General features: G+C 37.4%; 3 protein-coding genes and 1 long non-coding RNA gene across 6 annotated transcripts in view; 3 read left to right on the top strand and 1 right to left on the bottom strand.

The window, feature by feature from the left end:
* Positions 1 to 7,218: 7,218 nt before the first annotated feature.
* LOC125178091 lies at positions 7,219 to 11,756 on the bottom strand. Its single transcript, XR_007156787.1, has 3 exons — positions 11,713 to 11,756; positions 8,460 to 8,544; positions 7,219 to 7,310 (listed from the first exon to the last, which is right to left on the bottom strand). It is a non-coding gene; the product is annotated as an uncharacterized LOC125178091 (long non-coding RNA).
* Positions 11,757 to 21,494: 9,738 nt separating this feature from the next.
* On the top strand, positions 21,495 to 29,005 carry LOC108683459. Its single transcript, XM_047881075.1, has 7 exons — positions 21,495 to 21,705; positions 23,297 to 23,651; positions 24,339 to 24,647; positions 25,549 to 25,625; positions 26,202 to 26,298; positions 27,433 to 27,660; positions 28,868 to 29,005. The coding sequence occupies exons 1-7, from the start codon at positions 21,545 to 21,547 to the stop codon at positions 29,003 to 29,005; spliced, it is 1,365 nt and encodes a 454-aa protein (XP_047737031.1). The 5' UTR covers positions 21,495 to 21,544.
* Positions 29,006 to 34,403: 5,398 nt separating this feature from the next.
* LOC108683462 (synaptotagmin-4) lies at positions 34,404 to 61,532 on the top strand. 2 transcript variants are annotated; one of them, XM_018172775.2, is made up of 10 exons: positions 34,404 to 34,598; positions 37,709 to 37,939; positions 45,957 to 46,066; positions 46,848 to 47,047; positions 49,381 to 49,597; positions 51,639 to 51,782; positions 53,722 to 53,833; positions 55,705 to 55,898; positions 56,459 to 56,574; positions 57,134 to 61,532. In XM_018172775.2, the coding sequence occupies exons 1-10, from the start codon at positions 34,529 to 34,531 to the stop codon at positions 57,144 to 57,146; spliced, it is 1,407 nt and encodes a 468-aa protein (XP_018028264.1). In that variant the 5' UTR covers positions 34,404 to 34,528; the 3' UTR covers positions 57,147 to 61,532. The 2 variants fall into 2 exon arrangements, with proteins under 2 accessions (XP_018028264.1, XP_018028263.1); XM_018172774.2 differs by having other exon boundaries at positions 53,710 to 53,833.
* Positions 61,533 to 64,849: 3,317 nt separating this feature from the next.
* The window catches only part of LOC108683461 (major facilitator superfamily domain-containing protein 6), a 15,883-nt gene continuing 8,643 nt past the window's right edge, over positions 64,850 to 72,089 (top strand). For both annotated transcript variants that reach the window (XM_018172773.2, XM_018172772.2), the window contains exons 1-8: positions 64,850 to 65,174; positions 66,316 to 66,598; positions 66,959 to 67,100; positions 67,505 to 67,693; positions 68,272 to 68,664; positions 69,311 to 69,475; positions 70,463 to 70,618; positions 71,882 to 71,995. In XM_018172773.2, coding sequence (XP_018028262.1) covers positions 65,060 to 65,174; positions 66,316 to 66,598; positions 66,959 to 67,100; positions 67,505 to 67,693; positions 68,272 to 68,664; positions 69,311 to 69,475; positions 70,463 to 70,618; positions 71,882 to 71,995 — 1,557 coding nt within the window. In that variant the 5' untranslated portion in view covers positions 64,850 to 65,059. The remainder of the gene's footprint in view (positions 65,175 to 66,315; positions 66,599 to 66,958; positions 67,101 to 67,504; positions 67,694 to 68,271; positions 68,665 to 69,310; positions 69,476 to 70,462; positions 70,619 to 71,881; positions 71,996 to 72,089) is intronic.

Raw genomic sequence — 72,089 nt, 5'->3', positions numbered from 1 at the left:
TAGGTGGGGAGATATAGTACGTAGCAGATGATTAGATCTAGATAAATAACTTGTAGTTGCAGTGTAATAGTAGTAGTAGTAGTACTAGAGCGGCGGCAAATAGTAGTATTTACATTTTATGCAAATTGCGAAAACAGTCAACGCCAAAAACAAAATATGGACTAGGAAGTGACATACTCAGACACACTCACACTCTTGCGTAACGCATGCATCACGACACGGCGCTCGTAACAAGCAAGTCACATGGATGAGCGCGATCAAGAATGATAGGCAACAACAAGAACAACAACAACAATGATATCAATGACAATGCCGTCCAAATCATACAAGCCATGATGAGGTTAAGTACACTACAGGATTATAAATAAATTCGTATGACATTCACTAGCTACTGACCTGAATTGCCCGCTTGAGTCATCGTATTTTTCAGGTTTGGTGACGACCGACGGTGAGTGGTCGAATAAATTTTAATATAGTTAGTTTCAGGTAGAAAATTTGACTGAACTCGTCACCTGCATGTCTTGCTTTAAAATGCTATGATCAATCAAAAACGATATTATGGAGGCTTTGAAACATCAAGACTATTTCATTGAACCGTCAAGGCTCAAGGGTGACGTTTCAGTCTTTATGATGCCAAAAGAACGCGAGTTTGCGGGCGAATTCAAAGGACAATGACGGCTTTAAATTTGAAAAATCACTACGCGAAAAAGAATACATTGAACATCGAGTATTTGATCAAATGTGCAACGGAAACTGACCCATCGTTAATGCACTTGGCATCACATGAAAGCCTTCAATAGAGAAGCTATTGTCAAATGATGGATCATGCAGACAAGTGTTCATAATTTAGACCACAAAACTGGAACTTTATACATTGGTAGACTGAACGGGAGGGAAATGAGCCGGGATAGGAGCCGGGATAGAAGCCGGGATAGGAGCCGAGAAATGAGCCAGAATATGAGCCGGGATAGGAGCCAGAATAGGGGCCGTGATAGGAGCCGGAATAGGGGCCGGAATAGGAGCCGGGAAATGAGCCAGAATAGGAGCCGGGATAGGAGCCGGAAAATGAGCCAGAATAGGAGCCGGGATAGGAGCCTGAATAGGGGCCGGGATATGAGCCGGAATAGAAACCGGGATATGAGCCGGAATAGGAGCTGGAAAATGAGCATAAGAGATAAAGTGACGCACCGAACGGTGTCTGCCGATATAAAATGAGAGACGCTAGTTGCGTGCGCGCGCGTGCATATAATTGCTAATTGTATTTAAGATATAATTCGAATTGCAAATTGTAAACAAGTATTATAAGAAATAGAAAACCAAGGACAATAAACATTCATAACAACAAATTTAGAGACTGGCGGTAATATTGCACTTGGTGGAAAATGGATTTTTCACTATAACATTGCACAAATATTGCACAGAATCCAGTTCAGAGTCGTTGGAAAATGCAAGTGTTTTTTTTTGCAACATTTACATCGTTAAAATGTCATTTGAATAACAAAAAATTGCAACAATAAGTTCAGGACCGAGACGTAAGAACAATGTCACCAAAAATAAACAAATAAATATAGCAAACAACAAACAAAAATACGCAACAATAATTATAATGGAGAACTTAGGTTAACAATTTCTCCAACTCAAATTACTAACCAATTTAATTCCTAACAGTCGAAAATATAGGAAAAATATAATAAATATAAGTCATTCAATTCAAAATAGAAGCGGCATTGGTTGATGTGTTTAAATTTACGAAAGATATTTGTATTAGAACAAAGAACAGGATCTAAACATGAACAAAATTATTTCTTCGCCTGTACGTAACAACCGCGTCAAATTATGTATGAATATCAACAGGCTGAATTGAGAATTAAAAATTGGAAAGATGTACACACAAAATCGGTGACGTTATATAAATATATGCGATGGACTAACATAAGAACTAATTCATTTCTCCGCGAGTTGTGTCATGATTGCACATAAAATGATAATAAGGACCGGCTCGAAGTCAAGTGATTGCTGTAATGTTGTTATGAATATTGCAATGTCGGATGTCGTCTAATACAAATATAAGCATTAAGAAACTTAAAATTTTCAAGCAATCGAAGCACATTAACCCAAGGAAAGTCATTCGAGTCAGCATTAAAAATTCATCCGTAATGTGAATTCGTAATTCAGTCCGTAATGTGAATTTTAACCTCGCCCAGAATATAGTTTCACATACAGACACATTTAAGACAGAATGAGAGCACACAGCATCAAACATAATGGGAAAATGAGCGTATAATACACGGATACAATATACAACACACAATCGAGCTAAATACCACCAAGAGATTTCATGAAGTATATTACAGAACTGCATGGAAACCATCCAGTTTTTTTACAGGTCATGCAGAGTTTGCGGATAGCATCAACATACGATGCTCAACATCATAATATCTTGCCAAACATCATTATATGTTGCCCAAATCATCAGCAAATGGCCAACATAACAATTTCTTGGCCAACATCATCTTATGTTGGACAATATCATCTTATGTTGGACAATATCATCTTATGTTGGACAACATCATCTTATGTTGGACAACATTATCTTATGTTGGACAACATCATCTAATGTTGGACGACATCATCTCATGTTGGACAACATTGTCGTTGTTGGACAACATTGTCAACACAATTTCATGTTGGACAACAGTGCTTTTTCCAACAACATTATCTCATGTTGGACGACATCATCTAATGTTGGACAACATCATCTCATGTTGGATAACATCATCTCATGTTGTATAACATCATCTCATGTTGGATAACATCATCTCATGTTGTATAACATCATCTCATGTTGGACGACATCATCTAATGTGGGACAACATCATCTAATGTTGTATAACATCATCTCATGTTGTATAACATCATCTCATGTTGGATAACATCAACATGTTTCGCCCAGTACACCCAACACCGGCGCTATAATACCTTCAATATGTGAGCATGAATAATTACAAGAAAGGTAAAGTTGCACGTCAGAAAAACTCGTACAACTCACAACACAATAAACAGGTTCTTTACAGCGACCTTCTCCTCAACGACACCAAAAAAGAAATATAACTCGGCACATTTTCCGTAGATCCGAATTTATGATACGGTGTTGAAATGAATAGTACGATTTACATCCACGAGGGATCTAAATACAGAAAAGTTATCCCCTGAATATCTACCGAATAAGGAGCGATGTATCTACCGAATAAGGAGCGATGTAACAATAATAAATGTAAGGCAAGGGTCGCGTCTCAGATGAGACTAAACCTCAAGGGAATGGTCAGGGTTAGGCTTACAATGAACACGTCGGCAGATGAGGTCGTCATTCGCGACGAAAGAAAACAAAAAACTAACTTTTTGAATATGAGCATTTGCACACTATTCCAAAATGACAACAATAAAAAAATTGTGAGCGGCATTTTTTACTCAGCTTATCACAAGATCAGCCTGAAATGTGTTGAAACACAAGCTACTTTGAGAGAGTAAATTAGAAGTGAACATACAATGCAATACTCATGCAAATACCGACTGAACAACATTGCCCACCAGGGGCGTCCTAATAGCAAAAAGGCAACGCAGACGCAATAGAGAAGGCAACCGAAAGTTCACAACCACCTCTGATGTCCAGGACATCGTAAGAAAAAAAACACTCCTCACGTAACACATGCGTCAAAATACCCATGGCTACATTAATAAGTACTCTGCGTTACAAGTTATAATAATTTAGCTTGAGGGACTAGAATAAACGTATTGTGTATGAGCCTTACACTTCAAATAAAGGCCCAACATGCATCAAAGTCGGTAATGGAAAGCATTAAATGCGAAAAAAAAATGTTTGGAGCTCTCAACAAAACATGCAACTTTTGAGCCCTAATAGCGTAATATTAGCCGATAATGTTCTACTTTTACAAATCTTATGTTTTGACGATATTCTAAAATATTGCATCGAAGATCCAGGACAAAGAGATCAGTATATCTGCACTACATCGATTGAAATAATAACTAATAATATCTCAAAAGTTCCGTTGAATTAAATACAACTTGAATTGGAACCAGGAAGTAAGAAGAAGAAAAAAGTTAGTCTTACAACAAACTCGAATCAACAAACGGTTTCGCTCGCAATTTGCACAAAACGGAGAGAAATGGTTCCACAGTTTACCATAAACCATCATGGTTTACACGCTTGTCTTCACTGAACAAAAACTTGATAAAATTCATAATTTATTCAAATAAATTGAAAAAAAAATCATCGCATGACGAGTGTTAACGAAAGGAAGAAAAGTAATTTGAATTTATCGGCCATTCGATTATCGTTCAAGATACACGATTAGCCTGCTTGTCGAATTGCGGTGATGAAACCTGTAAATGAGCGAACGAAGCTGAACAATATTCAAGAGAACAAGACGAATACCTAGAAAAGGAATACTAGTGAACAATTTTGTACGTAATTCGTAAGCTAAATTCAAATTAAACATAAAAACTAAGAGGCAATATTTAGATACATAAAATTGTTTTGAACTAGATTTCACCAGCTCGCACAAACGCAGAATTTTGCGTATTTGCTCACATATAAAAGTAAGTTGGGATAAAGACGTCGCTGAAAACACGGCATGCAGGAGAGAAATAATCCCTCAGTGTCAGACACACAAGGCTCAGCCACAGCATAATAGCTTACGTTCAATGGGAACATACAAAAATTTGATTCAATCTATAAAGCGGAAATCACTACTACTCAAGCGATGGCATATCCAAGTTGTTTCCTTAAACATAGTTTCCATCATGATGAAAATTTCATGCTAATGGACAGAGATGGGTTAAGAGAGAAGTCCTTGCATACACTAGGTTTTACGACACACATTCATTTGTATGTCATAGTGCAGGAACACGCGAAGCTCATTATCGTTCAGAGAGGCTTAGAGTAGACCAGACCTTGTCTTAAGAGACTTATATTTTATTTCAGATTTTTGCCGAATACAGCAAGTAAGGTTCGTGGTAACCTCAATGGCACGGTGTTTTCGTGGCAACATAGGCGGCCAGAATAATGGCGTGAGTGTTGGGAGAAGCATATGAACTCGTGTCATGAATACGCCCTGAAAATTACTGAAATATATCATGTGTTGCTTACTGTTGCGTCACTGCTGCTGTTGCTCTACGAGAGTAATGAAGAAATTAGACGGTAAAGAAGGGCGGAGGCTGTAGTGAAGAAAAAGTGTTGGAGGCGGTAGTGAAAAAGGTCGGAGGAGGTGGTGACAAAGGGTTGAAGGCAGTGATGCAAAAGGGTCGAAGGCGGTAGTGAAGAAGTGGTGAAGAATGGCAGAAGGCAGCAGTGATGAGGGAAAAGTTCAAAAGACGAGACACACTAACTAGCCTATCCTTAACTATGAGACAGAGAGCGGCGCTCATACTGCCGGCCCGCTCCGATGAGCAACAGTCAAGCGGTCTCGAGCCAGTGCCTGAAGAAACCATGTAGCTAGCAACCATTTTTTTGCGACAAAATAAACTGAGATCACATCATTGAGACAATTTAAAATAAAAAATTTACATAAATTCGAACTGTTTTTGCGTAAAACATGCGCACGAAAGCTGAACTTGAAATGGCCGTAAGCAGAAGCATCATTTTGCTTCAGAGAAATTTTTAGTACGGAGTTTGACGATACTGGCTTGCCCGAGAAACAAGTGAGAGCAGTGAAGCTTATCAGCTGCATTACTCACCAGGAACGGGCAGGTTTAAGAGCTAACACACTTCCCTGCTAGACTGAGCATAGTAGTAATAGAAATTGCAGTACTATCAGTAGTGTGTGGGTATTCGAGGAAAGAGATTTGAACGCACCGATGCTTCTTGAATGAACGACTTAAAGCGTCCCCAGAACACAGGCGAGCCTTCCTAACAGTAATACATTCATGAGCATTGAGAACTTCGGCACCGCTCACACATATCTTATTCTTTCAAGTCTCTGCCTCTCGAACTTCACCTTTGTTTGTAGATTGTTCATTCAGCTTGTCTTCGAGAGTACAGAAGAAGACGAAATAATGAGTGGCAAAAAGCACTTCAGCCACGAACGAATATGCCACATGCATTCAGCTATTTTTGCATAAGCAGTTCTAAGCCTGTAAAAACACCAGAGAATTAAAGATTTATCTAATTCTAGATGCGGCCAGGTAGCGCCAAGCTGGAACTCTTTCATCGAGGACATGAATTCGAGTCGTGCTTCTTGTAGCCAAGCATTAACAGGGAAATTCTCCGTCCTCGCATGACGCACAGTATTTTTTCTCACGGACTTCATGGCTTGCAAGGGGGCGGGGGAATAAGAAGGATAACGTGAGTATTTCCTCCGTACAGTCAACGAAATAAAAGCAAAGGAATACAACACGACATGGACCAACAAACCACCCCCAGAGTCTGGGCTCGCCAGGCGAATGCTTGAGAGCGGACGCAAGCGTGACTTAGTCGAAGAAAATCTTTGCGCAGCAGACCGGCGTTTCTTCTCAGGCGGCGCCCATGAGATGGTCAGGCAGCAGCCACCGCAACCGACCACATATTATTCCGTGGGCTGAAAATAAATAGAGTTAATATGCTGCAAGCACATCATACTTAGCGCGAGATTGTTGATTATTATTGAGTAATGAGGAACAATCAAGCGTTAACACAATTGTCCGACACATCGTACTGATTCATTGGCGTTATACAAACATCTTCTCTTCTCTGAGTGATCAGAAGCAATCAATTTAAAACATAATCACCCCATGATACATCATACTGATTCATGGGAGTTGAACATCTCTTATACGAGTGATCAGCAACAACCAAGCTTGTGATTATAACACGAAAGAGAGAGCATCAGGGAACGTTTATGTCCTAAGACGACACTGAGCATAAGTAAGACTGACCTCGTCTTCTGTGGTTGCAGTGACACGTTTACATCCAAAGACGACACTTTTAGTGAATTAGATATTTGGATGTATTAATGCAAGGAGAATTCAGAGGTGTGATATGGAGCTGGCGCCATACTTTCAAAGCTCGCTAAGTTAATGAAAGAACTTACGCTCTATTTTCTTATCTCTTACTGGTGGATTTTCCTTGAAAGGCCGGCAATGATAGGCTAATGAACTTACGATCTCTTAACTTTTTTTGAAAGTATGGCCCCTGATATCGACGAGGCTCAGACCTACCGTTCTTCAGAGACACGGCGCCTCCACTGAGAGCTCCCAGAGGCAGCGCTCCCGTGGGTGTGAGACCCTTCAGCTGCAGCACGCTCTCGCTCTCTTCTCTATTGGTACAATAAGTTACATCAACTTGAAACATAATTCATATCACCACAATAAGTGATATCAACATGAAAGATCTCACTAGCTGTTACCATAATAAGTGACATCAACATGAAACATCTCACTGAATGTCAAGAAATAAGTGACGACAACGTGAAACATCGAATTGAATATCACCACAATAAGGGGCATCAACATGAAACATCTCATTAAATGTCACCACTTTCATATCACCACAATAAGTTACATCAACATGGAACATTTTTCATATCACCACAATAAGTTACATCAACATGGAAGATCTCACTAGCTGTTACCATAATAAATGACATCAACATGAATCATCTCGCTAAATGTCGCCACAATAAGTGACATCAACATGAATCATCTCGATAAATGTCGCCGCAATAAGTGACATAAACATGAAAAATCTCATTAAATGTCAATAAATAAGTGACGACAACGTGAAACATCGAATTGAATATCACCACAATAAGGGGCATCAACATGAAACATCTCATTAAATGTCACCACAACACGGGACATCAACATGAAACATCTCACTTAATGTCAATACAGTAAGCGACATGAAGATGAAACATCTCACTAAATGTCACCACAACAATGGGCATCAACACGAAAGATGCGACTACTAAATGTCCCAACAAGGAACATGAAAGATCACATCAAAGTCTGCATGAGCAAAATGTAACCGGTACCGGTATATCTATCCAAACAATACGCTAGCACTCAAGTCTGACTACTCATCGACCAATAGTATGTTAAAATAATGATGATTTTAGTCATAAAAAATAAAATTCTATAGGTAGAGTCATCTTGGTCAGTGGGTCGTCTTTAACTTTATCCAAAAAATAAGCTCATATTCAAATATTCGTCTTCGACTGATCCTTAACCTAAGAATAAGAAACTGTTCGCAGTTAACTGGCCAACGGATATACCAGTTATATATACAAAGAATAACATCCCATTCAAGTGTTGGTTTACGGGTTGACCAGTACCTATATAGGTATATAAAAAAAAAATGAGTAATTATTCGAAGGTATAGGTATATTGAAAGTATCACTAATACAACAGCATAAAATAAGAAAATTTACGTCATAATAAAGCACAAAACAAGAAGCAAATCTCACCTTAGAACCGAGAAGACTCGAGCCATTTTGCCGATGGCGCGGATCTTGTTTTTGATGACTTCCTTCCTGACGGCAGCGCTTCTCTCTACATGAAACAGAACCAGCCTCAGATTAGCAAGCTCTTCGGCCTCATCATTATTTCATTTGCTAAATCATCACATGAATGAAATCAAAATAATTAGAATCGAGCAAAGTGAGCAAACTTGTAGATGAATACAAATTAAAGAGAGACGTTCGCAATGAATGCAGCAGCAATTAGATGAGTACATGCCGAATTTATGCAATACAATTTAAGTACAGATCGACAAATCTCAAATTATTGCAATTTTACACATTTTGAACTTAAATTGAGAATCAATTTCGAATTATATTTTATTACCAATGCTAGCAATTCAACTTTTGAGCAGACGTAAGGTCAAGCTATGCATTCTTAGGCAGAGTTCGACTACGACTACTTGACTAGAGCTATTACGAACGGTTAAGCTGCTCGAACAACATACGATACAGACAATTCTCATGCTAGTGTTTATTTCATGCAATGCTACAGCTGCAAGACTATAACAATTTCAAGCGTCTATACAGATCACTTACTTAAAGCTTGCAAAAAGGTCAGGGATCCTCATACAAGAGTTAAATAATGCACAAATTTACGAAATGAATATTTCGTGAACGACATTACTCAAAACATGCTACGCATAAGTTTCATATTAACTTTGTAGCAATTAGTATTTGCAACGCGAAAAAATCCCAGTTGTTGGAAATCGACGAAGAGATTCAACACATGTCAGGAAAATAACCTTAACCTGTTATGAACCGGGATAACTTTAGTTTGCAGTTAAAATCCTGTGGGAAAGTTACTCCACATTGCAAACCATCCCACATGTCAAGTTTAATAAAAGTAACGAAAAATCGGACCGTTTTTTCAAGCAGGGATCAGAACACAACAGAGATAAATTAAGAACTGATGAAATTAGTGAATGGCAGTAGGTTAACAGCATTTTATGGTATGGTTACCAACATTTTATGGTATCCCAGGTTCAGCTACAGTGGAAAGATCAGCAGCCCATCTCACCAAGTGTTAGCGAATTTAGTCAATGAGAGTTCGGGAATGCAGTTATAAACACGCGCGGAAAAAGGCGAACTGTAGCCGAGATTTCCACTTGATTTCTATACGCTGTCGACTCATTTATTCACATATTTTTGTGATATATTCAGTACTAAATAAGGTTTCGCCGGCGCACAATTTGCAGAATTCCTTCAAAAACATCCAAAGTGAGGAATCAGCGCAGATAATTTTGAGTTTGAAGTTCATTTCTGAGGAATATGAGAACACTTCCTAAAGGCAACAGCAGGAATAAATTTTTAACAAACAATAAGATTAACCTCACTTGCAACGGTCATGGATATGAAACCAACAAACTTCATTACACAGATGAACCATGACTAAGTCGTCATGAAGTACAGTCTGAAAAGCTTTCAGACGAATTAGGTTTGTTCAGCGTTCTTAACATCGAAAGCTATACTAGTACGTACGTCCGATCTTCATGTATATATGAAACAGCCAACAGTAAATCTCATGACAGCTGAAACATAAAACATCTCCGCAAGACAGTAAGAGAGAAAGAAGACTGCCATACTGTTCATTTCTGAGGAATATGAGAACACTTCCTAAAGGCAACAGCAGAAATAAATTTTTAACAATCAATAAGAATATAACCTCACATGCAACGCTCATGGATGTAAAACCAACAAACTTCATTACACTGACGAACCATGACTAAGTCGTCATGAAATACACCCTGAAACGCATTCGGACGAGTAAGGTTTGTTCAGCGTTCTTAACATCGAAAGCTATACTAGTACGTCCGATCTTCAAGTAAATATGAAACAGCAAACGTAAATCTCATGACAGCTGAAACAGAAAACATCTCCGCAAGACAGTAAGAGAGAAAGAAGACTGTCATACCAGGAACAACAAACAACTTTATTAATATCAGTAATGCTAGTTAAACTCCTTGTCCCGTTGTTAAGGTTGAAGCAAAACACGACTATATGAGACACAGAGAAGGCCTGAGGCTATGGCCTTCCGTGAGGTGACAGGCGTTGCATGGTGTTGTAAGTCGCCTAATGCAGCAAGCTCGGGGCTATATACTCAAAAATTATATACACGAGATAATATACATAGTAAACTATGTATACTATGTATATTCTCCGCTGTAAAAGACATTAATGATGCATTTAAGGTTAAATTAGTTAATTTCTGACTCTGTTATCAATTAAAGTCAGCCTCGAGGTGATATCGCGTAAAATGAGTTGTATTTTTTATTCTGATTCATGATTCCACCAAAGAGGTACGTGAATTTTATACAACTTGATGTCATCAATGAACTTTGGTCAATTTTTACAACTTGATCATCCAATCCTGACTTGAAGACCAAATTTATGGTCGTAGTTGAAGCTGCAATGAATATTTCTGAGAACACAGCCCCGGAACTCTACTATAACGGAGTAATTGGCGTATAAGTGTTGTAGTGTACGCCTGCAGCTCGCTTCATCAATGCATTCTTTGCGTGGCATGAATAGCTTGTGAAAACACCTAATTTACTGCGCATATTGATATCGTTACCAATGTTTTATTTATGGCCAAACTTTCCCGGACTAATAAAAGTTCCAAAACTGATTCACGTGACGCCGGGAAATTATTTCTCATTCAGCAAAATTTTGTGGGAGAAAAACTGACTAATTGAGAGTTGAATTTAATGAAAAAGTGACGAATCAGGGATTTAAATTTCTTGTCACTATTTTAAGGCGTACGAAGCCCGGACTAAAATAACGAGGATAACATCGGGGCCGTGAGCGAGTCATGTCGAGCAAAGAATGCATGAGCGAGGCGAGGTGAAGTGAGCGACTGACTGCGCGGTCTAGTGTTGCTCCTAGTGATGAAAAACAACACGCAGCAACAGATGGGGACACAGCAATGGGAAAAGGAGATAACAGAGGACAGGGTGGGAAAGGAAACAACAGAGGACAGGATGGGAAAGGAAACAACAGAGGACAGGATGGGAAAGGAAGAGAAGGGGTAGGATAAAGTATAGGCGGAACTAGGCAGACAAGAAAGTGCAGAGGGAAGGAACGAACGGAAGATGAAGGAACGGAAACACCAGTAAAGCATTGAACATAAGGACAGGAGAGATAAGGGAAAATGAGTAATGGCAGTTGGTGGAGACGCGAGAAGCAGAAAAGAACGACTTACCAGGTGTCACAATGACTTGTTGAATAACAACTGAAGTAGATGCCGAGTAACAACAGGTAGTAGAAGTAGTAGTAGTAGTAGTATAAATTGTGGTAGGGGGTACAAAGTAGTGTGGGCAAGTGAGAGTAGGAGCAGTAGGCAGCAGTAGCAGCAGCAGCGGCAGTAGCAGCAGCAGCAGTAGCGGCAAATGACGGGCAGACCAACACGAAGGAGAAGGAATAAATTCAATGAAAGTGAAAGAAACTTTCCCCAATTCAATGAAAGTGAAAAAGTGAAAGGAACTTTTCCCTTCCGCGGCGCTAACTGCTCTCTCGCCCCAACACCGGGCAAAGCACCTCAAGCCCCTGAGCCCCGACCTCAAAATATAACCAAAAATATAATATGTTTAGTAGTATAAATATCTAAAAAATATAAAATATATAGCCGAATATAATATAATAAAGTACGGAAAAGTTTAGGGAGCAATAGAGGTACTAGATTATTTGCTGGCGTTACTTCTTGCATTACAGAGTAAAATATTTGTGTGGAAAACATTTCCACCGAATGTTGATGTAGTGCGGAAATTTAATGTTAAGGTTACCCATAGTAACAAAATCTGTGCACAGCATTAAAATGATCGTAATTGGACTTCATTAAAGCTTTATATTTCGAAATTAGATGTTCGTAATCGGTAGTTATCGCATTTTAAACATGTGTGCTAATCGTATTTTCTCACTTAGTCGAATAATCGTGATAAAGAATTTTTCTTTTAAACCATTCTTTCCTTGCGCAAAGTAAACTCGTCGTAACTATTTTCAGGAAGTCGTCGCAAAGAAATGTCTTTGCTTGAAGCCGAATTCAAAGTTTAATTTTAGCAATGGGCATGGATATCACTCTGGATAATGGACATTACACTGTATAATATATATCACTGTTCAATTGCAAAGCAGGTAATCAGTTCACCATGGACCTAGCGTAACCCATTAATATAAAACCATTATAAAGCGAAACCCAATAAAAGAACGGCGTTCAAAGAGGCTTGAGAAGCTTTACCCGTGCCCACACCAACCAATACAACACCGATTAAACAGAACAATGGCCATTACATTAATATAAAACTTAACTCAACCAAAATAATAATACGTGTACACAAAAATAAAAAATCTGTCCCAAGCTCTCACCATCGATAAAGAACATTAATATGTACAAAACAAATTATATTAAGACTGGAACGAGGGCAATGTACCAAGAAAAGAGTATATCGCAAAAATTATCAATAAAAACAATGAACATATTCGTCAAAAGAATGATGTGTGAATGGTGTAGGTTGATGTGAGTTTTGATGTTAGTTGATGGTGAGATTTGCTTAGACGTAAATGTTACCAGCTTTCCAGCTGTGATTGGTTAATGGAGTTGTAATGTTATCTGCTTTCTAGCTGTGATTGGTTGCTGGGGATGCTTTCAAGCTGTGATTGGTTGATGGGGATGCTTTCCAGCTGTGATTGGTTGCTGGGGATGCTTTCAAGCTGTGATTGGTTGATGGGGATGCTTTCCAGCTGTGATTGGTTGTGCCCATAAGCCCCGCCCCCAAATATGGTATATGTAATACAGTATTGGTTAACTAAATACTTAACTTAAACTTGATCATTACACACAAAAAGCCTGGAAAAATTTCAAAAATTCCATTAAATAGAAAAAAATAGAGAATATCTATCAAACAAGAGACATTCAAACAATTTTATAACAAATCTGAGGTACCGGTACTATACAATTGAAACAGTTTCTCCACTTTTGATCCTCCTTTTCATTTATAGTAAGTCACCTGGCAGAGCACTGTATCTAAGGAAAGCATTCCACCTTGGGTGGAAAGCTTTTTTATAAGTGAACCTCCATTTCTAGAATTCCACCCTGCCTGCAAGGTAATCACCAGGAGCTTACGACCTAGATTTTTATTGAATTTAGCAATTCCAGCTCTACCAAAGGGAGACTCAGCTAATGCCTTGCTGAGGGCTATATCATTAGAGAAAAATTTCTCTATAGGGCGATCGTCAGCAACTGGCTCAATAATGATAACCTTCCTGAGGTTGGAGGAATCAGGGACCAGACCTCCTGTCTCTCTGGTAAACTGGGTGAAATTTCTCCTGTACTTTTGTGTGCCAGGTCTCTGAGCAGGAGTCAAGATCTCATCCTCAGAGGTTAGTGAGCTCGTGGAGATCCCACACAAGTCATTTTTGCCATGCCCATAGAAACCCTCAAAGTTACTATCTTTAGGAGAGCCAGTCTTGTCACCAGGGCCAGAATCTGAGGCAGCTGATCTCCCACGAGCAGAGCCTGGAATTGCTGTGGATGCATCCAGTAATGGCAAGCTTGGTGTTTCAGGAATGCATATCAGATCGCGATTGTTTGGTGCATCTCTTATTAGCAAGTTGGGCTCAGTAAGAGCTCTCAAGGCAGGCATGGAAGAAGAGCCGGTGCCCTCGTCTGAAGACGAAGACACACTGCTCTCCTTCCGCCGCTTATGGCGCGACATACTCGGAGTTGAGATTGTAGTACTATTGACCGATTTCCAAGTACAAAGTAACAAAAGAAAAAGTGTTTAACAATATGGCAGTTTACTATATGGTTAGGTAACTTACACACGTCCGTCGTCAACCGCAGCTCGAACCGGAATCCAGATATCCCCTTCCTGCAGCCGCAGCCTGCAGGCACAGCTCCGGTACTGCCTAGAACTTGGACCCGGAACAAATTAATCTGAACTTTGCTAAGCCCATTTTTCCGGAACAAGATCATGAAGCATGAAACGTGTTAATAATCTAAAACATCGAATGAATTTGGAGTTATTCAAGCAAATTAATAAATTCATCTGGCAAATTAATGAGTTTTTCGGATTGGTCTATTCCGCTTTGCTTAGAGTGGAAAGTTGGGGCAACGTGAATAGGTAAGGGCCATGGTTGAACTATATAAGGCTGACTCACGACTCACGAGGATTTCCGTCTTTCAGTTCAGCTTTCTTTTTACGTCACTGAGATCAAGAAAGGCGAACAATCTCGTCATTCCCATGACGGATTGGTTGACTAGTTTAGTCGCATTTCGGTAATTGGTTAATGCCCGTGAAGTCACTGAGATTAGTGACGTCACAGGCGAAAAACGAACTACATCCGCAAAAATTAGCTTCTCATGGGTCAACCTTATACTAGTTCAACCATGGGTAAGGACAGAGTTGGTTTGGCCCTGTGCCTAATGGCCATACTCAATATGGTTGAGCATGCTTAACCGGTGGCTGTTGACATTCGCGCTATGACTTCTAGCATTTAACTTCATTGGCTTTTATGCCCTTTGGCATGCATATACACGGGAAGTGATATGAGCAGAAGTGTAAGGGTAGCAAAGCTTGTATCTGACATGTACATTGTATTGATAATAGAGTGGCATGTACACTCTCGATAAACGCTCTCATTTCTTGCATGTTTACACCAGCCAGGCATTCTTCGCGAGCATTTGTCAAACGTAATCGGAAATATGCTGGATGCACCTTGTTTGCGCTGCCAAAGAACATTTAAACACTTAATACTATTGTGGTGTCAGTGTTGAAGCATGAAGATATGGTCATGATTTGTCTACAGCCCATGCTTCAACCTGTCCATATTTCGCGAATATAATCCAATTACAGAAACGTCTCTACTCGACTCTCAACCTAACCCTGCATAATTTTCCTATCATCATCTTCGGGTAAGTGGACGTATCACTCCATGGTGATGTCGGCGCTGAAGAATAGGCCAGGTGTGGCCTGCCACCGATTCATTTCCATTTCGTGACTTGCTCACAAGCGATCTAAAAACAGGTCATTTGAAATAGCTAATAGTCTTCTAACAGGTTTGTATGGTGTAAAGGCATTTCAAGTCTGAACTTATATTGATTGATCCATAGCTTTATCTAGTCTGTTCTTGAACGCGTTCATAACCGGAGTGCCAACGATGTCATTTGAGAGTCTGCCCCACATGTCGGTGCCTGCAAGCGAGAAGAAATGTTGTCGCGTGGATGAGTTGCAAAGTAGTTTTTAGCGCATTTTCGCATTTATGGAATAAAAGCGTTATTGTGCTAGTCATGTCCATCCGTCCGTCCGTCTGTACGTCCGTCCGTCTGTCCGTCCGTCCGTCTGTCCGTCCGTCCGTGACTTCACGTTTTCGTCTACGAGAAAATGCGCTCTATGTCACTCTCTGCAATGAGTACTGAGTTATATTTCTTAGTTCATAGTTACGTTCAATTATAGTGAGGAATCATCGCCCTGGTTATGAAGAATGAAAAAGACGAAAGAATATTTGCGATGAATGAGTGATGTTAAGGGGAGCGTCTGGTCAAAATTTTTGAATTTTGGCTTTTCTGGTTTTTAATCTTGTCTTAAAGCTGACATTCTGCTCTATTCAACGGTACCAAAATCATTTCTGTAAGTTGATTTATGCGTTCACGACAGATCGCAAAAGGGTGGGGGGTGGTGGAGTTCTTTCACATTTAGGATAGGCGAAAATTCCCGGTAGCATACTTAAATAGCTAGTCCACATACGATGTGCTTTAGTTACCCGCCTGCAGTTGTACGGCAGGGTTTGCGTGTCGTCGTTCACACCATCCTTGACAGGAATTGAGCTCAAGTATCGCCTAGTCTTGCATTCTTGCCACCTTAAATGCTTATTTCAAGGCGCCCGGGACTTTGTCAGGCTCTACTGAACAATTAACTTATTGTCACTGCAAACCTATCTCCTCCTACAGTTTTGAAGCTACAGCGATGAGACATATACCATTCGATTCGCAATTGAATTATCTAGAGATTCGTCGTAGCTTTTTTCCAATTTCGTTACAGTTTTGAAAATATTTTGAAAAAAGGGGTAGAAAAAGGGGGAAATGGAAAAATTTTCGAAAATTTTGCGAAAAATACTCCCCCATCCACAAAATTTGAAATTCGAAAAAAGCTATGACGAATCGATAGATATGGTCCTTACGCATCGAATGATATGCGTCTCAATGTTGTAGCTTCGAAATCCTAGGAGGAGATAGTTTTCTACGGTACCCCCTTTTTACCGTTTTCTAAGAATTTCACGTTTTCTTTCATTTTTTTCGAAAAATTCACACGAACAAAAAAGTCTTAGAATTCTGTTTTACATATGAGTACCAAGTTTCAAAACGATCCATCTGTAAAGAAAAAAGTTTTTTCAGCACCCAGATGCTCCCCTAATTAAGTAGAAACGGTCAGGTTTACGGCACTCTAGCCTTATCTACAGCTTGTAACCTTGTGGCTGAGCTATTCAGGGTTAGTTTGAGAGTAAAATTTGTGACCCTAGTCAAAAGGTTTCCAGTTGAAGGACAAATTGTGATTCAAACGATTGCTCAATCAATATTCGCTCTTGTAAAATGAATCATAATATATTAGTTATTTGTAATTTTGTTTTTTTCGACAGTTAAAATAGACAAGTCAAAAAGAAGCCGCAGAAGGATCATTTAACGTAAACTTAATATCATCATTTAGGAAGATTTTATCCGCTGTGTACGTATTGGATATAAGATATCAATCGTATAATGTTGAGAAGATAGCCGGATGTGATGTTGTTTTAATCTACGATCTTCGAATGCTTCAATAGTATATTAACATAACATAGTGATGTCGGCGCTGAAGCGTAGGCCCGATGTGGCCTGTCGCCGATTCTTGATCTTTTCGTGCCTTGTTCACAGAAGATCTAAAATCGTGTCATTTGTCTAGTCTGTTCTTGAACGCGTTCATACTTGGAGCGCCAACGATGTCATCGGGGAGGCTGTTCCACATGTCGGTGATTCGAAGCGAGAAGAAATTTTGTCGCGTGGAGAAGTTGCAGCGCAGTATTTTTAGCTTATAGCCGTGGCCCCTGGTGTTGGTTCTTGTTTTAAATTCTAGCAATCCTTCGGGGACCTTGTATAGACCATGCAATGCCTAGCACCATATCGAACCCGGTGGAAGTCGAGTAGCTATTTCAAACTTTCGTCAGTCATGAAAAAATAGGGTCATATGACACGATTTCGATCTTCTGTGAACAAGGCCCGAAAAGGAAAAGAATCGGCGACAGGCCACATCAGGCCTACACTGCAGCGCCGAGATCACTATGTTATGTTATGTTATGAGTATACTCGTATACATCAATGAGGTCCCCACGCAGACGTCGATAACTGAGGCTTGGAAGCTTCACAATCTTCAATCTTTCTTCATAGGACTTGCCCTTCAAGCCTGGAATTATCCTTGTTGCACGTCTTTGAACATTCTCTATTAAATTTCTGTCTTTTTCAAATCTCGGTGACCACACAACGTTTCCAAACTCTAGATTCGGGCGCACGACAGCAACAAACAACTGCTTCATCGCTTCTGCATCTAGGAACTCGTACGAGCGTCTGATTATTCCAAGAAGTTTGTTGGATGTGTTAGCTTGCGTTTCAACATGCTTAGAAAATTGCAGCTCCTTATCGACATAAACTCGGAGATCTTTTTCCACGCTAGACTTTTCAATCATTACTCTCTCGTTGCAACTATGTCTTCTCATACTGTAATCTTGCTGTTCATTGTTTCTTCCCGAGGTGAAGTACTTTACACCTGTCAGCATTAAACCGTAGCTGCCACGTATCAGCCCAGCTAACTAAACTGTCAAGACCATCTTGTAATTGAGCTTTATTTGACGCATCCTTCACTGAATTATAAACTTTTGTGTCGTCGGCATACATGGAGCACCCGCTGGACACTACTTCTGGCAGATCATTTATAAAAGCAACGAACAAAATAGGCCCCAGAACGCTTCCTTGTGGCACGCCACTGCGCACTGATGCCCAGTCTGACACGGTTCCGTTAATAATGACACGTTGTCGACTACCTACTAGAAAATCTCTGATCCATTGGAGTACATTTCCCTCAATTCCCAAGGACTTCACTCTACGCAACAGCCGCTCATGCGGAACACTGTCTAATGCTTTGGCAAAATCGAGGTACAATGCATCCACTGGCTCCCTTTCGTCCAGCAGGCGAGTCCAATCGTTCAACGTAGATAATAAGTTAGTGGTGCAGGATCTGCCGGCAATAAACCATGTTGACAATCTGATATGAGATGGTGAGCAGTCAAGTGATCGATAATCCTATCCTTCACAACAGATTCCATTAGCTTATAAACAACACTTGTCAGACTGACAGGGCGATAGTTGCCGGGGCTGCTTTTGTCACCTTTTTTGAACAATGGTGCTACTTGAGCTTCTTTCCAGTCGGACGGCAAAGTTCCTTCGTTCAAGGTTTTTTGAAAGAATACTGTCAATGGGCCGGCCAGAACGGTTGCTAATTCTTTGAGCAATCTGGGATGGAAGCCGTCTGGTCCACATGACTTGTTAGGATTTATAGCTACCAGGCGCTTGAGAACCTCTTCTTCGTGTATTTCAAAGCATGTTAACTTCGAGCCGACTGGGGGCTCCTCAATATCTGGAATGCTGTCCAAGTCCTCATCTGTGAACACACTGCTGAAGAACTGATTAAGAACGTTAGCCTTGCCCTCATCAGAGGAAATCTTTCGTTGGTCTACATTCAAATCAAATATACCGTCCTTTGATTTACACTTCGAACTAGCGTACAAAAAGAAGGCTTTCAGATTCTTTTTTGCATTTTTGGTAATATTTTTTTCGAAGTTTTTCACTGCAGTGTGACAAACTTTTTTTAGCTTGATTTTAAGCTCTGGCATACAGGTTATAATCAGACTCGCTGCGAGCTCGTAAAAAACGCTTGTAGGCTTCTTTTTTGGTCTTTAGCTGAGTCTTAACTGCACTGTTCATCCACTGGGACTTTTTGACTCTTCCAAGCGTAATCTTGGGTACACAGGCATCAACTGCAGACATAACCGTGTCTTTGAGAAACGACCATGAATCAGCCACATTCATGTCCTTAATACAGTCCGAAATATTCGCCGCATTCACCGTTTCACGGAGTGTATCATAGTCGCCTTTCGCAAAGTTCAAACGTTCACGCTTCCGAAGCGTCTTTTCTGCACAACACTTAATATTGAAAAACAATGATTGGTGGTGGCTTTTGCCCAACGGAGCCTCGTGGCGAAGCTCATCTATCATTGATTCTTCACTAGTAAACACAAGATCTAGAATATTTGGGGTCTGTTTACCCTTAAAATGGTGATGTTCTGGATTAAAAATGAGTTGGCTTGGCTTGGTGATGTTCTGGATTAAAAATGAGTCTCGCACAGACTGCAAGAACAAGGATGCTGGGTGATTCCCATCTCTTGGAGAAGATTCATCTGCCCAGTCTATTTCTGGATGGTTAAAGTCACCAACGATCAACGTATGCGACCTGCTGAATGACATGCTCGGTAAAAGGCTGTTTAGTACTTTATTGTTATCAGAGGAGCTGTTAGGTGATCTGTAAATGACCCCTATGAGGAGGCTATCTTTGCCTTTTAGAGTAAGTTCGCACCACACTGATTCCCTGGCTGATTGATATTGATATTTGACAATTATTCATTGATTCCTATTAAATATGAGTTGAAATCTAGTGAACGACTCTCAAACTAGCGATTATTGATGTGGTCCGTAGAATTTTCCACGTTTCCCATTATGACGGTTTAATCAGAGTAAAATACGGCTAGTCCGATATCTCAGCAATTGCAGGTATTTTATGCATAGATTTTATTTTGTCTTTTAAAGAGCTTCGGTTACTTTGGTTGGGCTTCAGTTGATCACGAATTAGGCCAAATTTGATATATTTATGCAAAATGTTATAAAACAATCAGTGAGCATAATTATCATACAGAGAGCCGCAGCATTCTATTATGAGTACTTTTGAATCAAGTAAATTAAGTTCCGGTGGATGATCATTCCACATTTATGAATGTTACTGAATACATTCAATGGGTGCAATTTTCTTGAGTTATCCCACTTCCGGTTAATTAAACTACTCAAATTTATTCAAAATGTGTAAATATTAATTCCAACATTTTGGATTGAACAGTTAAATTCCTTGCTGTTCTTCAGCTAGCTGCAGTTTCTTCCTGATTATTGCAAGTAATATTGAAGACTAAAATTAGAAGAGGAGCATGCGTTGTGCGCTTTGGTTGCTATGGCAACCTGCAGATTCTGAAGAGTTGCGTCAAGTGCGAAGTAGAATGACGCAGTGGCTTACTCCAGCAGGGATCTTGCTCCAAGTTATGCAAGTGATTTTCATATCAAACGTGATCACTTTAGATTATAAAAAAAAACTATGAAATTAATAGCAGACATTTTCTTTACATGTGATCGACTGCGGCACACATTTCAAATATGTGCCGTAGTTCGCATTGGAAATGTGCCTGTAGTCAATAAAGGAAATGTTTCTTGTAGTCCATAATGTAACAAAACCACCTTGTCCATGCCAAAATGCATCCCATAGTCTATATTTTCAATATACCGTACCCTATGTATCTTCACACGCGAATTAATGCTTAGAGATGTGAAATACGTTTGCTGACTTAGATTTTATTCAGAGCATCTCGGGACTTGAATTCGAAATCTGAAAGAGCGTATCAATGAAATATACATCGGAAATAGAAATTTAATTCACGAATAATATTTATTGAATAAAGTTGGCATTATTCGAGTTTTGCTGATATTTTTTATTGACTAATTCGATATATGAGAAATAATCTCATATAACCATATAAACCACAAATATAACCATAAATAATAACCATAGAAGTTAACAACCAGAGTGTACACTGTAAAAAATACATAAAATACCGGTTATTCGTTTCACGGTTCCAGCAATACAAACAAACAAATAAAGATAAACAATATTCATTATACATGAATAAGAAATAAAGCGATGAAGAAATCAAAAGGGGCTTGGTGCAGTTTACAGCGCGGAGGGGCTGAGGACAGGAAGATGAACAGAACGGAGGGCGGCGAGGCTGCTAAGAACGTCTACCTGCTCGTCTACGACAACGTTCTGCACGCCACTGATCCTTTGAACTCCTTCCTCGTGCGGTGAGATCATCGAGTAGTGGAGAGCATGAGATCTGGCGGACAAATAATTATAAAATAATCAAACTAGCAGCACTGCGGGCGATGTAGCAATGCTGGGAAACTAACTGACAAGTCATGCATAATAAGATGAACAAATAAGCTAATATTATTTGATGGGATGTTGTTCGATTGTGTGAGCTCGTATCGTCACATCCTTGTATTTGCTGAGTGTGAGTTTCTAATCTTTTCGATACAGTTGCATGACACTATTATTAGTGAAGGTTTGTGGTGTTTGTGTTACAAAAATTTTAAAGCGGAGAGATTTAGGGCTAAGTTTGTAAGATTTAATTCGAGCATCGTTTGAAAGGTTACAACGCTTGCTGAAGAGCGCTCGTTTGTTCTGAAGGCGCTCGTTTGTTCTGATGGCGCTCGTTTGTTCTGATCGTTTGTTCTGAAGGCGCTCGTTTGTTCTGAAGGCGCTCGTTTGTTCTGAAGGCGCTCGTTTGTTCTGAAGGCGCTCGTTTATTCTGAAGGCGCTTGTTTATTCTGAAGGCGCTCGTTTGTTCTGAATGCGCTCGTTTCTCTGAAGGCGCTCGTTTCTCTGAAGGCGCTCGTTTCTCTGAAGGCGCTCGTTTCTCTGAAGGCGCTCGTTTGTTCTGAAGGCACCCGTTTATTTGAATGTTTTTTTTATAATTCTCAGGTTTGTGTAGAAGGAGGTAGTTTGTGTTGTGTTGAAGGGGGTGGTTTGTGTTGTGTTGAAGGGGTGGTTCGCGTTGTGTTGAAGGGGTGGTTCGTGTTGTGTTGAAGGGGGTGGTTCGTGTTGTGTTGAAGGGGTGGTTTGTTTCGATGTTCTTTGTTTAGATACGCATGACGCATTGACTAGTCTAATGTGACCTCGAGACAGTGAATGCGGCATCTTCTAAATTCTTAGTTTTGTTTCCTTACTTAAATAGTATGATTATATTGCACCGTTTGATAAGTAAGTTTTTTGTTTAATTTCAACTAATCGAATTTCACACTCAAATCATGCTAACTTATCAAATGTTGTGCCATCTTTGGATTTGGTATCGGTGCGTGCATTTCATTCTACGGTGCTTCGTTTTCCTGGAACTCAATTCGTTTTTCGATCATTTTACTTTAGATAACGGACAATGCAATATAATGCAGCTTAATAGTTATAAGTAAAATTGACGGGTAATGTAGTCCATAAAAAGAAGTTTACCCTCGCAGTTTTGTTGTGCTCTGGGCTTTGAGTTATTTATCTATACCTAGACCATTTGCTCACGCTGTTGCTGCGAAAACTTTAAGCATTCTAGTGAAAGCATTTGATGGCTGCCTGCAATTCATGATGGTCTAAGAACTCATAAAAACATTGGTCATTAAAAAATATCAAATCATATGAAATATTAGAAAAATATCAGCATATGAAGGCTCTGTGCAATTCAAGCCATAAAAATATGACATGAATAGAAATTCTTCGATCACAAAGAAATATCAGAAGTACTGATCATTTATCGCGGATGAGAACCACTTCATATGCTTGTTATTTAGCAATTCTTCCTTGTGTAGTGCAGCCATCAAAAAACAATATACAATTTTTCATGTTTTTCAGCGGTCGAGAAGAGGCTGGTCTTGGCGAGGCCTTGAGCTGCGGTCGCGTGGGCGTTGGTGCTACGGGCGAGGCGATCGGCAATGCAGTGTCGCCAGCCTTCGAGTTTCCGGCCATCGTTAAGAACGAAGATTTGAAGAAAATAGAACACCAGCTCCACGAAGCAAGAACTCGATTCGAGAAAGTCGCAAGCTTGAGCGGTGAGGAAGAAGAGCAAGCCAGGAGAAAGCTGGGAAGAGAACATTGGGTTGACGAGTTACATGCCAAGGAAGAACAGTTGAAGGCGCGTAAACTGCAGGTCGCAATGAGACATTCTGCGCTTCTTCAGAAAATGCTACGTTATGAAAAAGATTTGGAGGTCAGTGTGCGAAATTTTTAGTTATGAATTTGGTTACATTTTCTCAAAACGAATTATATTTCCCGAAGCAGTAGATATTAAGTTACAGCTTACGTTTAAACTGAACCTCTCAAACGAATAATATTAGCTACAATTTTGCAAAATATTTTCTGGTGAAAGTCGCTGGTTCACGCATCTGATAGAGAGTACGTACATATGTTGATGAAAAGAATAGCTTTAAATTTTGATGTGAGAGAAATTTTCATGCGATGAGTTTACTTAAATGGCAAAGTAACCAAAAATGCAAAAACAAGGAAAATGTCGAGCTAATTCATCAATTTTTCATTGAAAACCATGTTCACTAAATGACACTATCCAAAAATTTGCAATAAAGTCACAAGGATTTCGTTTAAGGTTTTCTTTAATTTCAATTCTCATGATAATCTAATATTGGTATACAGTTGCATGATACGGCATTGTTCAGAAAAAAATTGCTTCCTCGTAGGTACCTTGGTTGTGGACAAAATGCCGGAAATTGTTTCATCCAACGTAAATCAGATGCTTATCGACTTAACAAATGATTAACTCAATGCTTCATGAGCTGCTTTAAAAAAATAGAGTTCAGATTGTTGTTGGGGAACTTCACACTATAATACCTAATGTATATGAATAAAAACTTTTGTTGAAATTAAAAGTCTTTCATTTTAGATCCAAGAGAAGAAGCGCACGGTGGAAGCTGGTGTTATAGCTCAGGAGTGTGCCCCGACGGTGGCAGAATCGTTCGTGAATGCAAACGACATTACGAACGAACAGCTCGATGACAGTGCTGCTAGCTCAACGCCTTACGCCACAACTGAAACTCCACAGGAAAGAGAAGAAGGAACGAGTCAGGATTCAGTAATGAGTGCAGCTGACGTCCGTGAACTGAAAATTGCTGACCTCAGGAAGCGCAGCTACGAGAATAAATACCAAACAGAAGCGAACAAGAGTACTGTCAAGAACTACGCAGAGTACAAGGTGATAAAACATAAGAACCACCGATATGTACAGTATGAGTACCTATATTAGTATTTATGGTTTATTCCCAGCCGGAATTTGACGTTGAAATTGATTGTTCATTAAAATTACCGGTTAATTTCAGGTTGAATTATTGACCAACTTAAATTAAACATCAGATCAACCTCTAAATCTGACCAACACTAAATGAGACGTAAAACAACCTTATTTCAACGTTGAAGCAACGTCGATCTTAAATGAGTTGTCGAAGCAACGTCGATCTTAAATAAATGAGATGTTCGAATGAAGAATTATGTATTGGAAATATTTATCACAATTTCATAAAATTACCGCAATTGTACGATAGGAAATTATTTCTTCAAAATATCTAGGTCCATATGATGAAGGAAACGATTTGAAATAGTTATGTTTCCGTGACATGAGCCTGTCAACCTTCCAGCTACTTCTGACGAACGCAGCTAATGTTATATATGCTAATTTACAAACTTTGTCATGTAACTAGAAAGACTAATGGGTCACATGTTGAAGCTGCGATAGGATTTTGATGAATAACATGCTTTAAAATATATGATGAAGATGTAAATTCCACACGTATAGCCATCTCATACAAACCCCAAAAACATTAAGTTGATATTGTAATCAGTCAATATTGTCGATAAATTACTTTGGTATAGAATTAAATTGATAATTCATTTCTTTGTTATTATAGATATATTTTTTTCTTTCTTATGTCTTGCATCATGGAGAAATGCACATTCAGTTCTGATTTTTATTTAGGAAAACTAGCATGTATAATTAATTTCAGCTTCAGAACAATAATAAAATACTAGTAGCCTGCAATATCTTGTTATCTTGGTTTAGCAGATAATAACCAAGGCTTCCTGATAACCCTCCTTGTCAGGCGCACGTGGTGGCAGCAGCGGCGCTGTGGCGCGGCGAGGCGGCAGGCTCCGTGGCGCAACTTACGGCGAGCTTCCGGTGAGCAAAGGGCGGCGCCCATCGTACGTGGGTACTGCAGTAATGGTGCGTCCCTCGCTCTGCAGTAATGGTGCGTTCCTCGCTCTGCAGTAATCTGCAGCTCTCGATTAGCATAAATTGGGCAACTTACTCTGCATTATTGATTCTCTCTCCACATTGCTTTAGCATAACATTTTAGACTCCGGGAGATATAATAATTTCTGTCACGGAATGTTCAGGTTGACGAACATCGCACCACTCTTTCGAACTAATACTGTCTGAATGAAGAACAACTAAATGACAATTGAATACAGCATGAGTACGCAATTCCTTTTTGTTAAAAATCATTCAATAACTTCAATGCCCAATAAATCTTGATCTGAATCTATATATGCTTAAATAGGTTTTTTGTGGGAATAAAATTGAAAGCTTTTTTTTCACTTATCCATGAGACCGATTATTTTTTTCATTCGCCTTTAAAAACGTGATAGTTCAATAAAAACTTACGATATTTTTTCTGACTCCTTCGGCAAGTCTTAAATTTCAATCGGTTCCCATAGCCTTGAAAATAATTAAAGTTATTTTAATTGTTTCCAGAGATCGCTTGGTGCTGCGCTATGAACTGCTTGTTGGCGTCATGGAGGCCACCAATAAACTCGCTGCTGTTAAGGAGCGCTGCTTGTTAGCTCAACAGGTAAGTCGACATTTTATATATTGCGGTAACCGTACTAGAAAGGCAATATAAAGTTTACTTTCCACCATCAGTACGAATTTCTTAAAACATATATGTTACGACTTATTTAATATTTGGGCTGTGTATGGGAAATAGGTTATGTAACTCAACTTCTGTATTTGAAATTCAATGGTAAAAGCTTAATTTCAACCTCACAACCACTGAGCTTAGTTCACTTTTATGTACAATAATCAGAAACTTTCGAGCGATTGAAGTGCATATATTTTCAAATTATTTTATCAGTTAGCACGGGCGCAGTGATGATCATTTGACGTAATAAATGATCATAATAAATAAATGATGATGATGTAATACGCCAGCAGAACATATGGTACGTTACAGTTATCAATGACCGATTACAAATGAGTTAATACGGAACTTGAATTGAAAAATAAATAGGTTCTGCGGTGCATTTTTACAGAAAATCAGGAGTAAATTTTGTCTACTCGAATAATATCAGAGAGTTGAGAATAATCATTAAGTACGATTACTTAAGTGAGAGCGTTTCCCTAATTGGTATTTGGGGGTAAAAGAAATCATTACCAGGTTAAAATCAGTCCTTCCCAGAAAGCACATTCTGAGCGAATTTTGAGACGACTTTGAAAGTTTGCCGACCAAATATGTATATTTTGTTCGATTTAAATATTATATAAGTCTCAACTCTTCCTCATTCACGCACTATCCAATGAAACATCAGTGATGCAGAAAACAAAGGAAAAAAGGTTGAGAACAGGGGCATGAACTTTCAGCGTTATTTATAAATAAGCAAAATTTTGGTCGAGGCTAGAGGAAAATACAAAAATTCGAGAAGTATGAAAAATTCGTCGAAGTATTGAGCTTTATAAATACTTTGTCATAAAATTTAATCCCAACTTTTTAGCTTGGTATTATTTTTTCGAGTCTATTTTCAATATTACCAAAATGAAAAATATAAATATAGTTTGTTTTCTTCAATCGAAGAAACTACCATTGACCTGAAACGTCGATCTCGATGAAGGGCTGTTCATCGTTAAATTTTTTAAACCTACTTTAGGCACTAATCTAGAGCTGCCACTTTAATGATATGGGTTATCCGTATGTATCATTCTAATACAGATGGATGAAGAACAGGAATGTGAGCAGCTGTTGCAGCTGCATCAGACCAGTGCAGCTGAACAGGCTATCAGCAGACAGCTGCAGCAGGAAGAGAGTCAGCTAATGCAGCTGCAGGCGAATTCAACAAAACTCAACTGTCAGCTGGCTCAAATCAACATGGCAATCACCAACATGTACAACATCGCACGAAGATTCCAAAAATCTCTTCCTCCGCTGCATGTGCAGCTTGTAAGCCGACGAAACGTATTTTGAATTCAGGGTTGGCGCGGCAATCTTTTCAAATCAATCATGTTTTTTTTACTAGAAAACTTTAATTTAAACTATTTTTATATTTGATACATAATTCGCAGAGAAATCTTCAGGAATACAAATTTTATTGTCGATCGAATAAAAAACCAAACACTAATGTCTCACGGAGGTTCCTATAGATTCTCCGTCTGAAGCAGCAGTTTTTGAAGAGTTTTATTGAGTTTAGTTCGATTCAATAGCTCTTCCATAACACAAAAATGAACATAAATTTCAACAGTTATTTTAACAGCTTTATTATATAGTCGCTATTTTCTTGGTCTATATAGATGATCATTGAGCCTATAAGTGCAGTTTTCTATTTAAAATTTAATAATAATTCTGATATTATATCGAGCTGTGACTAGACTGCGTGCTGGCAATATGTGAGTTCTTTTAATTTCATTTCAAAATTCACACAATCAACAACACATACTATGAAATAGGACCAGGAAACTGAAGCTTGACCGAAAAATAGATTCGGATTATTGTGGCCGAACGATCGAAGTAACTGCTGTGGTTTGGCGAGTCGGTCTCTAGCTACAGTAGTGTTATAAGACTCCTTTCCCAACGAATTTATGTGGGCATAATTGTTCTTCACATAGGAATTACATTAAATGAAAACATTCAATATCCCCAATAATTGCTTCACGTAGGTTCTGTGATGTCTTTATTATTCAATAAAATTACGAATGATTCAATAAACTGTAACGATTTTCAGCTTTAAATTATAATGTGAGAAAAATCAGGTAAGCTGTTTTTAGGTAAACATTGAATCCATGTTGAACTGATAAAACCACGAAACGGAAAACTTAATAAAATTAGTGAATGTATATGTACAAAATTGCCTGCGTCAGTGTTTGAAATTATTTACTTCAAAGATGAAAAACGTTTGTCGTGAAATATGCGTTTATTGCTGATACCCCAAGGCCTGAAGATATTATTTTTAGCTTCTGTTGAACAGTATTTAATTATATTTGTTACATCTACAGACGATATGGAGTTGAATTTAATTCCGACATGAAAAGTTTTCCACTTCACTGCTGAAGTTCCAAATAATTAAATCATTATAATTTTTGCTACGAAAAAGGCCCATTTTACGATTTTTTAATGCATACTTATTGTTCAATAACTTTTACTCGTGCGACAGGCAGATCTGGAAGGAGAAGTCACAGCTCGGATGCTGGAGCGGCTACAGCACTTCATGCAGGCTGCCAACACAGCTCTTGTCACGGCTGATGCTGCACTCAGGCCTGATTCTACGAAGCCTACACTCGGTTCTGCTTGATGGATATTTATTTATTACTGTTTGATTGTAATTGATGTAATATTATTGATTGATTGTAATTCCACGAAGCCTACACTCGGTTCTGCTTGATGGATATTTCTTGATTTATTATTCTTTGATTGCAATTATTGTGATATTATTGTATTCAATTATTGACCAACTTATTGTATTGCATTGTACTTGATTGCAATATTATTGATTGATTGTGTATTGATTGTAATTCTACGAAGCCCACACTCGGTTCTGCTTGATGGATATTTATTGATTTATTATTGTTTGATTGTAATTATTGTTTCTTTAATATTTCATAAAATTAAGTATATTTCTTTCGCACAGTTCATGTCGGTGCGGTTCAATACATTTATATGGTAATGATATATCTACTCGTTTTATTAATGAGCCTTCAAATCAGGAAGTTTCCGTGAATCACCCTGGACTCATCTCAATATATAAATTAAGTATTTATAAAATCACAGACTAATCAATACTGAATCATGCTTAATAGTTAGATATCATGATTTTCTAAACTTATATATGAATATCTTCTTTTTCTAGCAGAATTTATTTGCTTTACTTGAATAATTTTGCTATATAAAATCGTTGTTTAAACTAATGCCGAGTGCAAACGGCATTAATATGCAATTCTAAGTTAGCGAGTTCGGGCACGCCATCTAAGCTGGTTGGACACAACATTTACAGGTTAACTGTACAAAATTAGCATTCCAACCTGGCGTTTTCCTGATAACGATATCATAGAAAATTGAGAATCTTGTTAACCATGCTCTCATCTTTCTGAATCTCGCAACTTCTAGTAACATCGCAAGGTAATTTTGGGACTAAAGGACTAAAGTAAATATAATAAAAAAGGAGCCGTTTCAACACACATTTAGTAATGAAATCTCAGTTAACTCCCTGTTTAATAAACGCAATTGAATTACATCAAAATATACAACCATACAACCTACAAGCACCCAATTAAGAAGTACGTTTAAATTTTGTAATTCACTCACGCACATTTAATTCACTTTTAGTTCACCCTACCTAGTTATGCAACGTTTCATGATTTCCCGAAAAAAATGAAAAAATTGCTACACCAGGTAATATCCAGACATGAAAAGTATTGTAAATACGCGCTTGAGTAGTCCTTACATGTGTTAACAGTTCCGGGCATGGAACGAACTTTCATAAATTTTATACATGTTTGTCGAAGTATGTTTGTAAGTTTATGTGGGACTGTTCGAGCTTGCATCCGTAATAATTATCGCATCGTGATATTACATGAATTGTCAAATTTATTCTCAATGTGTAAGAATGGTAAGACATTGCAAATCACGTAGGATAAAAAAAATGCCTTTTTGAAATTTCTATGTAGAAGTATTATTTCAGAAGTGTAATATAGTTCGCTGCATGTTTTGAAACGAAAGTCAATTTAAAGGAGTTCCTTATTGAATGTGGGTTTGAATTATTATTATTATTATTATAATTATTATTATTATTATTATTATTATTATTATTAATTGTATTATTCTATTATAATAAAAGTAATAATCAATAATTACGATACGTAGCCTAAGTTCCGCTCATTTTTCAATGGCTAGACGTTTTACATTCCCAAACTTTAAATAGTTTAAGAAGAAAAATATCAGAATTAGTTATTTATGGACATGAATTCTCGCAACATCTTTCAAGGTGATAAATGTGAAGAAATCGTAGAAATGAAGCTTTTGGAAGAATATGAAATCTATGCGAAAACTTCTAGAGAATTCAATTCAGAATCATGATTAAAACATAGACCTGACGAATCAAGTTGGTGATTGGCTCGTTCCAGAATTGTGGAGTACTCAACTCTAAAATATACGAATTTTCCTCATACTATACCGTATGTCAAGATTTTGGCTGAATCCGTTTCATTAATGGTTTCTAAAACGTATAAAATTCTATCAAATTGTACTAATATCTATGAATGATTAAAAATTTCACCAAAATCAACAAGATTGTTGGCAGTAAATTTACAACACAAAAGTTTTTCTACTCAACATGAACAGCTGTGGTTGACGATCACAAACATCACATGTGAGCTCAGCTACATTGAGCCTCAAAGTCAATACGTGGAGCAGATAGCAGCGTGATCGATACGCCTTGATTGCGATGAGTCAAGTCCTTTCAGAGTGCGTGGGCAGTTCCATTATAACAATGTGCGTGTCATTATTTTCACAAATGTGTCGAAAATAAAATATTATGTTCTGTAATGCAGGTAAGAATATCGTTATTTTTTAAGTGTTCTTGAGTTTGCTGTAGGTGTATTAGACTAATGTTTTTCGGTACAACTTCTGAGGCTCAGCGGTGCATTAAGGAGTTTATGGATGATGAAAAATTTTTTACAAAAGGAGGGGGCATCTAGAGTAGGCAATTCAAGTTTCATGAGATATCAATATCCGTAATTGAAATCAATTAAAGGAAACTCGAATAACGAACATTCATTGAGCAACAAAATTTTCTCATTTGAGAGAGAGTTAAATTTTTTGAAGATACTTACTATCTTTAAAAAATTATATCTCAATCTAGTTGGTGCCAACATTTCTCTGAAATTCAAGCCTATGAATTTACTCGCTTATGTAAAAATATAATGTCTGTCGTTAAATTAAAGATGATTTGTATTTATTTATCTTGATCACTGTTTGGGTTACAAGATGAGGTAGAACCTTTATAAACATGTAATTAATGAACTATATGGTGTCTCTAAACGTTCTCTCTATAGAAACACCTCCAAATTTCCGTATGTCAGTCCAATTTTAAGAGAAACGTGTAATAGAGACAATCATGGTGCACGGTGATAAGATCATGTCGATAATTTTTGCTCATGGGAAAATTTTTCCAGGTTTTTTATTCTTGCATGCGCCACGAAAATGTAATTTGCATAATTTGAGCCTGAACTTATTTTTATTAATTTTTGAGCTTTAGGGCGCCAAGTCCGATCCGCAGGACTGGCACAAAAAAGGCACTCAATATTATTGATTATTGATGCGAGACAGGAAAGTAAAGGAAGTGATGAGACGCCCTCTGTCATTTGTATGTGGTAAAAAACTTATGGGTCATGCTTTTTAATGGAAAAATTCATTGGTATGATTTTCTTGACCAAAGTTTCCGCCTGAGAGCGACAAAAATCGAAGATAACTGTTTGATTCATTGAAAATTTTTCGAAAAATGTTACAATAATTAATTTATTAGGTCGTAATGACGAAAACCTCGTAATCTTAAAGCTGATTCTACTCTCAATGAACGCCTAGTATTGTTTCTGTTTGAAATATTTTTTACATTCAATACCGAGGTAAATTGAATATTGCGGCATTCTGGTTGACGAGTTTATCAATTAATGAGGATTTGCGCAATATGTTATTGGGCGGATCTGATTGGTGCAATAAAGTCTTTGGAACGAAAAACGTAGGGAAATATTGTTTTCGTTTACTATATAATAACTTTTACACTTCCAAATGCAAATTGTAAAAATTTCATTTGTAAGTGCTAGATGAAATTTAGGGTTATATATATACTGTATATTGTTGCACGGAATTTGAAAAAAAAAATTCGTTTAAAAATTAAGCACCACGCTACACACGACCGAGCTAACAAGCAGGTACTAGAAATTTTCAATGTGGTATCATGGCTATCAATTTAATATTTTCCTGGTTCGCTTCGTAGTGAATGATTTGCCGATTGAATAATACGACCCGGTAGAATCGCGGTGATTTTCCCGGGTAGAATCGGCTAGGTTCGAAAAAAGTTCGGGAGGTTAGGTAGGACAGCCAAGTTCATATTTTTGTTACAAGAACCGTGGCTGTCTTACCTAACCTCCATAGCTTTTTACCCGATTTACCCGATTCTACCCGGGTAGAATAGGGTAGAATGGTACAGGTAACTTTTACCCCATATAGTAGGTATACAAAGTCGTTTACGGGCAAGAGCTGAAAAAAAAATTTCTAAGCTTCGTTCTACCGAAATGTTCGTGCAGCTGATCGCTTGCCGTACGAAATGCGCTGCTGTAATATGAATGACATCAATCTTGTTAATTGGTCATTGTCCTGAGTAACTGCAGCTTTCATCACCCAAACAGTCTGTATCATAAGCACACTACCAATTAAGCAAACGCTTTGATAATGTGATCACACTGTTCCAACTAAAACTATACAGCAATGTTCAGTCAAGACTATTAATGTCAATAATGTACTTAAATGGATTCTGGCTGTAACGCAAAACTTCATTTGAATGTCTATTTGTCCCTTCACCAATATCATGGATTAACTTGAGTTGATTAATGAGCTGCATGAAGTTTCTACATTATTAATTTTTTTCATGTTAAAAATAAGGCTATGAAATTCAAGCTTGACTAGAATTTACGATCAATGATGTTAGAAAATTGGAGACATTGCGTCCAATAATTAATTTTCTTTTTGACCGTTTCCAATAAAATTTCCTCGTTAAAACTCATTCGTGCATTTGTCTAAAAATATAATAAAATTTCAAGTTGATGAAAATCGACATTTAGATGGGACAAGAGGACCTGCTTAACTGAGATATGTAGCCGAACTAAACAAAACCACTTCACTTTAATAATGATTAAAGATGCATCTTCTACGATCATATCTTCTGTTCAGAAGACAAAAGAAATAGTTCTGGATTAAACAATTGAGTGAGTGTAAATTCACCAATAACATCGAAGAATAGAAGAGATTTTGTTACTACGGAGTCCAGTATATTGGGACATGGCAATTGTTCCTGTCTGCTGTCGTCATCAATGGACTGTGTTTCCTGGAAAGTAAAGTGCGCAGACTCTAGCTGAGCTTGCGGCGGTGCCACATCGCTCTTTATTTGTAATTTTACTGAAATTCATTTTATCTTGTAAATTTACATTCTTGTTCAAACCAGTAAATATTATATGATGTTGAATCGAAATTATCTCCAGTTTGGGTATCCTTTTCTCGGTCACCTAACAGTTATAAAATGTTTAGTTGTTTTATTCATTTTTAAAATGTTCATTTTACAAACATTAATTTCATATTAACCTGGCTTCAATGGTTCAACTAACAAATCATACTTCGTGTGAAGTCCTTTGCCATCCATAGGACAAATGAGCAAGGCAGCCTTCTACACGCACCTGATTAATTTATTTTTTCCGTTTTTACACGTGCAATATTAACCAGTTATTTGCTACATTTTTTTCAAGTGCATTAATGACACTACAGTTACATGTCATAGATTTTCCATGGAAAAAGAATATATACTGGAAATGAGAACGAATTGTTTCGGTTATATAAGAAAAATTAATACGAATACAAGAGCTCGATAAGATGAAGCCAGATCGTTGGCGACGTCAAGGTGGCACAGCCAGTGTCGATAAAACCGTCGTGGAGTGAATACAGCTTCGCGTCGCGCTCTCTCGGCTTTCCAATTTGCCGAGCTAACTTCGTCAGTGTTTGAGTAGAGTTGCAAGACATCCTATCCCAGTAGAGAGGTCCTTCAGACGGGATGTCGCCAACAGCTACGACCCTCGGACCCTGGGACAGCAAGGGTCCTAGCAAGACGGCGGTGGATGCAGGTGGGTGGGGTCTGGCAAAGCCTGCTTGCGATGCCCTTCGGAACAGACTTTTAAAGCACTTCCATTATCAGCCCATAAAATCCAATGTAAGTTCTTTTAAAGTCGTGCATTGATTCTGTAGCTGCTAAAATATGCGCGATTATCTTGTGAAGTTATACAAAGAGAGGTACCATTTTCAAGTTGTTTATAACGTGGTACGGTCTATACTATGTATACCTTCCGCAAACCTGAATAACATAACCGAGAGTTGCTATTAATTAGTAGAATCAAGTGTTTCCACGAATTAACCAACGGAAAGTTAAGTTCAGCGTTTCAATAATACTGGAGGCTATCCCTTATGTTTCAAAATTTTCTGAAAGTTTTTGGCCAAAGTCATTCTAAATTGAGTAATTCATATTATACGACGAAAACATAGATTTGATGGTAGTTTAAGCTTGCACAATGTTTTTGCTTCATGATCAATTATGATTTTGCTCTCAATTGGCTTTTGATAATAATTATTTTACTTTCATGACATCTTGATGGCCAAACAAGATATATTATAGGAAATCTTGATTATCCGGATATGTGCGCTGATTGAAAAGTCTACGGACTAACAGACGAAGATTTAAATTACTTTCACTCGTTCATCCTTGCATCATCCTGGAATCTCTTTAAATTTAAGGGATGCCATGCTCACCTCATATGCCTTTCTTTGTTTTCATTATATTACATTGCATAATTGAATGATTTTATCGAGGTAGTTTTCCAAATTCAATATTATTTGTGACGTAGGAAGGATGGTTTAACTTAGCCTTTTTTTTAATTTTCCTGCTACTGTTTAACCATGAAAACTACTGACAGCCATTATTATATCCATCGCTCGCCAGTTTGTCATCAAAACACGACCCTGAACATATGGCGCAATGCAATTTTTGTGAATGACGTGAAATTATATCTTAAATATTAATGGTAGTCAGCTGGAGATTCATGAACAATGAATTAAATTTTCAGTCTGTTTTTTTTCCAAACCACCATTTTAATTTTCTGAGGAATTCAGGACAATATTTTAATCCAGCGACACAGTTAATTTTAGCGACTTAAGTAGAATACCTTGAACGAGCAATGAGCTTATCCAAGATCAGACTCGGAACCGGAGAAAAGAAGTGGTTGGTTTTTCCTTCAGACTTCACTAACGAGACTAGTCAGACTACCAAGAAAACACTTGGGATATAGTAATGATTCAGTAAACAATATATGAAAATTTATAATGACAGAAATCTAAGCAATTATCATTTAAATCGATCCCTAATTAATTGAAAACAGCACATGTAAGTTACTCGTGTGTTCGAAAAATTACCTAACAGGGATAAACTAGGTTTCATAAAACTTCATTCTATTTCATCTTCCCTGAAAACATTATTTTATTATCCTGATGTGAATATTTTGGGTTTCATCGAAAAATGTTTCGTGTTTCGTTTTCAAAGTTTGTTTTCAGCTAATGTTTTATTCGTTTATTTGGAACTAAATACCCAAACCAATAATTATTTACTAAAAATTTAGTAAAGCCACTGAAATTACACATATCCGGTCATGTGCGGGGAAAACACCGTGGTGGTTAACCGCGATGCTCTTTCCGCTCTTTGTCATTCAGCGCTGTCATGATTCACAGTTTTAGAAAATTCTAATTAAGTTTGTTACTATCGATATTCCTATACAAGCATCAATATATATTGCTAACGGTTTTTCGTGTTCTAAAATCGAAGTGCCTATCGAAAACATCGAAAAACTACATCGCTTTAGCACGTAAACGTAATTTTTGAGGACCAATTCGTTTCTGATGGAGCTGAACACACGAAAAAAGCTATTTAGTGGGTAGTTTATTGCGTATTTTTTCTGCATCCTAAGAACGGATGATCTAATTTAGGTTTCGATCTATCTCAGTGGATATGTAGTCTTATTGCCAATAGAGTAAATTACCAATTTATCCATTTATTTTATCACATTGCTGGATACTGAATGAGCAGTAGATTCATAGAAAGGCGCTAAGTGAGATAACTATATCACTCTTATTAATAGCAAGTTCTTCACATTATGACCTTAAAAGCCAATATTCTAGCAGTTCTTCTCAATGCAGTGCTTATAAAGGAAGTTAAATGTGTGTCAGGACGACGCACATTACGCTTTGTGTGTTACCTAGGAGTTCGCTTGAACAATATCAACACGGCAAGCCAAGCCATAAGCCATGGTATTAGAATAAGAAATTACCGCGACATTAGCTACCGTGCAGCTTTCTGGTGCATGTAGGTCCGTATAGCGCCGCTTTCTACAGTTCAGCGTCGTACGCTGACGAGGAAAATTGTATTCAAAGTAACGAAGTTCTGTATAAATTAAAGTAGCGAGGAACTTATTCGAAAATCAGCATCTTTCATATTGGCAGAAACGGAAGAAAAAGTTTTTGTATTTTATTATTATTATGTGGATTAAATGTTTCGATTAACTTCCTTCAATATTTGGAACATATTCCTATATAATAAAGTTTTGATTAAAGAAGAGTAATATTGGAAAGAAAGGAAAAATGAAATATTTCATTGATTGGAAACTAAATAAATTAGATAAAACTCTTCCTAATAATTGATTGCTGGTTCATTGAGTTTCTTCAATTTCAATTATTTTGTTTTCAACTTATGCAATCTTTGGGTGTAATTAATATGTAATAAACATTTTCCCGCCACTTACTCAAGTGTGAATTTTCAAAAATTTTTACTAGTAAATTTATTGCGCTATAAAAAAAATATGATTGAAAAATCAAACACTTTGAATTGATCCACTTTCTAGATTCAGATATAAATGACAATGGCGTATTATCAGCCAGCATAAAAATTTCGAGGATGAGCACTACTACAACCGCGAAATTATTTCAAACAAATACAGCACCCGGAAAAAATACTAATGATCACAGAGCTACCATCATTCGCTGCTCCATAAAACGAAACGAAACCATTACTTCTGCGGCCACGTTAAGCAAGAGAAATAAAATCATTGCAATTTGAAGTGTTGTTCAGCAGAAATAACGCGATCACTATTTATGTAATTCTGGTGTGGTTAAAGCTGATGTAATGTTCGTGCAGCGTCGTCGAGCAGCTCGGCTATAGGCTTGGTGATAGCGTCCGCCTTGGGAGCGGCGGTGCTGCTGCTGCTGGTGTGCTGCTACGTGGTGCGCCGACGAGGCCGCAAGAGGGTAGACGACCGACCCATCACCCTGCGCCGGCCCACCGCCGTCAGGAACCCAACAAGTCACAGTCACTACCTCAAGAAGTCGCCATCTCCTACAGGGTGCAAGTCCCCTCCTGGTGGCGCAGGTGGGGGATTAGTTTGTAAGCTAATTTGGCATGAAATGGTTACATGTCGAAAGGTTGAACGTGTTTACGTTCAGTGAGAGCACGGAGCATCATTGATAAGTCGTATCACGATTGCACGGTTGAGCAGATGAAATTTTTATAAATAGCATAACTAATTTTACTTTATGATTGTAGCAAAATTTACGACATGTCCGTCGTAGAGTGACTGAAAGTTGAAGCTTGAAGCAAAATAAATGTAGAAATCAATATTTCATCAAAACTCGAAATTCAGAGATTTGTGGTGTTTGTAGATTTGTAGTGTAGTTACAAATAAATTTTTTTTCTGTTTGATCTTTAGGACATTCAATGGTTTTACAAGCTCGAAGTAAAATTTAAAGAGTCGATCATTCAGATCAGAAATATTTTTTTTTCACTTTCGATATTAACCAACTTCAGGGTATAAAACGAATAATTACCTTGTAAATTCTTCTGGAAGCCCACGTAAACTTTTCTTAGAACTCTGCACAATAATTGGAGATAGATTTGAAATTGATTTTTCGTTGTAGGAGAAGCAATTGGCGAAGGTGTAATGGCAAGGAATGCTGCATCTCAATTGTTAAAAGGTATGCAACTGAACCAGAATTTTTCACCATCTCTAAATTTATTTACTTTTCTACAGTGGCAGGTTAACATTATAATGATCGGATGGAAGATTTGATTAAAAAATATAACTCAGTACTCACTGCAGTGAGTGACAGAGAGCGCATTTTCTCAAAATCGACGAAAACATGAAGTCACGGACAGACGGACGGACTTACGAACGGACGGATGGACGGACTGACGGACGGACGGACATGATGAGCACAATAGTGCCTTTTTTCCATAAATGAGAAAATCCGCTAAAAAGTGAAGAGACAAGCCTGTACACAGGAGGGAAGGGGATCGTTAAAATTATGTTTTATAAAGTAAGAGATGAACCCAGTTTTGCTCGGGACAAATAGCTCCTGGGCAGCCCTTATTTACTCAATTCAACGAAGTATATTTTAGGTGCGGCCCGAATGAAGCCAATTCTTACTTAACAAGGATTCGTGATGTTATTTATTTTAACAATGAAGTCAGCAATGGAGTATATTTGAATTTGATTTAGATTTGGCTAAATAATTTTTTTTCTGGTAAAGTTCAGTAAACATGACATTTATACTGCAAACTGCCCAATTTCTTCGCTGATGCTTCCCAGTTTGACGTAGATGTCTTTTTGAATTTCTTTGAAAATGAAATTAAAGTTTCGAAGGCCAAAATTTTCTGATTGATAGGACTAAGTTTCAAATTTGAAAGACATGCAATGTTCGATGTGAACGAGATGCCACGACAATCTCTTCGTGGAATAATAATAATAATAATGAAATTTTATCTTATTGCAATTTGAATGCTATGTACTAGCAAATTTTCGTGGCATTCATCTGCATCCGGAAACTCGACGATAACCAAAAGAAGCTCTTCTTGATGTGATCGATAGCAACTCCATTGATAGCTCCACAATTTTTGCAGTCTCTGACGACAGTTTTCTTTACTTGTTACATAACTTTACTTGACGATCACGCGACAAGTTCACCAGCAATCTGTAAGCAAATAAAATCTTTTCGGCGTATTTTTAGTCGCGATATTTGAAAATTCAAGAGACATTAACCACATCATTCTTGCTCATCTATGATTTGTTAGATTTCGTTATGTATTCAGTCCGCGGCTGCTCCAACGTTTTCATCGTTGCCTCAAGACCGAATCTCATTGTGATCTACTTATATGATATGCATGCTAGGCTGCTAGCGTTTGGTGATAATAGAGAAAGAGAACACGACTTCCCCAATATTCTGTGAATTTATTACATCATGTTGGAGTAAATTATTCCACAACAGAAAAAATGTAACTGCATATTTGTCAACGATCAGCTACTACCAATCAACTTTATTCCGAATGAAATTTTCCCAGAGTGAATAAACGAGAGTTAATTGTGCCAAAAAATAAGTGCTTTTCTTCGCGATCATTTAAACTCAATGAATGACAAAGTGCGAAGAATCTTACTGAAGAAATTCATTGCATAATTTGAAAGAAAATTTATTCCGGTGGTTCTGAAGTTTGGGGAATTCATTTTACTATAACAGAATGGCAGATTTTGATCTTAAATGCCATGTTTTAGCAATTCTAAATCATGCATTTTGCTTGTTTTGTGACCTTTGGTGCGTTATATTTCAAGTCGTTAGTCATGACATGCTAAACTGTGTGCAAAATTGGTTTTGCTATAAAAAACAGGCAACGTATTTATTCCTTGCCAAAACTATGCACGTTTATTTATTCAAAGAAATTTTTATTTATTTATGTTTATTCAAAGAAATTTGTTAACAATACGTTGCGATTAGACTGCACTCTATGTAAGCTGGTTCGGAAGATTTTTCTACATTTTCTATTCATTCTCGACAAGTCTTTTTTATTATTTTTTCTTTGTACTTTTTCATTCGTTATTTACTAATTATCAAAAGATTGAATGTCATTTATGTTAGGTACTGAAAATGAAAATTCCGCAATGAGCTCTAGGAAAATGATGTTTTTTTTTTGCTCTTTGTTCACGATGCTATAGCTTCGGAAATAACCTAATGCTACTGCGAGAGAATTTCCGCTATAAATTTGTCAATCAAAATTAATAAATGCTCTTTTCTTGGTTTCGAATAAGTAGATGTCACGCAAGTATAACACAAGAGGTTTATAAATTTAAATTATAAAGCATAATTTTCTATTACACAGTTCGATATTACACGAATAAACTTTGAATATTATCATAACTTCATTTCATCTTAATAATATTGATGCGATACAAATTTTCGGTACGCTTTAAATTTAAATCTCCATCTAATCTTAGGCTAATCTCTTGCTATACATTGCAGGTTTCGGAAACTGAGTTATTTGGCTGGGGTCTCGAATATGATTTTGTCCAATTATGCTATGTTATCAATGAGATAACATCTCTCTTTTCGCAGGATATTGCACCTACATTCCCTGTACCTACATATTGCACCTACATTAATTCTAACGCCATTATTGAAAGGCCTAAACATTGGCCAATTGAACAATAAAAATTTTTCCTGCCGCTGTAATTATGACAAAAGGTTTCCCTTACAATCATCCGCTGGATGCATTGCACGGAAATAAGGCTCGTATCCATACGACTGTTGAAGTTCAAGAGTTTTATTAACGGGAAATTTTTTTGCTGCGTCGATAATCTAGAGAAGAATTGCAGTAAAAAATTAGATCAACGTTTGATCGGCAGCACGGATCGTCTAGAAATAATTGAGATCTTGACCAACCTCGATCAATGCCTTTAGAGTTTAGAGTAAGCTCAAAATTATTTTTATTGTTGTGCTGCAGTTTGCGTGGACACAAATAGAGTTCGAATAACTTCGGCTGCTATGCTTAACGATGGAGGTAAAAAAATATTATTTGCTAAAGAGACAATATTTAGTTTTTTACTGCTAGCGTTGCCACAACGTAATATAATAAAACCCACCAGAAACCAAGATTACGATATAGAGGCCGTACTATGAAATATAGTTTCGAGTTTGTAACTCCATCAGTCAATTAGCGACGACTTTTCCAGTTAAACCCACTATCCTCAGGCGGGAAATCTGCCCCTGCGTGTACTTAGGACGCTCCGTGTTTTAACAGTAAAGCGGCAGCCTTCATGGTAGAGCAGTTGCCTACATGGCAGAGCAGCAGCATTGTGCTAACATGTCTTCATGGCAGAGCAGCAGCATTGTGTTAACGTTTCTTAACATTTATTAAAAGTATATAGAGAAACACATTGGCAGCAACCTGCAATTTTGGTAGAATGAAATACATTAGGCACAAATGGAGTGAAAAGTTGCGTGAAATTGCAATTGCGTGTTGCGCTCGCGTGACCTTGCAAGCTCTCCGGGTGATGTCCGTCTATCTGAATTGCACGGATTTTGAACCTGGCCCTACAATATAAGCCTGATGGTCCAATTTGTCGCCGTGATGTCATTCAAGAGTGGTGTGTCTTACCTCACTAACTTTGGCATAACAGGTAACCTTAAATTAGAATATATCACTTCACTACAATATGGAAGGTGATCTGAAATTAAGCTACGAGCCTACTTGCTTCATATATAAATTAACTGATTTCCTTGTGTTTTTATAGTGAACTCTTCATGTGCCCTCATTATATTTATTAAAAGCATAGTTGTTGCTCAAAAAGTTCGTAATGGTAGTATCTATATTAATCAATACTACCATTATTTTTACTACTGTATCTATATTGCTACACAATGATTACCTACATTTGTTTAAAAGCAAATCACACCACCAGCACATGTATTCTCTTCGAGATGTGACCAGAGCCTTATGGTTCAGCGAGCACTTGTCTACTGTAACGTCATGCTAATCTGTGAGATTTCTTACCTGGACAACTGAACACATATGTTGCCATACATTGGACAATCATTTATAACATGTTTGCAATGTGAAGAAAAATCTTTCAAATGTACGAAACGAAATACTTATTTGCCACACTCCAAGCAGGACTGACTCAATTATTGTTAAAGCATCTTCAAGTGAAATTGAGAGCATTTTTTCGAAACAAATTATTACTTATGTCTGATTTGTTCTTGAAGAAGCGCTACTATTCCAAACTAGTGTAAACATGCAGTATTATCGTTCGATTCTTGAAATTAATGGAATTAAAATATGGATCCAAAAATAGCAATGAACAATAAAATAAATTTTGGAAATAGGTTATACATCCCGAAACCAATATACTAGCCCGTTGAGATTGGGTACATTCAATTTAAGCGTAGTCTTTATACCTAAACATTGTATTAACATTATCTTCAAATCTTGCTTGAACATAGAAATTTCATCTGATAAACTGGAATGAAATCAAAGGTAAATTTTACTTGCATTAAAACGTAGCAGCAAATTGCCTTGTGCATTTGCGTCAACAATAATTTTTGAACCTGGATTATAATTTTTTTTTAAATATCACATGGCTTGCTGATCGTTTCAATATATCATTCACATTACAACTTTATAACAATAAAATGTTTCATATTTTTAACATGTTCTTTCTCCTGATAGCCAGAGATGTTATGTGAATATTTGATAAGACGCTACAAAACATATAGCGTGACGAGTAGCCGCTTGACAACTAACTAATTAAGGAGACATAGCCGTCCTATTTAACTTTTGGCATGCTTTTTTTCTACATACTTACGACACAACTTCTCACTCACACTTCAAACTACAGAAAACTTGAAATTGTGAGTCTTAAAAAATAATACATGCAATAATTTTCTGCAAGTTAGTTTGGAAACGTTCATATCTGATGTAGGAGAATTACCTTCTTTAATTCATACTCTGTAACAACGATGACAAAATTCAGTTAGAATTCATGCACTTTATACACAGTTCTCTTAATCGGACACTCGAGATGAAGACTTTTATATAATATCCACATTGAAAATATAAGTAAGTCATTCAGAATAATTATGAAGTATTTGGTTGAATTTTTGTTCTCAAAATTATTCTTTTTAAAGAAAAAATAAATTATGAATTATCTTCAAAAAATTAGATTGACTAATTTTACGTACAAGTTGCACACGAGGTAGATTTAGATGTTGACATTATGCTCACTGCAGTGCTAGCAGGATGCACATAAACATATTTTTACGCCAAACACAAAGAGATAGCTGATGATTTAAAACACCGTAATTATCTACAGCGCATATCTGTTTAGAGCTCATAGGGTAGTTTAGATTGTATCAAATATTCACGGGACGATCTGCAATATCTCTGTTTTTATTTATGATGCATTGGCGAATGGATTAGTAAATCGTGCAAGAAGAAAAAATTGTCTACACGCTTCCACATAAATTTGTACATTTTCACCTGTTGTTGTAGTTTTTCCTCATAAAATTGCTTGTGCTATATTGGCAGATTTTGTTATCGCTTATGTGTGGCTGGAGATATATTTCTTGGATATAGAACGTAATTTTTTCTTCAGCCAATTCTATAAACATTGAAACAAAATTGAAGCTAAACGTTTTTGGTGAAAATCGTCTAAGTTTAACCAGTAAGCTTCGGGTCACTTCATTATGGGTGGTTTATCGAGTCGTTAACTGGTTAAGCACCGAAGCGGCCTATCCGATGAATCTCTGCAGGTAGAGATTCGTTTACCGTCAGCACTTCAGGGTCACGGCCGTTATTGGCTTGGTATGACCAAATCCCGTGCCTTTGAACTGAATTAAGTTCAAAGGCACGGTCTATCGTAGGCGTAGTCTATCGTAGACCGTATAAAGGCGTAGTCTATCGTAGCTGAGCTACATTTTTGCTCCTCTGGGATGTATTCCTCAATAATATTTTAGCTGTTAATTCAACTTTAGGGAAATTTCAGTGACTATCATCAGAGTAATGAATTAACAGTGACCTGAACGTGTTGACAGAAATTTAGTTAACAGTAAAAATTTACCTCTAAAAAAATCGTATCGATATTTAAAATTAAAAATCAAATAATACAGGGTGGGGCAGAACAAATTGAGCAGTTTTGAGGCGAAATAAAGGAGTAATGAAGTTACATAAAGAAGAAAGTTTATTTTCCTCGAGGTTAGCATAACATACTATTTAGAATACCTATGTATGTTTTGAAAATAATATGATGAAGATGGTGGCTGCTAGCTGCAGCACTCTGTTGGAATCGTTTTCGGAAGTGTCCTACAGCAAGTTCACACATATGGCGAGGTATGGCCATAACCACGGCAATAATCGGTTCCCTTAGCTGTGCTATGCATGGTGTGAGGGCGACTCCTGAACACCCTTTCTTTTAGATGTCCCCAAAAAAAGAAATCGCAAATGCTCAAATCAGGTGACCTGGCAGGCCACTGTAAATCACCTTGCAGGGACACCAGATGTATAGAAAACATCCGTCTCAAAACATTGAGTGACATTCGGGCTGTGTGAGCTGTAGCCCCATCCTGCTGGAACCACACGTCTCCCAATGCTTCATTTTCAACAATGTTTTTCCTCATGGGCTGCAAGAAATTTTGCAACATTGCAGCATAGCGTTCGGAATTCACTGTTACGGTTACTCCCTCCTCCGAGAACGACTCCAACAGTGTGTTTCAGCTGACGGCCGCCATCTTCCTGATATTGTTTTCAAAATCTAAGTATTCTATATGGTATGTTATGCTAACCTCGAGGAAAATAATCTTCCATCGTCATGTACCTCCATTTCTCTTTTATTTTGCCTCAAAACTGCCCAATCGGTTCTGCCCCACGCTGTGTTTTCGTGTACAGAGCTATTTTAAAACACGCGCTTTCATTTTACGTCAATTCAATCTACATTTAAAACGTTTGTCTCTAACGTTCAGTTGAACACGCGAGGGTTTTTTCTCTTCGGCGCATTGTGTAACCGAGCTGTGAAATTTGAACCGCAAGCCAAACACTTACTTCCAGTCTGAGCTCTATTGAGCCCCCCTCACTTTGTCAGGATTGCACTTCGGTATTAAAATGACTTTGTTCTGAGTTCGAGGAATTAAATTGAACTCGGAAAATGGAAAAGACTGGAAACCAGCCTAATATATTGGTGGCCTAGAGATACCAATAAAAAACATGTATTTTGGTTAAAAGAAAAGGATTTCCAAATTTTATTTAAGGAGTAAAATACCTAAAAATATATAAAAATGAATAAACACGTTTACAATATTGTTTCTCGATCATGTATATTTACACAATTCCACAACATGATCGAACAATTCCACATAAATTATGAACTGTGTATTCTGTATTGATAGAGGTTTAACGTTCTCTCTTAAGGTTGCTTAGCGCAATTAGCTGCTCTGCTGAACAGCATTTGAATTGAGCTTACAATGTACATACGTATCTCCCACTTGAAAATTTTGAAGCACCCCATAGAATTTATTAACAACTTTAAGCTTGAAGTATTGTTCCTCATTGGAATGCTATTTTCTTTGAGCAGAAAAATCTCCAAACGGAGTAACAAGTCCTGGGGCTCACGTCGACGGCAAGAACTCCAGTTTTATGGGTCTTCGCAACGCGACGCCGAAACTTCTCTCCCCTACCGAAGAGGTGATAGTTGATCTCATATACCTACGTCATCCTATTTCTTTAAAGCTCACATAATGATCATATTCATCCGAGAAGTTTGAGACGTTATAGTAAAAAAATTGTTTAATACGGGAATTTTTAAATTCTAACTCAGCTATACGGGTATAGCTGGGTTAGAATAAAACATGAGAAATAAATTAGGAATGGCGGAGGCGTAGTTTGAAGAACACGTTTCATTCGAAATTCTGCACTTGATGGTAAAATCAGCATCCATTATTCCGAGGCAAAATCAGAATTAGAAAAAGGCAATCCAATTTATTGGTTTAGAGTAAATTAAAGTTTTTTAAGAATTTTGACGTCAATCCCTCAGATGGGCTTTTCATTGGTCCTAAAATTATATTTTCTAAATTAGGCTAGAGTTTTGTTTGATAATAGAACATGAAACGTAATGTTCCGAATGTACCGAATTAATTATTTCGGAAAAATTTAATTACTTCTGTGCAAATCAGTATACGACTTCGTCCCATGATCGCAGCATGAAAGTTACTAATTATTTATATTTAAATTATCTGGTTCATCACATAAATTAAGATATTTGTACATTTTTAGGCTGATATATGTTTATGCAAAATCAAATATTTTCGAATGCAGTTCTTTTAACAAAAAAAAAAGCGCATTGCTCGTTATTACTCTTTATATGTTTTTACAATTCTATCAGCCGCAAGAACATGCTAAAATGTCCTGCTTTCCAAACGTAAGTTTGGAAAATTAGCACAAAAAACGTACTAATTTGTTTATACAGAAGCGCCAGGACCTCGGCAGTGTCCCTGGGAAGTCTCTTTCCCCCCAGCAGGAGAAAACATTCATGGGCACCCGAGTTCAGGTTGAGAACGAGAGCGCCAAGCCTGTGTCGCCGACCTCAAGTGAAGCTGAGCTCAACAACAGGAACATCAAGAGGAACGACTCTTTGGAACGCCTCGGACAGCTCTACTTCAAACTTAGGTAGGCGTGATGATGTTATCATATGTTACTAACCTCTACTTCAAACTTGGGTAGGTGTGATGATAGGGAATTTTATGTTACTAACCTCTACTTCAAACTTAGGTAGGCGTGATGATGGGGAATATTATGTTACTAACCTCTACTTCAAACTTAGGTAGGCGTGATGATGGGGAATATTATGTTACTAGCGGTCATATTTCAAACTTGGGTAGGTGTGATGATGTTTAAATTTTATGTTACCAACTCTCTTCTCCAAAATCAGGATGTTTTGATGATGATGAGAAATATTATATTACAATTATATATATAAACTTCTAATTCAAACATAGGTAGATATCATGGTTCTGTTTACATTGCGGTTGTCAACCGAGTTGTACAATACAACGTATGTTAAGCCTAACACATATGATTTCATTTAATGTCTGCTTCAGCTTATGCAAATTAGTGAAGGGAATTATCGATAAAGTTTAGTAGAAATTACATTATTAATTAAAAATTATTGAGATGCTCCGTATAGTAAAGAGGATAAAAGCGAGGAAAAGAAGCAGATCGGATGCGGAAAACTTCGAAGCACACTGCCATTCTTATTGATGAAGCTTACCTGTACTCAATTCTTCTGTCGCTGAAAATTCAATGAAATAAAGTTAACATTAAATTTGAAACAACCATTTTATCATACACCCTGATGGAAACTAGTACTATGGCAAAAGTGCGCATCATCGTTGCTCTAAATATTTTAGGTCGAATAAAGTCGAGAAATCCAAAATTATATAGAACCGAGGAGGAAACAGATCACCTCGAAATGGCTTTGTCAAAAACCACGTCAGTTTTCACATGACCTCGGCCTGAACTGAACCTAAGATATACAAAATTCGAATTCTTTAGTTCATTCTTTCCGGATGCGTTCGTGATGAGCTTGAATTATGCTATTTTGGCTCGGTGAGGATATTCTCTGGAGCTACAACAGAAAGCTTTTAGGTCCGTGACCTGGTGACCTATGCCGCTCGGCGTGCGTTCTCGCTGCTGGAGAAACATTCTCTGCATTACGAGCAACATTTGTTCAACGTAAATAAATTTATTCAGTGTATATATAGTTATACTTGGTTAAAAACTAACATTTTGTGGTATTTCAATTACCTGAGGAAAAAATTATCGATGGGTGTTGTGAGGAAACTGCGACAGAAGCTTGGGGTGAACGCGGTGTCCAGCTCATTGAAATTCAAGGAGAAGCATGAGCTCAGAATGACGAGCAGGAGCTGCTCACTATTTTAGGAACTGCTGCCCCTAAAACAAGATTAAATTTTAAAAATTGAAATTTGCGTATGGTGCGCGTCTACTTGAACTCTACATCTATTAAAGACACTTTCTCTATTTAGCTCTATCTTTATCTGTGATATATTTCACCAATCAAATGATGGTTTATCCGTGAAAGTTGCCGATAGTAGTAAACGCTATTTATTTGAACAGTCACTGCATCTCGTAGATTGAATATGACAAAGTTCACTGTAATATAGCTAATCAGTTGGTAAAAGAGTCCGAAACACGCAGCAAATCTATTACGTTCTCAGGGATAAAACAAAGTTGGCATCTCTTACATATATAGCGGCCTAGTCAATCGCTAATTCTATTCTAAACTCTACAGGAAGGTGCGGATTAGTTCATAAAATTAGCAATTCAAAAGGAAATTTGCCATTGGCATGAAACTAAATTTATAATAAATTATTACCGAGCATTCGATTGATTGTAAAATTCCGTAATCAGCAATGGTGTTTTATAACGCATTGTAACCCAGTATAATCCAGACGGCAAAATCTGCTTCAAGCAAACGCAGCGTCTGCAATGTTACCGTTAGCTCACGTTGCTGTATAAAATCGATGTATGCATTAATTAGCGGCTGGGAGGCGACGTCCACCGTACGGGCTGTTGTAGGGAATTGCTTACCAATTAATGAATGAGGCCCTTGCTGTGCTATGTAGGTAAGGGAGACACGATGTTTTGTAGACGCGAAACGTAGTCATCCAAAGTGCAATATGTGTTATTTTTTTACTTAAAATATGCATCCTGCAAAGAATAGGTGAGGTGATTATATATAGGTGATTCAAAGAATCACCAATATGGAAGATATAAAACGTTAAACTGGATATAACCAATGAATTCCACTTCAAGTAAACATTTTGTCGACAGGATTCGATCGGCTGGATCTAAAAATATATAACAAGAACATAACATGTCAGGAAAACATAAATTGAAATTTTTCTGATTGAACTGTTTTTGAACAACCGCTTATATCCGCGGAAAAGATTTATAAGTTCATGCATGCATTTCCATGGCAGGTACAAGAGCGACAACGGCGCGCTCATCGTCACTATCGTGAAGTGTACAGACTTGCCTCAGTCGGAAGGCAGTCACTCGACCAGCGATCCGTACGTTAAACTGCAGCTTCTGCCCGACAAGCACCACAAGGCAAAGACCCGCGTTCTACGCAACACCCTGCAGCCGGTCTACGACGAGGAGTTCACCTTCTACGGCATCTCTGCTAGTCACCTCAAGGTACGTTAATTTGGCTTGCAAGGCCTGCGTATTACGATGAGTGCCCTTTTTAGCGCATTTTCTCATTTATGGAAAAATATAACTCAGTACTCACAGCAGTTAGTGACAGAGAGCGCATTTTTTCGTCGACGAAAAAGTGAGGCCACGGACAGATGGACGGACAGACAGACAGACAGACAGACGGATATGACGAACACAATAGCGTCTTTTTTCCATAAATGAGAAAATGCGCTAAAAATATAACTCAGTACTCAATGCAGTGAGTGACAGAGAGCGCATTTTCTCGTCGACGACAACGTGAAGTCACGGACGGACATGACGAGCACAATAGTGCATTTTTTCCATAAATTAGAAAGTGCACTAAAAAGGAACTATTGCGCTCGTCATGTTTGTCTGTCTGTCCGTCCGTCTGTCCGTGACTTCATGTTTAAGTCGACGAAAAAATGCGCTCTCTGTCACTCACTGCAGTGAGTATTAAGTTATATTTTTTGATAGATTTTTATTCTGGCATTGAACTCAAGGTACGAACAAGGGCTGCACACTTGTGTTTATTGGACCCCTATATAGTAACGGTGAATAACAACTCTGATGCCTAGTATAGTTAATGCGTGATGATATTACAAAATCAAAAGGTCTCTGAGTCCAGAGATATGAAAATTCAAGGGTCACTTTTATTTTTATTTAAATAAACAAAATTTCGGAATTTGATCACAGAAAGCTGCAATGTGTTTCAAATGCCGATTAAAATAATTTTAACGGGTGAAAATAAATCCGTTTCAACAGCCGAAGCCTGATTAGAATGCACAGATAACTTCTCAAAAGGTTGCAGGTTGATGGTTGATATCTCGTCCAGATAATTCTGGCTGACCTAAGGATGACGTAGAAATAAAGATAGTGAGATGGCCGGTATACTGAGCAGGATAACAGGATACTGTAGAAAAAGAAAATAATTTAAGAACAGTCAGTTAAATAAAGCATGGGGTAAATTATGAAATGTTAGACAGCAAATACCCGAGAAGGTTCAAGTAAAAATACAGGAACCTGTGGTTTAATTGCGCAGTGTGGTAGGACACGGTTTTCATGCATGATAATTTGTAGGAAATTAGTGAAAATCAGTTTAAGGGGTGGGAAATTAGGCGCGAAAAATCAAAAGAATAAAAGTTTTTGCTGCTTTAGAAATTGAGAGAAAGACTTGAAATTACGTACTAGTGGTAATGATCCTTTTGATATATAGTAATTATATACCGCACTTTCAGAGCGAAGAGCACTAAATAGAAATTAATTTATTGAATACATTTGGTTAATTGCAAGCATTAAATTTGAATTAAATTATAATTTGAATTTAATAAGCCTTAAAGTAAGTCCATCTTCCCACAAGATTTAATAAATGTATTTAACGAAGCAAAAATTAAACAAAACTAAATAAACTAAAACGGCATTCATTCAAACCAAAAAATAGTGGAACAGATTGATAGGAAGGTATTAGAAATACTTGACGTTTATGTGATGAACAGTTGCCGCACTGCTTTGTAACGGCAATCTCTAATGAAACGAGTGAAAGCTTGAAACACACGTAGGTTGAAACACTGTCAAGTAGCTTCTTCTATTCGATTACTCTTATATCTCCGCTACCCCTGACTTCAAATTACTACTTATTTTTCGTATGAATTGAGTGAAGCGGATTTAACAAAAATTTTAATCTAATAATCAATGAGGAATGAGGAATTTTTCACAAAAAAATACCATCTTCATTTCAAGCAATTAAATTTTGCGAAGGCAATTTTTCATTCATTCTACCACTCAGTAACGAGGAATCGTTCTATGATAAGTCCCAGTGTGGTCAATTAACGGTCCTACTTTGATTTGTTCATTGGTCAACCGTAGCTGAAGATCTTTTAACATGGCCTATACCGCCGCCACAAAGTAAATAGGTCAGAGAGAAAATTTTGCCTGTCTAATGGTTTTGCGCTTGCATGTAGAATAAAGTATGAACAATGATTGCATTTACCCATCGCCAAATTTCCGGTTGCACCTTTTCCAGGACCTGACTCTTCATTTCGTGGTGCTCAGCTTCGACCGCTACTCTCGAGATGACATCATCGGAGAAGTCGTCACGCCTCTTGCATCCATCGACCTGAGGGAGCCACTGACCCTCTACCGCCCCATCAACCCTCGCTCCATGAAGGTTAGGATTGAATAACATCATGCCTTGTTGGGTGAACAAGAGGGTTTCACTTATTAATTTTGAGTGACAGCTGACGAATATATCGCATTGGGTATCGGTGAAGATGATGGAGATGGAAGATGAAGTGATCCGGTCAAACTTCAAACGAGGTTTTTCAGTTTTCAGTTTCATCACAAGCAACAGCAATCAAATTGTGGGTTATCGAATGGTGCTTCATTATCCCTGGAACTTATTATTGTCACTGCATGAATTAAAAGTTAATATTACTGGCCTATGTACCAAAATCGAGTAAGGACAAGTGAAAAGCGATTTAAGTGTCATATTAATGCAAGAATGACTGCTTTACATATAATCAATTATTGATAAAGTTCTAGCTCAAGGAAAATTATTAAATCAAAATGCAACATGGAGAACCTTTACTTTATTCCCGTCTATAATAATGTAATGTGAAAAGCTCCGAAAAAAGGAAGCCGGATCAGCTGAAGCTTGCTTGAATGATTTTTTTGTTGCATACTGGAAAACAAAGGTTAGTATTTTCCATCCCATTTAAAAATTTACCTCTAGCGGAATGAATAGCCTACTGCCGTAGTGTCATGATAGTGCTTAGTTTCCTAATCTAGACGGTCATTATTCAACACATCATGAATGTCATAAATCTCTAGTACGTATTTTTTGATTGCCGCGAACTGTTATTTTGATCCCGCCTAACTTATAGACACTTAGATTAGAGTAACCATTAAGTTTCTGTTCATACTTGAATATGGTGCGAGTTACGAAATCGACATTAAATGCCCATTAGTCGTATCTGTAACGATACTCTGCGACACTCTCTAAAAACTACACGCTTGCGATCTCTATTCAATAATATTCATTAAATCACTGCTCTATAAATTCCACTGGCAATTAATAAAATGTAATGACGTTGAATAACGATTTTGTCAGCGGAAAATTTTGCGATACTGTAGACACTAACAAAACCCTCATCATCAAGCACGCCCAATGATTTTCAAAGAAATTTCGGTATAAAATTTAAATTGTAAACGTAAGAATTTTTATGCTTGGGAACACCCAAATATCTTGTTTTTTTTTACAAGCCATGTGAGCTATTTTAGTTTTATTCATATTGTTTTTCCATTTCCGTATGACACATGCATCAGCTCGTTGGCTCATTCATGACTCAGGTTCTTACCGTGTTTACAGACCAATAAAATTTCTATGTAATTGTTAATGTTATTAAAAAATGGTTTTCTCCACACGTCAGGAGATAAAATAAATAAATTTTTGCTAATTATCTTCCATATAATCGAAGACTTGTTTCAGCTGCTGGTGATACATTGGCAATGCTGCCAGTTTTGAGTTGTCTCGAGAAGACTCCATATAGTTTTTTCTCTCCTATTTTGTCGCTTAATACATTTGCGCTTTATTGAAATGGAACATTTTTCAAAACCCTGGACAAATTTATTTCAATTTAGAATGCATGCTACCTGCCCGCAGCTTCATGAATATTTTGTTACCTAACAGCTTCTGATATTTATTTACACGTACTTTTTATGTGAGTTTAGAGTTGCCTTGTCAGATCTAGTTTAGCTCACTTTTTTGAATACATTATATAGCGGTTATAAAGCTGAACCTTTTTGAAAAATAGTTTGGGGAGTACAATTAGTTAGCGCTGAATCCATTCCCCAGATTTCCGCAAGTTTTGGAGATGCCGAAGTCGAAAATACTTTTGAAAGTTTCTGCGAAATTTTGACTTCAAAGTACCAGTTGATGTTATCTGATCGAAGTCCGAGGCAATTTAATTAAGAATTAATATCAGTAAAAAATTTTACCGAACCATTGAGTTTTGCAGAAACGGTTCAACATTTTTTTCGAGGAGGAAAAAGAAGCAAGTGCTATAGTTTTGAACATCGTCGTCCGTTACCCGCAGATCCGTTCACAGGGTCGCGGGGAGCTGCTCTTGTCGCTGTGCTACCAGCCGGCGGCTACCCGCCTCACTGTCGTCGTCCTCAAGGCCAGGAACTTGCCAAAGATGGACATCACTGGACTGTCAGGTTAGCGGACACTTCATAAATATCGGAATTCCTTAAGTCAGTCCTCAAGTCATTCCTCAATCAGTGATTTTGTTTAACTGTTGTCTATGATGGACAAGATAGAAATTTCATAGCATTGCCCGTTCTGGCGTGTGCTTGAAGTTCTTAGTTATGGAACGTCACGGCTCAACTTTCGGTTAGCTAACAATTAATAAAGATTGGCATTCCTCTACGAAATAAACAGTTGACAGTCATCGACGATGGAAATTTTTGCGGAACCTGCCACATATCTTGCTTGAAATTGTTTGTTATTAAACCCAATTACGCACTGTCAGGCTCGCAAACAGATGTTCGAGAGCTGGGTGGTATATACTCGTATTTCTTGATTGAGCTGTGAGGTTAACGATAGATTGCTTCTCGCGACAGAATCTCCAAGCCTGATAACGAAATGTAAAAGAAGCACCTTGAGGAGGTTTCAGTGTAGACGAAAATATTATCGAAATAGATTAATCGAAATAATGTAAGTAAAAGAGAATAAAATCAAGCATTATATCTGAGTATCAGCTCACGCGTTGGCAAAGGAAGGAAACTTTCAGGTAAGCAATGACGTATTCAAAGGAGACATTTAGCCATATTATCCTTTGCAAGAGATGACCATTACGTAAGGAACTGAGTTAGCACCTAACTGCCTAAATTGAACTTTAATATTCAGTCAAGGTGGCGAGTGACATGTTTAGGAACGCAAAAAGCATGACTTGGTTTGAATAGCTTGGTTTGCGATGAGTTGCACAAAAAAAAACAGATCTCCATTCGAACGAATCGCAAAGAATATCTATCGTTTCGAAGAAAATATGATTTTATCTAAAATAACTGCGAAGATGGAAATAACGCAATATTTGTATTTGTTTTTGCGCCCAATATTGTTCTGCTATTTGCCCTGAATACGTAAAATTCCTGCCCGGAGAGATTTCAGAAATAGTCCATGATCAGTTTGTCCAACAGACAAAGAGCAAGGTTTGGAATTTTCCTAACGATGGACAGTCAGTAATTTTCAAATCAATATTTGTTGAAACGATGATGTCAGAATATAGATGTCGAAACTATTTTGCCAAAACTTGTCCAAATGATGTGGTCATAAATTTTTGTTTAACTTAAAGTTCATCTAAATTTCGCACGGATGGTTGCATTGAACATTTCATCGGAACCATTTATGACCTCAAGGTATGTCAATGCCATTTATTGCTTCGAACATGTCAGTTCTCAATAAATTTGTATTACAAGACAAACACGAGTTATCTTTGTGCTACCGGAGAAACATATCAATATAATGACGCTGCTCCTAGTCATTTATGATAAAATGTTCATGTAATATCCCACATTGACAGCCCCACTCTTCGATACTACATGATTACCTTGCACTAGCAGTTACAGTATTCAGCGATACCTGCTACAAGGTGAAAAATCCGGCCGTCGTCGCCGGTGGTTCAAGAGTAAGAATGGCGATCCAGTGAGTGAATTAAGCGATGTGTCTTCTGCTGTAGGACCGCCCGTTAGCAGCTCATCATGCTTCTGTTGGGAATTGAGCAGTGAGCCATGACATTGAGGAACTCCTGTGATGGACTTGATGAGCAGCGCCATGAAATGGAATCCGTTAAAAGTGACTTTCGTCGATGTATGAGCAGCTATCCTGGTTTCAGTTGTAACTGCTTGATTCGCCATACATGAATTATAATGTAATTGTCGCGACTTAATTGATATTTCTGCTCATAATGAGCGAGTTTCGATCCCCACTTTCAGCACACAGCGCTGCTTGATTACCCGCGTCTCTTCTAATTTAATTTGTGAACTGATTGATGCTTGGTATATTTACAGTGTACTGTATGTTGTTTCAGACCCTTATGTGAAAATATACCTGCTGTATAATGGACAGCGAGTGGCAAAGAAAAAAACTCACGTCAAGAAACGGACTGTCAATCCCGTCTTCAATGAATCATTTGTGTTCGACCTTCCTTCGGGAGCTGAAGACCTCAGCAACGTCAGTTTGGACTTCCTCCTCCTCGACTGGGACCGCGTGACTAAGAATGAGGTGAGTCCAGTGATATTCAAGCTCTGCAAACGCGCCATGCGGGTGAAATGCTGTGTTCTGTGACTGTTCTAATGTTGATCACATGGTTTTGTTGCTCGAGCCAAATGAGATGCTGATGATTCGCGGTAAATTTTTGAGTTTTGTCAACAGTGCTATTACAAAAAACACACTGTGTTGAGTTATTGAATTGTAGGTGCGGTATATTATTTTGTTTGTAAATATTCAGCATGCGTGCTAATAATCCATGATATTATTGAATTGATTGCTATTCGTTTTCATGTAAAATGAGATGCTCATGGTTGCCGAGATTAAGTTGACAATCTAAATTCTAAAGGTTCAGAAGTGAGGTTCAAAAAGTAGTTCAGTCAAAGATTTTCGTATAAAATAACCGGTTTGTAACGCGATTTTTCACTTCCGTCCGATTGCAGTCGCTGCATATTTTTCATTCACTTTTTACTGCTATCAGGAAAATTTAATTTGTTGTAGTAATTGAAATGTCTTGCGTCAGGTGTCCCTCGATCCAAAAACTTAAATAATTCATTCGTTCCCCGATGCTGCAGGTTATTGGTCGTCTGGAGCTAGGGGGGCCGCGATGCGTGGGCTCAGCTAAGCACCATTGGGCGGAAGTCATCACGTCGCCGCGACGACAAATTGCAGAGTGGCACAAGCTCAGAGAGTGAGCCCCTTATATAAGTTCTTGTGCGTGTCCTTAGCTACAGCTGAATGCACGTGTGAGTTTCTAGCCTCATTTGCTTGTATTTTTCAACGCATGTAGCGACTCTGACCTTGCATCGGTGTTACTTCACGCCTAGTATTCTCTTTTGATTTATATTTCTCTATTGATTGCCAATGTATTTCGAAACCTATTAATCTTTTTACAGTAAAATAAATTGAATGTCCTGATATTTTTATAAAAAAGAATTCTACTAGTGGTTAAAGATAAGGAATATTAGGTTCGCATGCCCGACGGGTAAGAAGTTTCTTTGTACCTACACTTATTAAATATTTGATTAGCTGAAACAAACTGATGATGGAAGAATAATTGCCGATGAATGGTTGTGGTATTTATATCCTGTGAGATGATGTAAGAGAGTGAATGCATCACTGGCTGACGACTGGCGGAGAATAAAATTTTGCACTGCACACCCGTTGAATAGTATGAATGAGTTATTGAGTTTACGCTTAATGATAATTGCCATGAATTAATTTAATTATCCACTTTTCCCCTTCGCTAGAGCCCCGAAGTAAGTCGTGATCTGCTGATGTGACACTCGCTTGAAACGAAATCCGGATGCAGCGTGAGACTGGCGGACCGGCGTCGCCCCGCTGTGCAATCTATCGGTCGAAAAATGTAGAGCAGCTCTGATGTACTGAACTGTTATTTGCATCCGTGTTCTATGAACGTAATTTGTGATTATATTGGTATATTTCATCGCTGAGAACTCATTAGGAGGAAAATGTTTAACGATAAAAATTTTATTTAATCTGTGATAGGACTTTGTTTTAAGGCTTTCCGGAATTTACTAGAAAAAGTTTTCGTGGAATTGAAAATGAGAATCCGACTGAAATTTCTGCGAATAATCTCAAAGGAAGAGAGAAACCTTCAATACTTCATACATTTCTCTTGACTTCATTCAAACAAATAGCGCTCTCCCTATTTGCTTGGTAATCATGAGAATATGCAGCAATTTCCTGCGAAAAATTCTAACTTTAATTGAAATAATGCGGCGAACAAGAATGAAATAGTTAGATAGCTCTCACAAATTACCTCATCAAATACGTGTTTTTCGCAAACCCATTTACCTCCTCTACTACTCGGTTGAACCATCAATCCTAAATTCCATCATTCGATCTTTCTTGCACCCAAATTCGTCGAATTTCTTTTACATATAACGCCCTACCCTTTGAATTTGTAACCTATCTCTTGACTTTGTGCGCAATCTCTTGACTTTGTGCACAATCTCTTGAATTTGTGCCCTATCTCTTGAATTTGTGCATTATCTCTTGAATTTGTGTCCTATCTCTTGAATTTGTGACCTATCTCTTGAATTTGTGTCCTATCTCTTGAATTTGTTCCCTTTCTTTTTAATTTGTGCCCTATCTCTTGAATTTTTGCCTTATCTCTTGAATTTGTGCCCCATCTCTTGAATTTTTGCCCTATCTCATTAATTTGTGCACTATCTCTTGAATTTGTGCCCAATCTCTTTAATTTGTGCCCTATTTCTTGAATTTTTCAGCACAAACTATTGACACAGGACACAATATGTGTGAATATATAATACTGTTTAATTTTTCCCACGTGAAACGACCAAATGCCAGGTTTTCCGACATAAAAAAAATTGAAATTACAGTGAATTGATCTTTTCAAAGTTAAGCAACTGAACCTTGACAATATTCAAGTTAGAAGTTCTAGCTTTCCTCCAAGTATGAGAAATAATCCATAATCGATGTTTGGTAAGTTTCGGTTAAAATGGCCTTCTGAAGGATATAGTTCTTATTAGTTTATGTAGTTGAGGATAATATTAGCGTTGTGAAGAATTATAATTGTGAATTCAACGAGTAAATGCTTACATTTTAGTTTTCTTTGTGTAACCAGTGAGTCATAAGTATTTTATCAACCCTATTAATGTTAAATATTTTGAGGAGAAGCAAGTAAATGGAAATAATAATCAGAACTGTTTTAATTGGCATCAAACAATGATGTTGGCTTCTAATATGGTCAAGCGGTAGCCTTTGCTAAAGTGCCAATTTTAAATGCAGTTTATTCCACATTCTACGTGAACAGGGTCTGTTTAATTACACGTTATTTGAAAATTAATTTTTTATTGGAGCAGTTATAAATGGACTAGAAAATCATTATATTGCGTTTGCTTTTTATAAATTTTATTTTCCAGTTTTTATTGAGAAATAACCGGTTAGTGACTCAATGTTTGAAATTATGAATAAGCTGACTTTTTTCAATATCTCTGTGATAAATTAAGAACGATTAGATGCTACGGGTCTAATCTGACGTTCAATTGATTCGATATCTGTTTATTTATTTTCTTTTATTTCGATTGAGCCACCATTTTTTCTAATGCATTAAATCTCACAAAAAATTAAATTTTAATGTATGAATTATCCAAAGTATATATTTATATATTAGTGACCAACAGCAAGGAAATTTAGTTTGAATATCTTTTTTACTTTGCTGATCGGAATTACCTTCAAGTCTCGCATGTTTGTAGAGCGCCGTTGTGCTGTTCCTGAAGAAGCACATTTTGACACGATTCTTTAATTTTATTCGATGAAAAAGGTTTTATTTCTCCCAGCAGGGTTCTAAATCAAGAGCACGGCGCAGATGAACCTGTTGGAGATGCTCTTTATTATTATTTATTTAAGGTCTTTATTGTACATTTTTCCATTGTTATCCGTGTGCCGAGCACTTTTCCCCAAGTTTATTTAGATTCTCTCGGCTGGACGAGACGATGAATGATATGATTGACTACTGGGTTTTGTACTGGAAACCGTAACAATCCTAAAATTGAGCGATGTGTCATTAATGTTACGATTGTAATGAAGTGAGGAAGTTCCATTTATTAGTCGTTAAATTATCGTTTTTCTTGACACACCAGGCCTTAAGTTTAAACTGAGGCTCACATCACGTGGAGGTTCCTTGCTCACTAGAATATTGGACTGTGATGCATGAAAATATTGATAACTTTCATCCTATTCAAATTTCATTCCAATCACGTAGCAAACCATTTGATTTGCGGACTTTCAATCATCACCGGACTCGAAAAGTTACTAAGTGCCAACACATCACAAATCTCTGATGTCATTACCCTGCAGGAAAATGCACGCTTATTAAGGCGAACATGAGCGTGCAGTTTGTAATTGGCTTACAAAGCTGCTCCACATTAAGTTGGCTTACACATATTAAAAGCTTTGGTTGTTGCACTGTAGTGAAAAAGTTCGCATAAAACTTCTTCGACTTAGCGAAGAAGCCGCGTACCACTCTGCATGTGCCAGCTCGACCTCAACGTCAAGGGTTTGGGCCCATGCAGAGCATAGCGTTTAGGAAGCGGACAACTCGGGATCTGTGTGACATCATTATAAACCATATTTTTGCCAGCTGCATGATTGCTCGCGGTACTTACTTTCACCCGTGCTACTCTTATTCATGTCTAGCTTTCTGGCTTAACTGAGAGATGCAATGATATCTGTACTCATTAAGGTATTGCTTCAGAGTGACTCTCCTAAAAATGTTCAGTAAACATGGAGCTTCAGTTGACATGTTTTATATTCATGTTTGCAAACTCGTAATCAATGTCATAGTCTACGATATAATCGAGTAGCTCGTTAAGTCTATTATCTAGTTTGCTAGCTAGGCATTCACTTCATTATATAGTATTTATTGCGGAGGGTTAAACCAACCTTGTAGACAGACTTTATTAATAATGGCTTAAACCCTCATTGTCAACTTATAAATGTACAGGCCAAATGTTTACACGAACCCGGATAGCAAAATTATCGATTTGTTTGCTCTATTCAGCGATCAACTTACTAGTTTATGCGTGTCGCTGTTCCATGTAACATGAGTTGACGACAATTGCGTCTAATTATTGATGGATTATAGTAAGGCCTTCTCATGGTATACCAAAACCAATAAGCCTGACGTTGAATATCAATCTACTTGATATAGAATGCCAATTTACCTGTCGTAGGATACCAATTTACCAGACTAAGAATACTAATATAGTTGACATATGGTACCAGACTACCTTACGGAGGGTACCGATTTACCTGATGTAGAATACAATCTATTTGACTTAAGATACCGATCTACTCGACTTTAGATACCGATCTACTTGACTTTAGATACCGATCTACCTATTCGCGGGTGATATGTCAAAGCATGCGTTGAAGAAGCGTGTACCTACGGAGCATAGCGTAGCGCACTGTAATACAGCTGCTGGGTTGGACTCTACTCATTAAATTCAGTAGGCTGGCTGAATTATTATTAGATAAAAGTTGAATAAAAAACAGCAACAAAAAGTTTTTTTGGATGACTGACAGAACCATACAGCAGGTTAAAAAGGTAATAGTTATCATGAAATAGACAGAAAAAAACACGTGGATTATTGGGTGTGGAAATAAATGCAATAATATTCTTCATGATTGAGGACATTCTACTCAATAAAATTGTTGTACAACCAAAATATGTAGTGTAATGGAAAATTTTGTAATATGAGTAGTTACAATTTATTTAAGGCATTTCTTTACGAACTACCTTATGATGATTCTTAATCGATTAAGTTTCAAGAGTTTGGTTCTCAATAAGTCTGATATTTCGGGATTAGTTTGGAGCTGATGCAGGTCTCGGGTTTAAGAACGGTTAATGAAAATTTTACAATAATGCACCTTCGAATCTCATCGCACAAGTTTTTTTTCGTCTTTGCAATATTGCGCCTAAAAAGTTTATTTTTGCACACTGTAAATAGAAATTATGCTTCATATATAGCTACAACTTCCACAAATTAATTAGCTCCATGAAAATTTCCTTGTCTCGGCTGATGTATTCTTTGCCTTTATGTCCCATTTACTCATGCATATTATTGTGTGATTGTTGAATATTATTCATCTGTATATTGACCCTGTGTTTTAACCCTACATTTTCCGGTTGTAAACTTACTTTAATTCCGTTGTATGAAAAGTATTTTTTCATTGTACTTTTCGAATATGAACAAAATTCACGCCAGGTCTTAGTCAATTTAAATCTGAATTTCGATTTCCATGAACTCCTGCACTGGTTAGGACGATGTGGAACATTACGCATATTTAATTCTGTAGAAGAAAAATGCTACAGCAATACCTACATACTTATTGAGAGGCATAATACATAAGTAATGTTTGAAGTATGTAAAATTAGTGAATACAAAATTTACGAAGATATAATGCGTGAATATTTCTTCTTATTGGGTTAGCTTTAAATAAACTCATCACTATGTATCAATAAAATCAACAGGGCTGTAAACGTGGTAGCGACTCATGCTGGCAAAAAACTAAAAAACACACAAGCTGACATCACAAAAAACACAGGCTTCAAACACACAAGCTGACCCTATTGAGGAGGATATCGAGTATCATCTGGTCAGTCTAGACACAAGATCGTGAGAGACAGCCCTGTGTTCCCTAATCCTATTTATAATATTCGCCAATTTGAAATAAATTTGAAAAGGTCTTGCTCTATCAACGGTTGGGATAATACTCTGTTGTGAACCATGAAGGAAGCTTTAAATTTAGCGCATTTTCTCATTTATTGAAAAAAGGCGCTATTGTGCTCGTCATGTCTGTCCGTCCGTCCGTGACCACGTTTTCGTCGACGAGAAAATGCGCTCTCTGTCACTCACTGCAGTGAGTACTGAGTTATATTTTTTCATTTATTTATCAAATGAACTCTTATCAATTCATACATCATATTTTCTACTTTTATAAAACTCTCCTCAATTTTGCAATGCCATGCTATTTTTCCGTTAGAAATTTTTTCTGCTGTGTTATCGCTGTCTATTAAAATTAGATACACTGTTGCGGAAGAGCATGCAACAGTTGATAATTTTAAGTGCAGAACATTAGTTCTCGAGTTATGAGTCGCTATCGTTTTGGAAGGACCACGAATCGGTTTAGAAAGAAATTTTCTTCCGATTGCCACAAATATACTTGTATATTGAGGCTATTTAGGGCATAGCAATCGCTATCATATACAAAACTCCAGTCCAGCGTAGCACGCTTCCCATGTACATAGCATGGGTGGATTTTTCGTAGACTCGAAGCCGGAAGGTCAAAAGAAAGGAAACTGATGTTAAAAAAAATTATGTCCAAATGGCGATAAAGCAATTGTTCATCTGACTGCGCCATATTATCGAGACCCGAGGCAATGGTAGCCGTGAACGAAGCTCTCATTCTCGGGGCTGGCTAAAAACTTTGCCAACAATTTGGACCAAAAAACATTCAAAGCACTAAACTTTTTAGTAAAATGTCAAAATTTTTACTCGAAAATGTTGCATCAGCCGTTCCTAACCGGTCGGTAAGTTAAAAAAAGTCGTTTATTTAAAATACACGATACGGAACAAACAGAAATTTAGAAAACAAATTACTTAAGAATAAATCGACCGGTCCTCGATAATCGTCACCATGAATCATGTATAGCCTCATGGCCGCTATACACTTAAGGTGCCTGGTGTTATCAGTCTCAAATAAACATAAAGAAATATACGATAGATCCTGAGCTAAGCTAATAATAGCCACGATACCCGGCGTTGTATGATGTTACCAGAATTTGAGATTTGTTTTTATTGGTGGAATTGAGCGGCGTTGAAAAATTCTCTCGTGTTTAAAAAACACTTAATAGTTGGTGGGTGTGTACAATCAGCGGCTTATGGTATTGGATAACAATTTAGTATTTGAGTGGTGATTATTTTCACTGATTTACAATATAGAATGAGCATTCTTCGCAGTTAATTAGAAGAGCATAAATGATTAAATGCAGCAGTACAATATTCTAATGTTGACGTATACTGTTCCTCAATTGAGTTTCTACATTTCATCACAATCATTCTGTAATTCAGTAATAATATTGATGTACGGCACTGTCAGTTCGTTATAAATTAACGTATAACTAATACTAACCTAAAGTTAGTTTTACTTATAACTAATACCAACCTAAAGTTAGTTTTATACCTAACGCTGATAATTATACCAGTACGGTGAGGTAGGGTCGGGTGGCGGAGCGCTCAGCCGTATTGATCTAAGCGACGTCGTCTGCCCGGCGCTGGTCGACTGCGCACTCACAATCGTTCCCGAGCTCCTGAGTTCAGGCCGCACAACAACTTGCTTTGGAAACATCCAAGAAATAATAGTTGGAGTTCAAATATCTTTCAAAAATTTTGCACATCTGGTGTTTTTTTCACTACTTCGTTTTTGGTGAAAAGTCAGAAACTGTGCGAGAAAGTATGAAAATATGATGAATAAAATTTCAGATGTCACAACATTAAGTCCTGGCAGTGAATCGAAACTCGAAAATTTTAACATTATTATTATTCTGTGTAAAGTCTGTTTGTTATCTATTATCTAACGAATCGTCAAAGAAAATTTTATTTCTAGTTTTATGCTCAATAAGGTTCCGTCAAATCATGTGCTTCTACCAAATTATTTATCAGTCGCTGAGTGAAAAATGAAATACTACATATGATTTCCAAAGAAGGAATGAATGGAAGCTTTTGGTACAAAAATTGTATTGCACTGTTGAGTAAAGTCAAAGTTGAGTGATGTCGATAACCCTACTCGAGTGTTTCATGGTCATCCAGTTGTGGTGCTTGTAATATTGCTAGAGCGTTCATAATGTCGTAATTAGCTCGAAGGGCAGGAAAAGGAGTTAATGAACCCTTGAAATAATTTTACAGCCAAACTTCACCAAATAACCGCTGAGAGATGTTCTAAATTGTATTATGGTGGTTCAAATGTTCTCACGAACTCCCAGCATGAAATGAATCAAAAACATCTTTGTTTAGAGCATTGTAGAGCATTCAAAATGCTAAATGCTCTACTATGATTTCCCAACCACTGCCAAAGGAATCGATTTTCGAAAATTTTCAAAGCTTCATTGTTTGAAAAAATCATCGGCTAGAAGATCGCAATTATTAGTGATTGAAAAATTAATCATGATTCAAATTAGTATTTTTTTAGGTCGCTCCAAAGAACAATATTAACCGTCATTTATCATAGTTAACATTAGTCGTCCAACAGCACTTAGATAGACCAATTAATTCAATTCGAACTCTAAATAACATTTTGTCATATGGGCAATATTGCAAGCGTTGGGATTCCTGGTTTTCTTTGAGTTAGCAAAAAGCATAGCTAGTATAATTTATGATTTTAAAAAATAAGTTTAAAAATTTATACCACTCTTTTAGAAGGAATATTTTTCGTAAAATTCATATACAACCATTCCTTTGTATTCAGTTAAGGAGCTAATAGAATGGAAATCGCTCAGATTTTTGTTGGATTCTTGTGGTCTAATCCATAGTAGGTGCTTTAGGTAGTTTGCCTGGGTGAAGGCGAAGTCCTTTCCCCCGACAAGAAGTGTTAAATTCTCTCTATTAAAAAACTAAAGGAAGCCAAACATGAACCAAGGATACGCGCAGCCGACGTACTACGATGATGGGCAAGCTCAAGACACCGGGATGCCTGTACCACGAGGGCAGGTGTCAAGGCCCTACGTGGACCCCAATGCTACGGGTGAGGCTTTGCTTACTGTTATAATAACTGCATTGTTAGAAAAAACGGTGAAAAAACGGTCCCACTGGCATTCTAGTGGCCGGTCGCCCCGTGAAAATAAATCGTTTCGCCGTTTTTATCAGATGTTTTACGGATTTATAGTGTTAAATTAGAATAAAAACGGCGACACGGTGTTTCTTTTCACGTGCCGACCGGCCACTGAAACGCCGGTAATACCGTTAGAATAGAATAGAATAGAAGTGTCGGCGTTGAAGACATAGGCCCATGGCCTGTTGCCGATTCTTGAACTTTTCGTGACTTGATTCACAAGGGATCCGGCCTTTGGAACCCGATCTTTCCATAATTTCCAACGCTGTTTTTTTAGTTTATAGCCGTGGCCCCTGGTGTTGGTTCTTGTTTCAAATTCTAGTAATCCTTCTGGGACCTTGTATAAGCCATGAGTATATTTGTATACTTCAATGAGGTCCCCACGCAGACGTCGATAATGGAGGCTTGGAAGCTTCATAATCTTTAATCATTCCTCATAGGACTTGCCTTTAAACGGATATTTTTTTAACAGTGTGTGAAAATCATTCTAAACGGAATCGAGAATTTGAATTCCTAAGTGAAAATTAGAATAACGGAACGTGTAATCGTAATACAGTGCAAATGTTGAGCTAAGAGTCCTTATGACACAATACTAAACTTGATGTCCTTTTCTACGTCGAACTCAACCGCTGGGACTCTAAAAATCCGTTCAAGTTTTCTTCTCGAAAAATAATTAGCTTCTGCCCATTTTTCAAACCATTTCAAGCCTAGATCTAATGGTGGCCGGACAAGCACAATTTCTATTCACATGGCTATTTCAGTGATTGAAAATATGTGGATTATAAATTTGTTGATAACTAATAAAATTCATTAAAAGTAATGTGATGTTATTCGTGATCATGGTTCTAATTTACTAAATTTTCATCGCGAATAATGTATTTTTAGCGCATTTTCTCATTTATGGAAAAAATGCCCTATTGTACTCGTCATGTCCGTCCGTCTGTCTTTCCGTCTGTCTGTCCGTCCGTGACTTCACGTTTTCGTCGACGAGAAAATACGCTCTCTAGCTGTTGCTCACTGCAGTGAGTACTGAGTTATATTTTTCATCTCACAGGAGAGGTGGACCCTAACCAGTACCCGGAACCAAAAGAAGCAACCCACAAGATAAGAGGTCGCTCCGACTTCCTGGACATGGTGTGCAAGGGCGCTAATCACGAACTCATCTTCGCGAAGTCTTTTTACTTCTTCTTTTTCTCGGCGTTCGGGTCTTTGTTCCCGCTGATGGCTGTCTACTTCAAGCAGATGGCCATGAGCGGCGGCCAGACAGGCTTTCTCATCGGCTGCCGTCCGTTCGTCGAGTTCTTGGCTTGTCCATTTTGGGGCTCCTTGGCCGACAAGTGAGTTAAATGCTCAATATTTCATGAAAACTATACAATAATTGTCATATTTGTTAAATGTTTATATATTAATTATACATATGATAGTGATAATATAAGGGTTACACTAAAATTTTCACTGTAATAAATGTCCAGCTTGAAAAAGCGATACTAAAAGTTTACGGATCATGCACCTATACCTCTCTATCCATTAATGGTATTACATCAACAGAACGATTTTATGCAACTCGTATAGACGTATATCCTAAAATCCCAACAGTCTTTGAAACTGTTGATGGGACAATAAAGCTTTATCGAAGAAAATCATGCCTATGAACGTGAGATTTTCGATTTTGACACTCAATCTTGACTGCTGCTCAGGTTCCGGAAAGGCAAAATAATGCTGCTGGCAGCCGTGCTGTCGTGGATCATCTTCACCGTGTCCGTGGGGCTGGTCCAGCCGCCGGCCATCGCTTGCGTGAAGGACAACGGCACCCACGAGATCCTCTTCAGGGCCTTCTCTGTGAGTCCTTTAATGTTCTTTAATTTGTGTACAACTTTTAGTGCTGTGGATGTTTCTTCGTCCAGGTCATTTTCATCTCACTCGTCACTTCATCTCATGACTAAAACGTTGTAAAGTCAATTAATTTTAATGAATAGTTGTAGTTTAAGTTGTGTTATTTTCGAGTTGAATAATCAGTTCAAGGTGTTAGAAAAAACGAGTTCCATTACTCAAATAAAGCCTTACAAATGTCGAGGAAAGTATAAGATCTTTCCGGTTCACGATATTGAATAGGAGCCACGATATTTCAAGTAACCATAGTAAAATCTATGAATTTCAAGTCACACTTCAAAATTTACGAGCAATTTCAACCCTTTAAAACTGTTATATAACTCTTTCTATGGTGTTCTTGACGCAACTCGCAGAACGAGTCTCACAAAGCGAGTCTTTACGGCTACAACGATCTGGACGAGAAAGGCAAGGTGGGCCGCGTGCCGGCGAGCGAGGAGGAAGAGCAAGAGGAGGACACTTCGCTGCTCAACCGCATGAGAAAACTCAACTTCTGGCCACCAAATCACATCGTCGGCAAGTCCCCGATTGTCCTAAACCACGTGGTGAGTGTGAGAACAATGTTTAAACGTTTTCCATTATTATTTCAATAATTTGATTTTTTTCAGTTAAATACGCACATGATCAACGTGTATGGTGAGTAGACGACCTTTTGACCCAAGTAGATAACCGTTGTTAAATGGTACGATTGAGGGAGCGAATAAAATGCCTTCTGTAATGATCAAGTGATTGATTGTTTGATACAGGGATATTTGTGTATCTATTACGAGTCATCCTTAATTGACCAATGAAACTTTACAAATTTGATTTAGTCTAGTCATTGTAGCCATTAGTACAAGTTATTAGTTCACGCGGAACCCCCGCCCTTCGAAAAAAAATTTAACGCAAAAAGTCTCTATTGCAATTTATTAAATGGTGTTTGGTTATGTTTTTTACACGCATAATAAGACAGAATGCTCAATAATGTCATGGTATGAAATCAATGTATTAACTTAGTTGCCACTCAATAATTCAAATTTAATGACACTTGGACAATAGTAATAATCACACTGCCCTTGACACTGTGCAACCAGCTCCAACTTTTCCACACAATAATAAAACTGGCAATGAAACTCCTTTACAGGCCAACTACGAAGAATTTGGCAACGCGAAGGACTGGATCTCTCCGCCATTTTCTTCCATTGTTTACCACCAACAAGATGTCCAAAAAGTATTCTTCCTGCTCCTACTTCTGGTGATGCTTGGGGAGTTCTTCAGTTCTCCGGCCATCACTCTAACTGACCACGCTGTGCTCTCGTACCTTGGGGAAGAAGCCGAACAATATGGGAAACAAAGAATGTTTGGATCCCTTGGTTGGGGATTAGCCATGTTTGTGGTAGGAATAGCATTAGATCAATCGGTTTCGTTTCCTGGACATCCTTGTGCCCCGCATCCACGTGAGAGGAACTACTACATCTGCTTCACTATCTTCAGCGTGCTCATGTTCTGTGCTATGCTCGTGGCAACGCAGTTCAAGGTGAACTTGTAGATCTGAATAAGCTTGTAGAAAATATTGTAGGCGTCATTTTTGCTATGTGGAACAATTATTATTGAAAAATTGTTCGGTTAGTCATTCGTAATTCAACTGCTAAGATGATGAACAATACTAATAGATTGTATCCTAGCGCTAGAAAAACCTGTCTGATTCAGTATTTTTTTTGTCAAAGTATACCAGTTGAATTAGTCCTATATATTTTGGTTTATAACACTAGTTAATTATTTTGTCAACTGTAATATTTGAGAGTTCTGATTGTAACTATCAAAAAAATATTTTCATCGTTTATTTATAGAAAATTTGTAGTGTTGTCACAATGAATATATTTACAGACGAACTTTTATACTTTAATTTTTATATTGTCCCACTTTTATCGAATGTTCTTGATTTTAGGATCAAATTTTTGTTTCATGTTTGTTTCTGCCTAAGTAAATATAAAATTCTGAGCCATTGGAAGTGAAATCTCTTAGCCGCCCATATTCGTCTGTCAAAATTTTAGACACGTCAATGTCTAGAATGTCATTGACAACATCGCCTATGCAGCGACGACTATGACAAAACAAGAAACATATTGCAAAATTAGGAATAATTTCTTGTTGAAAACCAGTAATTGATATTAAACTTTCAGTTCGACTACAGCAGCATGGACGATGATGCGATGAACATGGAGGAAGTTAAGCCGAAGTCAGACGAGTATGAAGGAGCTCCTCGACCCTGGAATGAACCAAAAATCCCAATGCAGCAAACTAAAACCGGACGCGAGAAGCTAGAAGAAGTCGTCGGCACACTGAAAGTGAGGATAATTGATAAATATAATAATAAAGTAGTTCAGTTTGTTGGTAAACCTTATCGACATACGCTTTCGATCTTCAAATTTGATCAATGATTATTTTAAAAATCTGTTTTATGTACCTAGCAAAGGCGGACAATGTATTATTCCGCAATTGAAAATTCACCAATTATTTGTCAAACTTTCATTCTACTCACAGTGCAGATAATCACGAGAAAGAGATGAGATTAGAACCTGCAATATGGTAGATTAGAAGTTACAAATTTCTTTCCTGAAAATCGCTCAAGTTCAGTTTCTCTGCGTCATATGCTCTTTATTTTTCCATTGATTTAAAAGCTCTCTTAAAAATGACAACTTACTTAGATAAAGATCCAGTCTTTTGCTGATTATATCATTATCATTACCATCATTATACCATTACATGACAAGAAATTATACCATTAATTTACTTGAATCCCAAATAATCTCGAATTTAAAAGCAAATAAAGTACTACGTAAATTCACTATGTTCCATTATCAATATTTTAAATAAAATTTTTATGACTATACAAGGAATTTTATTTGCTTTTTAAAAGAGAAGAATAATGACAGTACAGTTCTTGATTTTTGACAAACTCTACACACTACTCAGTGACATTACAGCAAAAATGTTGTTGTACGTTCACCTAAACTTAAACAACCGTGAAATATGTTCAGTTAATGGCCTATACTAGTTTTGTTCAGACAACTCATGTTCAATAAATTATTGATATGGATGATAAAAAATAATGTTACCCTCATATCAGTTCAATTTCTTTCTGGTGTATTTATATCTTAAGTCGCACTTGTTTAAAAAGCAAAGCCTACCAGAACATCCGTAAATTTTTATTGCGCATTATTTGTTGACTTTCGGTAATAAAGTTGCGAAATTGAAAGTATTATTAGCTGACTTGCAGAAGTAATGCTATGTCTAGGAGAAGAACAGCTTTACTAATGGCTGGCACTGTTCAGACGCGCGTGTTCGCGCAAACGGTGCGCGAGCGGCCGCAGTGGATGCTGGTGCTGCGCGAGTTCAAAACTCTGCGCTGTAGCGCCTTCCTTTTCGTGGCCTGGTGGATGGGTTGTGGTATTGGGCTCATCTTCGCCTTCCTCTTCTGGCATCTACAGGTGAATACTTTGTGTATGAGTGGCTAGTGCAGTATAAATTGAATTTTAGTTCGATTTTCTATAGTAATCGAAAATGGACATCCATTTAGAACTTAATTTCATTTTAAATTAATCAACGGAAAATATGGTACTCAACGATACTTTCGTGTCGTGATTTTATCGAAGAAATGTATTTCTCCACGGGAGGAATTTTTTTTAACTGAAAGAGAAATCTAGTGAAGATTAAGCATTTTCACTATTAAAGAGAATGTTCATGTGACTTTTGAATGTCACATGTCTTGAATTGAAATTCGGAGCTAAAAGTGAGTTTGAACAGACCTCACTTTAATTGAGGTATTTTAGTATCAAATTATTCTCTAGATTCTGGATGACGTGGTAGGGTATAACGGCATTCCAATATGCAAAGATTATTCATCCCGGGAAAACCGGCTAACCTGCTATAGTTGCAAATATTTCCTATCACCTATCAGGAATTGATCTCTGTGATTTATATCAGATTACTTAATGTTATTTTCGTGGTTTAAATCTCCTCAAAATTTTAATTCTGCAATTTGGTTTCATTATTTGAAAATTTTCAATTTGGGATATCGCCAATGAATAATCGCAATCGATTCTTATTTACGCACTTGAGGATATTGGGTCAAATCGAATCTACATTCCGATCATCACGTAAAGTAGAACAATATTCACACGACTTTCAACTTTTGATACTGATCTCATTTTATGATAAAGAAAAGTTATGATGAAACCGAATAGATATCCTGCACCTATTCGAAACGATTTTCTGAAGAATAAATACGAAATTCCTTATATATTATCATATGGCGTAAATTATTGAGTACTTGTTTAAAATTACCATATTTTCTATGTATATAAGCTTGATCTAAAAATTTATTTTAATGGTGGAATGAAAGGGTAGCGTAAACCATTGTATGGTTGAAGAATTCACTTAAATGCAATTGAATTAAAATTGAAGATGAAATAGATAATTAAAATTTCTGTCGCACTTCAGAACCGCAGCTAAATTGTATTCGGGATTGATTGGATTCAATTGGTCTTTTTGTTAACCTAAATTCAGCGTACAACTTTCAATGTTAGTTGTGGCGATGCAAAAAGTTTTTGAAATCCAGCCGAGATCTCATAAATCCTAGCATCGCCGGAAACGCGTATCACTACTCCATGATAAATTTCATTTACATTCCATGTTTGCACTATTTTATTATAATTTTCTTGATTGAATAAGAGCGTCTGCCCACGTTTTAGGACTACGGAGGAACACCCACTTTGTTCGGTATCGCCAGCATCCTGAACCACATCTCCGAGATCGGCGCTTACTTCTTGTCATTCCGCCTGATCGCAGAAGTCGGACATGTTAAGGTGACCTAGCGCTGTGTTGAAAAACGTTACCCTCATGATTAAAAGATCTAAGTCTTAGAACTTAATTGATAGCCTAATTTCGATCAGACTATCT

Source organism: Hyalella azteca, unplaced genomic scaffold (genome assembly GCF_000764305.2).
Source record: "Hyalella azteca isolate HAZT.00-mixed unplaced genomic scaffold, Hazt_2.0.2 contig6973, whole genome shotgun sequence".
NCBI lineage: Eukaryota > Metazoa > Arthropoda > Malacostraca > Amphipoda > Hyalellidae > Hyalella > Hyalella azteca.
Note: the sequence above shows the minus strand (reverse complement) of the source record. Positions and strands in the feature narration are given on the sequence as shown.

Excerpts from the sequence above, each read along its gene's own strand:
- LOC108683459 (XM_047881075.1), top strand. The coding sequence starts at position 21,545 with ATGAAGAAATCAAAAGGGGCTTGGTGCAGTTTACAGCGCGGAGGGGCT. Across the intron at positions 25,626-26,201 it reads CAACTTACGGCGAGCTTCCG|AGATCGCTTGGTGCTGCGCT; the intron begins GTGAGCAAAGGG and ends AATTGTTTCCAG. Across the intron at positions 26,299-27,432 it reads GCTGCTTGTTAGCTCAACAG|ATGGATGAAGAACAGGAATG; the intron begins GTAAGTCGACAT and ends ATTCTAATACAG.
- LOC108683462 (XM_018172774.2), top strand. The coding sequence starts at position 34,529 with ATGTCGCCAACAGCTACGACCCTCGGACCCTGGGACAGCAAGGGTCCT. Across the intron at positions 46,067-46,847 it reads TTCTCTCCCCTACCGAAGAG|AAGCGCCAGGACCTCGGCAG; the intron begins GTGATAGTTGAT and ends TTGTTTATACAG. Across the intron at positions 55,899-56,458 it reads ACCGCGTGACTAAGAATGAG|GTTATTGGTCGTCTGGAGCT; the intron begins GTGAGTCCAGTG and ends CCGATGCTGCAG.